The 71,915-nt window shown below is 30.9% G+C and overlaps 3 protein-coding genes across 4 annotated transcripts; all 3 read right to left on the bottom strand.

Annotated features, from left to right (window-relative positions):
- Window positions 1-1,184: 1,184 nt before the first annotated feature.
- Window positions 1,185-6,550, bottom strand: LOC100248500 (5-methyltetrahydropteroyltriglutamate--homocysteine methyltransferase). Of its 2 annotated transcripts, none has more exons than XM_002276402.4 (12): window positions 6,394-6,550; window positions 5,305-5,658; window positions 5,130-5,217; window positions 4,297-4,424; window positions 3,825-4,216; window positions 3,554-3,717; window positions 3,120-3,200; window positions 2,849-3,015; window positions 2,646-2,751; window positions 2,280-2,530; window positions 1,985-2,186; window positions 1,185-1,903 (listed from the first exon to the last, which is right to left on the bottom strand). In XM_002276402.4, exons 2-12 carry the CDS (start codon window positions 5,652-5,654, stop codon window positions 1,535-1,537), a joined length of 2,298 nt encoding a protein of 765 aa, XP_002276438.3. In that variant the 5' UTR covers window positions 5,655-5,658; window positions 6,394-6,550; the 3' UTR covers window positions 1,185-1,534. The 2 variants fall into 2 exon arrangements, with proteins under 2 accessions (XP_002276438.3, XP_059595364.1); XM_059739381.1 differs by having other exon boundaries at window positions 6,142-6,484.
- A 36,266-nt stretch (window positions 6,551-42,816) lies between these two features.
- Window positions 42,817-44,576, bottom strand: LOC100244981 (protein VAPYRIN). Its single transcript, XM_019221578.2, has one exon. It carries the CDS (start codon window positions 44,554-44,556, stop codon window positions 42,958-42,960), a length of 1,599 nt encoding a protein of 532 aa, XP_019077123.1. The 5' UTR covers window positions 44,557-44,576; the 3' UTR covers window positions 42,817-42,957.
- An 8,721-nt stretch (window positions 44,577-53,297) lies between these two features.
- Window positions 53,298-54,254, bottom strand: GRIP32 (ripening-related protein-like). Its single transcript, NM_001281220.1, is given in 2 exon segments — window positions 53,298-53,495; window positions 53,825-54,254. A coding segment is annotated over 1 exon segment (381 nt). The 5' UTR covers window positions 54,244-54,254; the 3' UTR covers window positions 53,298-53,495; window positions 53,825-53,862.
- Window positions 54,255-71,915: the final 17,661 nt, after the last annotated feature.

Genomic DNA, 71,915 nt, shown 5'->3' on the forward strand with positions numbered 1-71,915 from the left:
ATGTTCAACTTGGTAGACCTCCATTTTTCTAAATTTAAGATGATTTGAAATGGATTCGAAATAAGTTATGTTTCGTAAAGTGGCAATAATAATTTCTAATTTCAACTCATTTAGAAATGGGAGTGTCCATTTTGAAATTAGTAGCACCCTCTAGCAGTCTCTCTTCCATTGGCCATATCTTTTTTGTTTCAACTTTGATTTGTGAACCGTTTGGAATGTTGGATTTGTAACTTCTTAAGTTTAAAAAATATATGGGGATTTCCTTACAAAACTCATCGGAGACTTCCCAGGATTCTATGCAAAGCCAAGGTTGGCTTTCTTCAACTTTACTCACGTTGCTTCTTGATTTGATTTTCCTTTTCCAACTCATTTTCTACATGATTTCATTTTTTCCAACCATTTTCATAGACTTGTATCTCTCGTATCTCATGCTCATGTCTTGCCCTTTTTTATTTTGTTTGGCTCTAATCTTCCACCACAAATTTCAAATCTCATCTTGTTGTCATGCTCATGTCTTGCTCTTTTTCATCTCTTTGCTCTACAATTAAGCTCAAAATAAATGTTAGCAACATATTTAGGATCTTGGTACCAATACAAGTTACATGCTTTGAGATTTTTATATTATGAAAAGTCTGTTATTTATGTGTCGTTAGAGTACATATTTTGTCTCGAAAAAAAAAATGAAGATTTCATATATTGCAATAAGCTTTGTGCATAGTTCTTAGCGTGCACATTCCCTTTTGGCACAACCTGTAGGAGCGCGCAATCTAAGTTCTAACCCATTTGGTGTAGGTTGAGCAGTGTTGATGGACCATTTTTTAACCACTCTTCTAATCAGATTCAAAAACTTGCATTTTTATTCTCAAATCTAATTTCTGAAAAGATTTTAAATGTTCCAAAATAGGGACCCTTATATTAAAGACCCAACATGCCATCACCTCAATCAACTAGACCCTTGTATCACATTTCCATGTTAGTACCATCTCGAATTTCCTACACAATTGGTTCAACAGTTGGTGATAAAATTCTTCAATTAATGTTGAGATTTCTGGTAGAATGCGATTGAAAAGGAAAAACTAGTTCATTTTTTAGACCCATATGAATAGATTGAATAAAGATCCATTTGACTCAAATACACAATCACCTGCAAACCAAGTCAATTGCCTTCTGACATGCATCTAAAATGAAGAAACAATATTCAACATGCCATACTTCTAGTAATAACCCATTGAGGTACATCAAGAAATTTTCAAGGCAAAGCCCCAAAATACAAAATATCGAGAAATAAAAGGGGAGAAAACAAAAAAAGGGACAAGTCTTGAACCAAGAAATCAAGAAGAACAAGAAGAAAGATGCCCACAAGATCATATCATGCCTCCTACTAAGATATTCCATCATCAACCACAATTATTAAAACAATAAAAAGCATATTATTTTTCTTCTTCCTTTTTTGTGTTTTGTTTGATTGCCGTAAAAATCAATGGATTGTAGAGAGGAACTTCACTTCCAGCCCCTCTCCTTTATCCCCTTTCCTTCACTTGGCACTGGCAAGCTCAGTGCGGAGAAGCTTGGCGGCGGCAACCATGTTCTTTAGGGCTGGCATCACTTCAGTGTACTTGCGGGTCTTGAGCCCACAGTCAGGGTTCACCCACAAGATGTTGGTCTCAAGAACTGCAAGCATCTTGTTGATTCTGTCAGCAATCTCTTCAGTTGATGGTATTCTGGGGGAGTGGATGTCGTACACACCAGGGCCAATTCCAGCACCATACTTCACTCCCTCACGGAACACTGAAAGGAGCTTCTCATCAGATCGGGAGTTCTCAATTGTGATCACATCAGCGTCCATGTCAATGATGGAGTGGATAATGTCATTGAAGTTAGAGTAGCACATGTGGGTGTGGATCTGTCATATTACCTAGGATGAGCTCAGTGGCCAAAGTGAACAAGAAATGGAAAATGAAAGAAAATTCAGTGAGGAAAGAACCTGGGTAGTGTCTTGAACACCACAGTTGGTGATCCTGAAGGAGTGGACAGCCCAGTCCAAGTAGAAAGCATGCTCAGACTTCCTAAGAGGCAAGCCCTCTCTCAAAGCAGCCTCATCAATTTGGATGACGGTAATGCCAGCCTTCTCGAGATCCTCCACTTCGTCCTTGATGGCCAAAGCAATCTGATAGCAGGTTTCAAATCTGAAAAGAAGCCATATAAATCATGCAAACTATTATTAGTTTCAGAGAGATATACATCTTTCTTAAGCCGCTTTTTATGAGTTTTCTTAATACCTGGGCTGGTCATTTCGCACGAAGGACCAGTTCAGAATAGTAACAGGGCCAGTAAGCATTCCCTTCATTGGGCGAGCAGTCATGCTCTGAGCCATGGTGGACCAGAAGACTGTCATTGGCTTGGGTCGGCTCACATCACCATAGATGATTGGTGGCTTCACACAGCGAGATCCATAGGATTGCACCCATCCATTGGCAGTGAAGGCAAAACCAGACAACTGCTCTCCAAAGTACTCGACCATATCGTTCCTCTATATTAAGAAACATCCAAACAGTAGGCAGAATTAGAACCATTGTTCTTTCAACAGAAAAACAAGGAATTTGAATCTTAAAAACCCATGCTAGAGCATAGAGAAGAGCTCACACCTCAGGTTCACCATGGACGAGCACATCAATATCAAGTTCTTCCTGGAGCTTGACAACCTTGTTGATTTCCTCTTTGATGGCCTTAACATAATCCTCCTCAGAGATCCTAAAAAGAGAAGGGTGTAATGAGGGCATAGAATAAAGAAATGTGACAATCAATTTCTAAGAGAGCAAAATAAGAAGAATTATCAAATAAGACTCACTTTTTAGCCTTGTATTCACGGCGGACTCTCCTGAGATCCATGGTCTGAGGGAAAGACCCAATGGTGGTGGTTGGCAGGACTGGAAGTTTCAGCTTCCTCTGCTGAGCATCCAGTCTAGCACTCACATCAGTAGCACGGCGGTGGTCAGAACCCTTCAAAGCAGAAGCCTGAGAGAGCAAGAACAGAAAGTTTTTGTTAAATAAAACCAGTTTCTGCAATGCAATTGTTTGAAAGGCATAAACAATGAAAATGAATTCATAAGAGTACTTACAGCCTTTTGGACAGCCTCATTAGTCACTCTTGGGGAGGACTTCCTTGAAGCCTGAGCTGAGGCATTGTCAGAGAAGAATGCCTGAAAATAACCATAATCAATGAGTGATGCAGTGTTCATATGATCAAAAGGTATAAACTTAAATGTAAGTTTAGGGAAGCTAAGACTAAAACAGACTTGAGCAGCAAACAAATGTTGATGAAACTCCAAACCAACTCAGATAAGCTAAACTGTTTCCCAAGTGATTGAGTTTTATCATCTAAATTTTCAATACTGCAATTACTCAGCCAAATTTCTAACCCCACCACAACAGAGACTAGTTGTTCTAACAATACCATCATTGACATCCATTGAATATTTAAAAAACCACAATAAACTGTCAGTTTTTACAATTAGATATTTAGAAGCAATTAAAGAACGAGAACAAAGGATACCTCCTCTTTGTGACCAGCCAATGCCTTGGCCAAGGCATTCACTTCAACAATCTTCTGGGCAGCAAATGCAAGCCATGATTTAATTTCCTGGTCTAGCTTAGGCTCGTTAATTAGATCAACAGCAGTGTGGAGAAGAGAGCAGGAGGTGGAGACCACAAGTTTGTCTACACGACAACAAGAACATCAGTTCTAGCACAAATCAACTTGGATAAAGGAAATCATTTACTTCCATATCACAAGTACAATCACAAGATAATGTCAAAAAGAATACCCTTGCCCACAATGCTCTCAAGCTCCTGTAGGACGCTAAGAGATGCAGCAAGATCATTAGCCCAAATGTTCCTTCCATCAACCACTCCAGCAAAAAGGTATTTTCCTGTAGGGAATCCAACCTTGATCAAATCAAGGGTCTTGGTTCCGCGAACCAAATCGAACCCAAAGCCAGTAACACCCTTCAAGGAAGTGAGGGTCTTGAATGCTTCAGAAGGAACATCAGCAAAGTATGTCTCAACAATAACATTCAAGCCAGAGCAAGATGCTTCTAGCTCAGAGTAGGCATGAGTGAATGCTTGCAACTTGTGAGAGTCAAGATCCATCACAAGGGTGGGTTCATCAAACTGAATTGAAGAAGCACCAGCAGCCTTTAGCTCAGCAACTACTTCCCTGCAGAGGTGTTCTTAGAAATGTTAGGTGCATATATTGGGAATCAACCACAGATACCCAAGAGAAGTTCAATTCCTTACTTGTAGATTGGAAGGATTTTGTCCAGGAGGGAGAGAAGAGAAAAGGATTTCTCAACACCCTTTGCAGGTTTAGATAGCAACAAGTAGGAGACAGGACCAACAAAAACCGGAACTGTGTCTACTCCAAGCTGCATGGGAGAAAAAGAGATATTACAAAATGCTAAAAACATCACTGCTATGTTTGATTCCAAGAAAAAGTACAAAGAAAGAATAAAAATATGATAAACAAAATTATTTTCTCGTGTTTAGGATTACCATGAAAGATACGAAAGAAATAAAAGATAATTAAAATTAACTAATCAAATATAATTAAAATTAATTAAAACTTTGGCATTTTCAAATTATTTAATTTTTATGTATAATAAAATATTTAAATCCATTTTTTATTTTCCTTCTATTTTCTCCGCCTCGCATTTTCCTCAAATTTTCCAACAAACAAACTATTTTACAGGTGTACAGCACAATCAAATTAATAAATAGATTATGGGTCCACAGTACACCCAAGTGAAACACCCTCCCCACCAACACACAACAATCTCAGACAGTACCAACCATAAATCCAAAATCCTAGAGGAGGAATCAAGGAGTTATCAAATTGCCAACATGGAACATATCCTGACCAAACAATAAACCAGGGCAGATGGGCCCAAGATGTAGATTTCCATGTTGTTAGAAATTATCTGAAAATCGAGCCATTTTTTGGAAGTATGTCAAAATGTGATGAACTACCCCAATTCAACCTCTACCATGCAAAATTACCAGTGTATGTATGCCTAAAAACCTTAACAATTCAAAAATTCAACCGAAATGGAAAATTGATTAAGAGCACATACCGCCTTAGCCTCCTGGTATTCTTTCACTGCCTTGTGAGAGGCATAGCTAAACTTCACCTCCGGACCCAACTCAGGGACAATGTAATGGCTGGATCCACAGATCACCCACAATTCAGTGTCTATCAATATCACTATTTCAAGCCAGAAATGAGGAGAGGAGAGGATCACCACTTACTAGTTTGTGTCGAACCACTTGGTCATTTCCATAGCGGGAACGGAGGCATTTCCTCTGGCCATGGAGAAGTAGACATCGAATTCAATCTCGCCACCATTCCATCCATATCTGGGGGGAACGGCGCCGAGCATGGCTGTGGTGTCGAGCACCTGATCGTAGTATGAGAAGGTGTTGCTGGGAATGTACTTGGTCCCGGCATCAGCCATCTGCTTCCAGATGGACGCCCTCAGATCGGCCGCAACCTTTTGCAAATCCTCGGCGCTGCTCTTTTTATCCCAAAATGATTCCAAAGCAAATTTGAGCTCTCTCTTGGGCCCCATGCGAGGATATCCAACAATGTGGGACGCCATTGTGCTGTTTCATCACAAATTCGTCACACATTCCTTCATTCAGATTTCAATTTCTTTGCAACTTTTCAAATAAGTTACCATCAAATCAAACAACAAAAATTCAAATAGATCCAATGAAAAAAATAAGAATTGAATTCGAACCCATTTCTTTATTTTATTTTTTTCATACAATAAAGGATGAAAAAGAAACCAGTCGAATCAAACCTACGATATAAAATCAATTATTAGATTTGAAAATTGAAATCCTTTTAGAGATCCAACCCACCCGACAAAGAAAAAACAATAAATAGCTAGAAAACAGGACTAGGGTTGCGTATAAAAACTCCGATCCACACTCGAAAGTACAGAAACAGGCCATGCACGTTTGCTTCAAAGGAAAATAGCTACCCAAAAAGTTTTGGATTTTTCAGATTCGTTACTAAACAGAGATATTCACACACGTTTTATTTCGACTGATACCCAAGACGGGATTGAGAAGAAAACACACCAAAATCAGCCTCAAACAACGAAAACGAAGCAAACCCAGATCAGATCTAGTAAAAATGCAAAGTCCCACACCCAGATCTACAAAACCCAGAAGCAGATCTGTACTTCAGTAGTGTACAAGAAATGAAAGAAGGACACAAAATGGACACAGCCCACACTATATCTCTCACACCAAAACAACTCAAACATAAAGGCTTATAGTAGTAAGGTGGATGAAGACCCACAAAGAAGGGTTTAATGTGGAGAAGCGTACCTAAAGGAGATAGAAGCGGTGAGAAATTGGAACCAGTGGGATGGAGAAAGGGGCTGAGATTGAGAATGGAACGGCGCGAGTTGTGAGGGTGGGTATTGGTAGTTATTTATAGAAAGAGGTATGCGGTAGATCTGACTCTCCGCTTAAATTTTTCTTTTCCCTGTGGAATTCGGTGTTGCTAATTTTTCTTTTTCCTGTGTCTTCGGTGGTGCTAGTCTCTGCACACGCTCTCCCTCTGCGCGTGAATTCAGTGAAACTCTTACCCACTCCCGCAACTATTATTCCCTTTTTGGCTATTTACTTAAAACCACCTCAAAAACCCAATTTTAGAAATCTAACCCTCCGTCATTTTTCAACCCTCAATATAAATATTTGAAATAATAGATGTCATTTATATCAAAAATAAATTACTCTAAAAAAATAGAAGAAGTTAAAATCGCAAATATATGGATTATTTGGTCCCTTTTAATCAATTAATTTTTGTTTTATTAAGACTATTACCCATTCCTTTTGAGTCATTTTATTTCCTTTTTTTAAATACTAAGATGATATTTGTCTTTTTCACTTAAATTTAAATAAAAAATTAATTTAATTTTAAATATAATTTAATTTAATTATTAATTTTTTATTATTTTATTTTTATTAAGTGTCAAATATTAATAGATTGAACATCATATTAAGATTTAGTGAATGTTTGGTAAATCACCTTAATAATTTAAAATGACTTAAATTCAAAAATAATTTTAAGATTTAATGAATGTTTGGTAAATCACCTTAAGTTATTGAGTAAATTAAATATGTTTAATAAAATAACTTAATGATATGACTTAAATTTAAAAATAATTTTAAGTAATAAATAAAAATAATTAATTTATTTTTAAGTCCATATCTTAATTTTATTTTATTTTTATCCTCATTTGCTCTAATTACTTTCACGATCTCTTTTACCACTTCGTAACTTCCATTGTTATTCGACTTTATTTATCTTAATTATAATTTATAAGGATAAATATATTAATTTGATGATTTAAAATAAATTTTAAGTTAATTTTATCAAACATCCTTAATAGTTAAAGTAAGAATTAAGTAATAAATTTTAAATTAATAATTTAATTTAAAGTCAACTTAAGTTATTAAGTAATAAGTATTAAATTTTATCCAAAACCCCCTAATTTTGATTAATTCAAAAAGTTATTTTTAGTATTCAACAAAAAGTTAATATTTTAACTTTTTCTATTCTATAAAATAATTTAAAGAATAAGTAACAAGAAAAAAGTTAAAAATAAATTATTTGAAGTCTTAAAATAAATTTCATTTAGAATTAAATTAAAAAAAAAACACCATCTAACTCTTATTGAAAATATGAATTTTATTTTTTTTAAATATTTATACAATCAATTTGAAAACATTTTTTAAATGACCGCTTTCTTATTTTATTTTATTTTTAAAATTTTGAAATAAGATTTTAAAAGTAGAAGACAAATTTATGCTTTTTATGTAAAAATATACGTAAATAAACGGATGTAAAACATGAAATAACACATTCCATTTTGGGATAATAGATTAAAAAGGACAAAAGAACATCAAATTACAAATCTAACCTTCTATTTTTTTTTTTTACCCAAAAAATTATCCATTTTACACCAGAATACTCTCACTTTTTCTTGCAAATTTAAAACACATAGGTAAATAACGAATATGTCAAAAATAGATTATTTTTCAAGTTTCGCTGGTTTTACAAATTTAGGAGTTTTTCATCATTTTTTATCGATTAATCCTTTCCTTTTTTTTCCTTTATTTTAAAATAATGTCATTTTTTTCATAAATATTCTATATATGAAGATTTTTAATGATGGAAATTTTTTAAAATAAGTCAAAAAAATGAGGGCATGTTAGGAAATACAAAATTTATTTTATATATATAATTTCTTATTGATATTTTTTATATTAAAAATAATTAAAAAAAATGTCTTTATTGTAAAAAAGGTATTAATTTATTTATATTATTTTTTTAATTATTTAACCTTTTATAATTAATTTTTATTTTGATAACATATAAACTTATATATGATATGTTTAGGGATAATTTCACTCAACTCTTTCTAGATTTTAATTAAATACAACTAGCTCCCTTTGTTTAAAAATTTATCAAATATTTCCCTTATTTTGAATTAAAGGGGAGGTAAATGAAAATAATATGGAAGACATGTGATAAAATTTCAAACATATGGGGTCTAAATGTATTTAGGCAAAATCTAAGGGGAGGTAAATGAAATTAACCCTATATGTTTATGATGTTAGGTTTATGTAATTTTTCTAGTTTAATAATAGGTAGATATTTGAAAAAATTAACTTCTTATTATGTAATTTTTTAAGCGTTACAAAAATTAGAAATACTTCTTAAAATCACTATCAAAACGTATTAGAGTGTCTTCGGAGTGTTTATACTCAAAATATTGTTAATAACATTTCCTAAACTTACCATCAAATGCATTCTTTACGGTGTTTTTACTCAAAAAGTATTTTTAGTGAAAACGTTTTCTCATAAAATATTTTTAAAAGAATCACTTATTAAGTGTTTCAAAAAAAAAAATACTACAAATAATTTTTCAAAAATTTTAAAAATATTTCTTAATTTTTGTCAAACACCTAATGTTTTTTCAAAAATATATTTTTGGTAAAATAAAATAAAATAAAAATGAATAAATAAATAAATAAAACTTCTTCAAATCATTATCTTGTTTCTGGGTAAACACTTGATAAATTATTCTCCTAAAAACACTTATAGATAAAATATTTTCCTAAAAACACTTCAAATAGAAATATTGTACACAATCTTATTCCCTTTCTTCTTTTCTTTAATATTCTTTTCCCACATTTATTTTATGGCATTCAAACACACAACCAACATTTTTTAAAAACATTCTCTTCCATTTTCTTGTCACTTTGTTCAGCGGCCTCACTACATTTTGTTATTAATTTCCATGAACTAAAGTTCTCTATGATAACTATTTTCAAAAACCATTTTAAAAAGTAGTTTTTAAGAATAGTTTTTAAGAATTATTTTATAATGTTTTATATAATAAAATTATGTTTGAAAATTTAAAATATTTTTAACCAGATTTAAATATTTTTAAATATGTTTTAAAAATAATTTTTATGTATAATATTTTATTTTTAATCATTCTATATATTTGTATATTATTATTTAAAATTTCCCTAAAAAAATAAATAAATAAAAACTAAAAGATGTTTTTTGAAAATACCTTATTCTATGTTCTTAAAAATGAAAATAGAAAATAATTTTTAATTGTTAAACGTGTTTTTCTATTTTATTTTTTTTTACAAAAAATAGAAACAGTTACCCAACAACAGGTTCTAAATATAACTTGAGTTATTCTTAAACCAATTTAATAGATTTTTTAATATATATATATATATATATATATATACAAACCCTTTTTGAGACAGCAAACCACTTCAAATTGGACATAAATTTTATAAATTCTTTTGCCTAGGCAACATTACTTCTTTTAAATCCTATCAAATTGTATCTAATTTTGTTATGGTAACAAAATCAATACCATATCAAATTATTTTTATTTTTTCAATAATTTAGGATTTATTTTTTTAAAAAAAAATATCCCTAAATACAAATATGCAAAAGTAACAACAACAAAAACAATTAATTATTAAAGACCATAACTACTTATAGTTTTTGTGGCATTATTATCCCTACTTAAATATAATGTCTGTCTAAAAATTCACAAATCTTTGAAAACATTTTTTTTTAATTTATTCCTTAAATTATGACCACATAAGAATGAGAATAAATTCATTTTAAAACACGAGTACACACTAGATTTGCCATTAAAAATAGTCATGACTCCATAGATTTATTAAAACTAGTATCAAAACCAATCATCGATCTTAACTTGGGAGTTTGTTTAGTTTAAGTACTCCATATGAGCATATCCTACCTTGGATAGGGGAAAAAAAATTTCATGATGAGTTTTTTCTTCTTAATAGTCTAAAACCATTTTAAAGTTTAGGGAACAATATAAAAAAAGTTTTTAAAATAAAAAATATTATTATTGAAAAATCCATGCTTATAATTTAAGAAAAAACTTCAAATTTTTTTATTTGAATTACTTAAAAATTATTTTAAAATCCTTCACCTTTATTTTAAAAAGTGTTTATTTTATTATTTTTATTTAATTAAGTTTTCTTTTTTTTTTTGCCTCAAAAATTGAACAAAATGAGACCAATTTATTATTTATTTTGATTTGGCGCGTATTCACACGCGCCTGCGAGGTGTATGGAAGTAACTGGATTGGTTAAAAATATAGATGAATTGGAAGGTAAATACGCAGGTTTTACTGAAGTGAAATTACAAAAATAACCGAGGGAGTTGGTGGGTGAAGTTCGGTGGTGCTGTCACTATTCTTGGGAAGTTACATTTTGAAGCACGCGTTACTAGTGAAATTACAAAATACCCATTGGATTGCGGTTGGTGAGATTAAAATTCCAAAAGTAGCCTTGAATTGGTGCAACCTGTAAGATTTGTTGGTGAGTAGGTAAGTGGGCCATAACTTGCATACAATGACATGCACACATTTTTTTTTGTGATAAATGACGATAATACCCGCGTTACTCATTTTATTTAAGGAAGGAAAGATCTAGGTCGCACAAGCAAGACTTATAGTACTAAGTTCAAATCTTCGCCGTCAATATGATGAAATGTTAAGCACGCAATGATGATATAAATAAAAGAAATAAAGGTATAAGATTAATGAAGAAATTAATGACATCATATACAATATATATATATATTTTAAATTGATACTATTCACCAACACGACAAGAAACCAACACATGCGAGGTTTAAGTTGAATATAAGCAGGTTTTGGTCAAATTCGTGTTGATTTGTATAACTCATTTAATAAATAAGTGATTTTTGGGTCAATCTGTTTAAAAAGAATTTGCTCCGAATTGATATATGCAATAATTTTGTTATTAACTTAATTATATTTTAAAAATATTTAACTTATATTGAATTTATTTTAAATAACTAAATCCATTAAGTCATAAACATATTTAGTTGAAACATCAATCACATAAATTTAATAATTAGATAGTATTTGGATTTTATATTTTTGACATTATTATTATTTGTGTTGGGTTTGGGTTGAGTTATATAGTGAAATACTTAGGCTACGTTTGATTGGTAGGATATCATGGGATTGGATATGTATATCTTAAGATATTATATCTCATTGGATAAGATATCCTATTATTTGTCTCAGGTTTTGGTTGAGTTATGTAATAAAATACTTAGGTTATGTTTGATTGATAAGATATTATATGATTGGATATATCCTAAAATATCATATCTCATTGAATAAGATACTTATATGTATAGAATAGGCATATCCATTGGATGTGATACACATATTTCACTAGATATGATATGATTTCGAATCAAATATGATAGATATGATATTTTTGTTGGAATATGTGCCCATAAACAAATGAGATGTTTTTTATTTTGCTGATTATTAATATTTTTTTAAGGAATTATTTCAATATTATTGTTGCATGCATGTTATAGATGCTTTATAAATATCGAAAACCCTAGATTATTTAATTGAAACTTTAAATATTGTATATAAGTGTTATATACAAGAGGATAATATTTAAAGTAAAATAATCTAATATGTTCGTAATTAAAAATTAAAGTTGGGATCTTTAATTTAAAATTACTAGCGCGGTTCATTACATTCTGAATGAAATGATCTTATCCGGATTGTTAATAATGAGATTATTGGAATGAAAGCGCTTTATATAATTTGATTATATAGGACTGGAACACGATTAATTATGAATCTCTGATAAATTCCGTTATAATATAGAGCATTCAATATTAATCAATGATGGTCATATATGCATTGATCTTAATTCTGAGTGATTAATAGACTCCTATTTATTCTATTGTATTTTTTGACATACCGGGTAATGACACAAATACATAGTGTCAAATTCTTGGTGTATTGGAAGTATAATAAAATAAATAGCCGGGAATATTAATATACAAGATGAAATCCATTCCTTCGTTAAGAAGTCAGATGGACGGTTCCCATAAGTATTGGTTCGGGCCTTGAATGATAAGAGCGCTCAATTTATGATTAGACCATAAATATATTATTCATTAGAGAACCAATGGTACTTAAGGAGAAAGATATAATTAAAGAGGTTAACGGAAAAACCTAGCTTTAATTATGAACCGTTTATGGAGGACTGACTCATATGTAGTAACTATATCAATGGGCAATTCAAATCCTTTGAATATATTTAATTTTATAATTTTAAGAGTGCAATTCCAAATTTTTAGTGGAGTAATTTTGGAATTAATAATTTTGATTTTTTAATTAAGTTGTTAATTAATTGTCAAAATTATTGGAGCTTAAAATTATAATGTCCATAGTTCCTCTCAACGGCTCCATTAAAATTATATGAACATTTTTTTATGTTGGGTTGATTTTATTAGTTTGGAATTTTAAATTCTAAATTAATTTCACACAATCTTGATTTGATTTATTTATTTTATAATTTGATTATTTAAAATATTTTTTGATACAATGTGGTGAAGACCACGCTTACTTGTATTCCCTAAGAAACACCTTTTGAGTGGGGATCATGGGGAGAGATATTCTCTCCCATGTTTTTCAAAATTCAAAGAAACACTTTTTAAGTGGGGATCATAGGGAGAGATATTCTCTCCCATGTTTTTCAAAATTCAAAACATGTCAGTTATTTTTTTTCTTCGTGGTATTAAAATTTTTTTTTCTCAATGTTTGTCGGATGATGGGATGAGAATACAAGTTTTCAATATATATTAAGTTGTGTGAGAAAAACCCAAGAATGAAAAACACCCACTCGTTTTGAGTTCATCATAATTTGGAGAACGTTAGAGAAAGATCCATGGTGCTTTAGAGGATTTGGAATTCTAAGATCCTTTTGGTGAAGTTCAAATTTATCAGCCTAATCGCAAGGTACAATTCTAATTTACCTATATTTGTTATTTCATTAAATTAATACAAGTATTGATCATTGAGAAAAAAATTTTGAGAAAATTTTTTTGGCTTCCGTTTTTTCTTTTATTTATCTGGTTTCAAAACCAACAATTTTAAGGTAGTATATCCAATGAGATACACTATATTATAATTTATTATATTTAATTTGTAAAATATATATATATATATATATATATATATATATATATATATATATATATATCACATTAAATTATTTTTTATTTAAAAAATGAAAAATTTTGTTATGTTTAACCATATTCATGATTAAAATATTTAAATTTTATAAATAATTTTTTTTATATTACGCTATTTAATATATAAAAATAATTTATATATCATATATTAATATTATTTTATAAATATTTAAGGAAGGAAAGATCTAGGCCACACAAGTAGGACTTATAATACCAAGTTCAAATCTCCACCGTCCAAGTGTATGATGAAATGTTAAGTGGGATGATATAAATAAAAGAAATAAAAATATAAGATTAATGAAGAAATTAGTGACATCATATATATATATATATATATATATATATATATATATATATATATATATATATATATATATATATATATATATATATATTGATACTATTCACCAACACCACAAAAGGCCAACACGCTCAGGTTTAGGTTGAACATAAGTTGGATTTATTTGTTTAACACAAATTTGATCTAAATTAAGCCAATGTAATAATTTCATTATTAACTTAATTATATATTTAAAATATTTAACTCATATTAGACTCGTTTTAAATTTGTTTTTAAATAAATAGATCAATTAAATCATAAACATGTTTGGTTGAGATATTAATCATATAGATATATACAAAAACTAACTCAACCTCATTATTAAATAAAAAGATTTGATTATTAAATGAGTTATACAACGTTTGATACTACTATTATTCGTATCGGGTTTGAATTGAGTTATATAATAGAATACTTAGACTTTTATATGACACAAACACGATTGACCACTACGAATTGTCACCCTTGCTTGGAGATGAATTTGAGATTTTCTTTAAACTCGAGACAAATTTAGGTATTATCTTGTCATGTCCTTATTATATATATAATTAACTTAAAAATAGTTCATTTTAATTTTTTATTTTTCTCTTTCTAAGGCAAATAAAATAATTAAAAATATGCTTCTTAAAAAATGAATTATAAAAAATTATGATATTTATCTATTTATAAACATATTTATTTGATGTCATTCATTTTAAATAATATTACATATTTTGAATAATTCTATAAGCATATTTAACTTTCCATAAAATTGAATTTATGGAACAAATTGTAAAGAAATGAATCGTTTTCTTTGTTTTTAGATCTAAATTTTCATGGCTATTTCCCAAAGGGACTCATGTTGTAAGGAGATAGGTGATGGATTTTTTTTATTTTATTATATAACAAATATATTATTATTATTATTATTATTATATAATTGAATCTTCCATTGCCCCTAAATGTACAAAATAACCCATGTGATCGAAATTATATATTATTAAATGAAGATACAAATAAATAAGACAAAAATATAGTGACATTGAATAATTAAATCAAATAAAAAAATATTAAGTAATAAAACAAAATACTTATTGATGATACTTTTTTATAGGTATCAAAAAATATGTTTCATATCATAATTAGGTCAAATATATGATATAATAAATGAGCTTTTTTCTATGTAAATATTTTAAAATATAAATGTGGACCCCGCATTTCGGCTCAATGCGTTTCCCACTCGATGGCGAACTCGATTTTTATTTGAAAATGATTTTATTTATTAAAAAGAGTTGACTTGGAGTCGCCACTTATTTTTGTTTTATTTTTAAAAGGGTAAACAAAATAAGAAAGAAAAACCCTAAGTGTGACTCCTTACTTTGGAAAAGGTGGTCTGTGAAAAACCGGATCGGGTTCGGGGGTCAGGTTACTTATCGGGAAGGTACGGTAAAGACCGTAGCACCCCTCTAAGTCCCTAAAGTCGGGTCTCTACTAATAAAATGAAGCAATCAATGGCAATTGTCGAGGGAATCAATGAATACTCAGAGTGATCATGCACACGTGAGAATCTAAACATGCATACAGAAACTGACTAGGGTGGATGTGGATGCGTACCTGGGCAGTGATCCATAAAGCGCTATCAAGAAGTGAGATTAGCGCACCATTAAGGAATAATTTTGAGCATGTCATAGAGCGAAATAAAACCGATCATGCATGGCAATTAAATCAAACAAACAATCAATCAATCATAAGGAAATCACATATGCTAGGCCCCCACCAAAAACCGATTTATATTGCATGAATTAATCTCACGAATCCCATTATTTCGGAATTATGAAGATTCATCATTCTTGCTTGTGTAAAAATCAAAAGAAATAGAACATTATTTAAAAATCGGGGTGAAATTAAAACTATTCGAGAGAGAACTGGGTTTTTGAGATTTATTTGGAAATTAGAGTCTCGAAAATTATTTTAAGATTAGAGTCTTGAAAAATTAAATTTAAGAATTGGTATTTTGGATATTAAATTTGAAAGAAATTAAAATTTTGGAAATTGGAAATTAAGTTTAGAAATTGGAATTTTGAAGGATGCTTAAAATGGAATTTCGAAATAAAGGGCTAAAGTAATAATAATTGAATAGATTAATGTGAGTTTTGGAATTTTGGAATTAGAAATTAAATTGGGAGTTGGAAATTTTAATGAATTGTTTAAAATGAACTTTTAGAATAAATAAATAAAATAATAATAATTAAATAGATTAATGTGAATGTTGGAATTTTGGAATTAGCGGAAACGGAAATTTTAATGAATTGTTTAAAAATGGAATTTTAGAATAAATAAATAAATAAATAATAATTAAATAAATTAATGTGAATATTGGAATTTTTGGAATTAGAAATTAAAATCGGGAATGGAAAATTTAACCGAATTGTTTAATAATAATAATTAAATAAATTAATGTGAATATTGGAATTTTCAGAAATAGAAATTTAATTCGGAAGTCGAAAGTTTTAAATGAACTGTTTAAAATAGAATAAATAAATAAAATAAGATAATTAAATAGATTAATGTGAATATCGGAATTTTTGGGTTTGGGAATTTAATTCGGAAATCAACGGTTTTAAAGAATTTGATTTAAAATGGAGTTTTGAAATAAATGAATAAATAAAATACTAATGATCAAATAATTTAGTGGGAATATGAGAATTTTTGGGATTGGGAATTTAATTCGGAAATCAGAAGTTTTAAAGAATTGATTTAAATTGGAATTTTAGAATAAATAAATAAGATAATAATAATTAAATAGATTAAAGTGAGTATGAGAATTTTCGGAAATCGAAATTGAGTTTTAAAGATCGGAATTTTGGAGTATCATTTGAAGGTTGAATTTTTATAAATTGGGCTCGGAAATTGAAAGTTAGAAAGTTTGAATTAATAATAACAATAAGGTTTTGAAAGTTTTAATCAATGATAATGATAAAAATAAGATTTTGAAAGTGGAGGTAATAATAACAATAATGATGAGATTTTTGAAAGCTCGGATTAATGATGATAATAATAATAATAAATAGATTTTGAAAATTGAGTTAATAATAATAATGAGATTTTTGGAAGTTTGGATTAATGATGATAATAATAATAACAAATAGATTTTGAAAATTGAGTTAATAATAATAATGAGATTTTTGGAAGTTTGGATTAATGATGATAATAATAATAACAAATAGATTTTGAAAATTGAGTTAATAATAATAATAATAATGAGATTTTTGGAAGTTTGGATTAATGATGATAATAATAATAATAAATAGATTTCTGAAAATTGAGTTGATAATGACAATAATAATGAGATTTTTGAAAGTTTGGATTAATGATAATAAATGGACTTTAAGAATTGAGTTAATAATAATAATAATAATGAGATTTTTGAAAGTTTGGATTAATGCTGATAATAATGATAAATAGATTTTGAGAATTGAATTAATGCTGATAATAATGATAAATAGATTTTGAAAGTTGAGTTAATAATAATAATAATAATGGGATGTTTGAAAGTTTGGATTAATGATAATAAATGGACTTTGAGAATTGAGTTAATAATAATAACAATAATGAGATTTTTGGAAGTTTGGATTAATGATAATAATAATAATAATGAATAGATTTTGAGAATTTGAGGTAATAATAATAATAATAATGAGAATGATAATTAATAATGATAATAATAACAATGATTAATAATAATAATAATAATAATTATTAATAATAATAATAAAAATGATTAATAATAATAATAATAACAATGATGATAATAATTAATAATAATAATAATAATAACAATGATTAATAATAATTAACAATAATAATAATAACAATGATAATAATAATTAATAACAACAATGATAATAATAATTAATAATAATAATAATAACAATGATTAATAATAATTAATAATAGCAATGATAATAATAATTAATAACAACAATGATAATAATAATTAATAATAATAATAATAACAATGATAACATGCATCCAAGCCCAAAACCCATAAGCTGGATCCACTAACAGGCCCCATCTCCAACAAGCCCAGTCCACAAGCCTAAGTCCCATAAGCCTAAGTCCCATAAGCCTAAGCCCACAAGCCTAAGCCCAAGCCTCCAAAGCCCATCAGCAAAGCTCAAGCCCGAAGATAACAATGAGCAAGCCCAAGCCCTTCATCACATGCTCTTCTTCCTCATCTCCGGTGACAGCGACGGAGAAGAATGGAGGTGAGAGAGAGATCGCCGGAGGTCCTCGAAGTCGGCCCCGGCTATCGACTTTCCGCGCCGCGCCGCGCCGCCATGTCGCGCTCCTCCCTACGGCGTCGGAAGCGTCCAGCTGCAGCGGCCTGGTGACGGCGTGGAGCCTGCTACTGCTGCCTTTACAGGCGCGCGAGGGGCTTCCTCCTCCGGCAGCGACGCCGCCCGAGTAGTGGGAGAAATATGGTGGTGGGTGCGTAAAAGTGACGAGGTGCATGGGAAATGATGGGTTTAATGAACATAGAGATGGGAAACTGTGAACATGAAGGATAAAAAAAATGCAGGCATGGAGTTGGTGACGCGAAGGGAGAGAGAAGGTAGTAAAAAAAATGGGTTTGCTGGGTGTACAGGGTATAGACGCAGAGTATGAAGATTCTGACAGGTGGGCATGGAAAGAAAAACTTCAAAGCTGATATTGAAAACCTTCTAAAACTAAATTTTCTGTCAACCAAGGCTGTAAAGAAACAAAGAACTTTGAGACCTCATTGAGATCTTTCTCAGAGATAATGCATGTGACAAATTCTATTGACCAAAGGTGGCAACACGCCCCTATATTAGTTAACTTTCAATACCGCACCCTTGCTAATCCAGAAAAACTTTACAAAATGATATGTACATGAAAGAACCGATAGCTTGTAGAAACAAGTACCTGTATTGGCTCCTTCCAATGCGACTCCTCGGTGTGTTCCTTCCTCTCTCTGACCAGTTATCTCTCCCCAAGTCCGGCCTCTCTCTCGATCTCGGGCTCCTCTGTGGACGTCCTCCTCCTCCAGAAAAGTCCCCCCCCCTCTGTTTTTGAGTCTTCCTCCACAAGCCATCCCCGTACACCATCCCATCTGCCACCCCAAAAAAACGCCCACTTGAGTCCCCTCTCTGCCCCAAAAACCAGCCCACTCCAGTCCCATCATGTCGAGCGGCTCGGGAAGAAAAAGATAGGAAAAATTAAAAATAGATAAATAATAATAATAATCACTAAAAGAACTGTCTGCATCCGGGGGTCTACAATAAAATAAAAAAATAAAAAGGTTGTAAAAAAAGTTGTTGATATTGTTCATCAAACATTTGAAGTTACTAATATTTTTTTTTCCTTGTTGGGAGATAGGTAAGGTAGACACTAAGCAACAAAATGTGGGACACATGGTGTACATGACTTAGTAAATTAGCAATAAAGAGAAGTGACGTCACAGGCGACAAGGGCTTGTGTGTGCTCATTTGTTGAGATGTGGGGTGGAAAGTACAATTTTAAAGGAATATTCCTCTCTAATGGTTCACGTTGTTATTACTCATGTGTAATTTAAAAAGGGTCCCAACAAATGCAATAATTTATAAAATATTTCCCAAAATTCGCTTTAAAAATTTGTGTAATTTATTAATTATTCTTATTTTTTATAAAATTATAAAGGAATTAAATATATAATTTTTTTAAGGGGTAAAATTTAATATTTATTACTTAATAGCTTAAGTGAATTTTAATTTAAATTATATTCAAGTTATTGACTTAAAATTTATTAATTAATTTTTATATTAAATATTAAATTTGTTTGATAAAATTAATTTAAAATTTATTTTAAATCATCAAATTGATATATTTATCCTTATAAATTATAGTTTAGGTAAAAAAAAATTGAGTAACAATAGAGGTCATGGAGTAACAAAAGTGATAGTTGAGGTCCTTAGGATAAATATGGATAAAAAGATAAAATAAAAATGTGGAATTAAAAATAAGATAATTATTTTTACTTATTATTTAGAATTAATTTTTATTTTAAGTTATACTATTAACTTATTTTATTAAATATACTTAATTTATTTAATGACTTAAATTAAGTTATTAAATCATTTTAAATTATTAAGTTGGTTTACAAACATCCACAAATTCATGAACTCATTTATTTTTAGTATTTGCAATTTTATTTTCTGTTATCTTAATTTATATAAATTTATAAAGTGAGCAAAAACATGACTTCATGTCAAACAATGAAGTTTATTTATTTTTTTAAATTTTAAAATAATTTTAATTTTTAAAAAATTATAAATTGATAAAGACATACAAATACATGAAATTATCTATTTTCAAATTCTTTTATTTTTTTATTTTTCTATTATTCTTATTTGTATAAAATCATAAAATTACTTCATTGATGTGAAACTTAAAGTTTCATTTGATGATTTCAAGTGATTTAAAATTTTTAATTGATTTATATCTTTAATTTTTTTATTAATCCAAGAAGGAAAAAAAATTAAAATTTAAAAATACAACAAAATAATGTTCTATTCTATTAATTAATATATTTAGGAACATGTCTTTATAAAATATTTAAGCAACAAATAAAATAGATTAAGGAGGTATTATTTTATTTTAGGATATGGAGAATTTGGGCATGTATGTTAATTATTCTTAAAAATAATTTTTTATTTTTGAGAATAAAAAATAGAAAATCATGTTTGACAATAAAAAAATAAGTGCTTCGAGAGAAAATGTTTTAGATGTTTTCCATTATTTTCACTTGTTTTGGAAGAATTATTTTTAAAAAATAATTATACAAATAATGATTAAAAATAAAGTATAACAATCGAGTTCTTAAACAAACTTTTATTTTACAAAATAAGAGAGAATGATGTTTAAAAACACTTATCCATCAAAACCTACACTAATGTTTTTATGTTGTGTTTTCAAGTTTTCATTTAATTTTGAAAATAGTTCTTAAAAACAAACTAAATTAGTGATGGAAATCAAGTTAGTTTGGAATAGGTCACCCTCATCTTGACCTTGCTCTATCCCGAGTTTGGAAGAACTATGATCGTGTAACAACTTGCACCCAAATGTGTAAATATTATTCGTTTTAAATCCAAAAAGACTTTCACATCTTTAAAACATGTTTACAATGTTAAGAGAAACTCATATTTATATAGTGTCAGGAAGCTAATCATCGACTTCGGTGTAGGGGTTTGTTTAACCCCATGATGGGTATTTGTCTGTTTAGTCATTTCATCCCATGAGAACAAAGAGGACGTTGTGTCTGTATGAGATAGTATTTTTGATATCCCATATTGGATATAAGAGAAAGTTTCTAATGTTGTATAAATATGAATTCCTTTTTGTAGACCCCCTCGGATAGAAGGATTTTTATTCCTTTTTCTGACCACACCATAAGTGAGTTATTTTGGGTGACCAAAGAGGACAAGAAGTGAAAGAAAAACAGTTGATGGGTGAGCTATTTTGGGCGGCTAGATGGGACGGGAAGCAGGAAGAGAAAATGGGGTGAGCTGTTTGAAAAGGAGAGGGGACGTCCAAAAATGGGGGCTATGCACAACTAATAAAGAAGAAGAGAAAGCTAGCAAGAAGCAGAGAGGAGATGGGGATTCATCGGAGTAGCAAAGATAAGAAGCTGAGGAGAGCAGCAAGGAAGGAGAAGTAGGAAATCAACCTGCCATCATTTTCCTAGTCTAGGTACGATTCCAACTTATTTTACATTTCTTGTTTGGAACTATTCTCTTGAGTTTTCTTGCTGTTGGTGGGTTCATCTTGGTGCTTGAAAGCAACTTGTGCATGCTCTGTTTTTTTTTTTTTTTTCATTTTCCTTTATCCTTTGTTTTTGGCATATTTTGGAATATTGGGTGATCACGAGACGAGGGTAATGCGGGTTTGGGAAGCAGTTATGTTTGTTTGATGCATTGAAATCTCCATGGGTTCATTGTGCTTGATCATTTCCCGGCCTTTATCTCTCTCTACTCTTCATCATCATTTCTCAAGTGCCAAACCTTCCTGCCATCGCCATGGTTCTTGTCATCGAAAAGACCACCTATGGCCGAGAGTAAAAGGTCAAGGACATGTTTGAAGCCCACGTGCCACCCCTAGTACTGCCATCGACGCCTCTATATATGCAGCAATCGTGGTCACCCATTGAACCCATCATGTCAACCATCTTCATCTTCATCTCCATTTCCATTTCCATCTCCATTTCCATCTCCACCTTTATCTCTTATTGTCTCTCTCCAATTAAGTCATTCGGAAAATCTCCATTTCCGCTACTTGAACCTGAACCAGCGTCATCCTCTTCCCCGACTCCGGCAGTCTCTCCAAGCCTCCACCCATTGCCAAAGCACCCACACCTGTCTCCTCCTTTCTAGCTCCACTGATAGAGTCGCCAAAAAACTTTCCATCGGATGCTCCAATTAAATCAGAAAATAGCACGTCGGACAAGTTGGTTGTTGATGTCATTGCTCCAACAATGCCGGATAAGCTCAGCACTGTTCCTAGCATTTACACTTGACTACATGGTATGGGGATATGGGAGGAATTGTAGTCTTTATTTATTATTTTTTTTTATGGTGCCTACCGTAACCTAGATGGGTATGGTAGATATATGCATGAAAAATAGGTTTGTGGTGTGGGTATGGTAGATATATTTATGGAAAATGGGTTTGTGGTGTGGGTATGACAGACATATGCATGGAAAATGGGTTTGTGGTGTGGGTATGATAGATATATGCATGGAAAATGAGTTTGTGGTGTGGGTATGACATTGTTGCAATATGGAAAATGAGTTTGTGGTGTGGGTATGACATTGTTGCAATATGGAAAATGAGTTTGTGGTGATACTGGTCCTGTACAAGTTTGGCCAATGGTGCTAAGGCCTTTTGTCTTCTTTTTTTTTTTTTTAATTTTTTTATTATTTTTCTTCAATTTTGATGCCAAAAATTTAATATTCAAAATTTTAATCTTAAGATAATTTTTTTAGTTTAATTTTTAAAACTTTAACTTCTCAAACTTAAATTTCTTTCAAATTTAATTTCCAAAATTCCAATTCTTAAATTTAATTTTCAAAACTCCAATTTTTAAATTTAATTTTCAAAACTCAAATTCTCACATAATTTTCAAAATTTCAATTCCTTTCAAATTTAATTCCCAAAATTCCAATTTCTTTCAAATTTAATTTCCAAAATTCCAATTCTTAAATTTAATTTCCAAAACTCCAATTCTTAAATTTAATTTTCAAAACTCTAATTCTCAAATAATTTTCAAAACTCCAATTCTCAAATAATTTTCAAAATTCTAATTCTTAAATTTAATTTTCAGAACTCCAATTTCTTTCAAATAATTTTCAAAACTCCAATTTTCAAATTTAATTTTCCAAACTTTAATTTTCAAATAATTTTCCAAAATTCCAATTTTCAAATTTATTTTTTTAGAAATTTCCATTCTTAAATAATTTTCCAAATTCCAATTTTCAGATTTAATTTTTAAGAAATCTCATTCCCAAATAATTTTTCCAAGTTCCAATTTTCATAACTTCCAGTTTCAAATTATTTTTCTAAAATTCCAATTTTCAAATTTAGTTCTTAATACTTCAATTTTCAAATAAGTTTCAAAACTTGATTTTCAAATATTTGTCTTTCAAATGGTTTTAAATCTTTTAAATTTATTTATTTAGTTTTTTTATTCACCTAATTTAATTATTTTATTTATTCATCTTTTATCTATTTATTTATTTATTTATTTATTATTTTATTATTTTACTTTATTTTATTCGTTTATTTATTTATTTTTCATTATTATTATTATTATTGTTGTTGTTGTTGTTGTTGTTGTTATTTTCTTCTTTCTTTTTTCTTTTTCTTTTCTTCATTAAAATCCCGATTCACCAAAATCTAATTTTTAATAAACTTGTTGCCATTTTTTTATTCAGGCATGCATCTTGTGATTTTCTTTGGTTTTTAATAATTTTCTCGTTTTTCACTATTTTTAATAAGCATGAAGGCAATTTTCATAATTCCAAAATAATGGAATTTGTGATATTAATTCATGCAAGATCAATTGGGCTTTGGTGGGGGCCCTACATATGAGTTTTCTCTTCTGATTGTCAATTGTTATGCTTAATGAGTATTGCATGATCTTTGTTTTTCAATTTGATATGCATGTGATATATTTTATATTCGTTATTGTGCACTAACTCTGTTTCATGATAGCGTTTTATTACTTGCTGCCAAGGTACGCTCTCACTCTCACTTTGTTCATTTATTCATTATCATGACCTGATTTTGATCTATGATCTCTTTGGTATCCATTGATCTCCTAGTTAATTGTCATACTTGTTTCACCTTATTTAGTAGAGACCCATTTTTAGGGGCTTAGTGAGGTGCTACGATTTTTACCATACTTTCCTAATGAGTAAGCTGATTCTCGGACCCAGATTCGGTTTTTCACAAACCTATTTTTTTCCTTCAGGAGTCATACTTAGGGTTTTTCTTTCTTATTTAGTTTTTCCCTTAAAAAATAAAATAAAAATAAGTGGCGACTCCAAGTGTTTTTCTAAAAATCAAATTTTCACCAAACAAATAAAAAACGAGTTTCGACATCGAGTAGAAACACATCAAGCGAAATATGGGGTCCACAAAATGGCGACTCTATTGGGGAATCATTTAGAGGGTCAAACTTGAACTTAAAATGAAGCAAATGTGGTGTTTGATTAGCCGGTTGACGGATACCTTCCCTTTGTGCTTCTTTATGCTTGAGTGATCACAGCACATTGAGGATTTTGATGCAACGATTTTTTATGCTTCATTGTTATGTCTCTTTGGGACATTGACATGCTGATGATATTGATAGATTTTCTTACTTATCTTAGCATATTGATTTTTCTTTTGCCATGATTATTCTGCTTACTTTGACATGTATGCTCATATTGCTGTATATTTTTTTTCTTAGTGTTGATTATCTTGCTTGTATATTATTTTGATCATTTTTGAGCAAGTTATCCTTGTTGCTATCCATTTTGATTGCCATATTCTCATTTAGCTTATGTGTGGACATAAATGATATACCTGCGTTCTGTTTGACTGCCTGTTGCATGATTGCTCTTCTCTTGTGTGTTTGCATGTTGCTTGTCCGTGTGGGTCGCATATATATCCCCTTACCTCCAATCCACTGGTTTCGACCATTTTCTTCATTTCGGTTCTTACATTTGCAAGTGTGAGGCCTTGTGTGTGCTTGTTTCTCTAACCGAGCCAGTTGTTTGGGAACATTCTGGAGGAGATGGACTTATTGATACTGATTGGAGTCTAGTCTTTGAAGACCTGTATAGCCTAGAGCTAGGTTTCATGGATATTTGTGTGATTAATATGTTTCATTTTCTACTTTAGCTTCATAGGATTTTCGGATGCACCCACACCACTCACTGTGCACTTTAGTTGACTACTGAGTGCTGAGAGTTGCCAAAGCTTTCACCATAGGAAACCCTTTGGGATGTCGAGGTAGTGCATGTGTGGAGGTGGTGACCACCTTGCATGGAAGCGCCCCGTCTCTTCGGAGGTGTGTAGAGGGTTGCGTACCACCGAAGGGTATGATCGCTTTTGCTAGAGATCCTTTAAAGTCCACCTCTCTTCTTTTTAGAGTCACATTGACCTTGTAGGTTGAGCTTTAGATCCTTCAATCATGATTTCTTTTCCTAACACGTGGGTGCATCTAATTGCCTTTAGAGCTAGTTTAGTAGTGATAGGTTTAGTTACCTTCATAGTAATCTCTTTTATATTTGCCCAGAATTGGATATCAGTTTGATTACTTCCAAGTTATATTTCGGCATATTTGATAGACATTCCTTGTAGAGTTTCCCTTACATCGTATCTTATCTAGTATTTCCACTATTCTAGGAGTATTGATACTTTCGGCCTGGGTTCAGCTTCTTGGATCAGAGTTAGGGGTAGATTGATCAAAGTATTAGACCAATTAGACCAGATATTATATTAGAGGGGTATGGACTCATAAATAGTTACCATTGACCAGTTTGTTGCGGTCATGGCTTCAATTTAGGAGGCAATAGCTAACCTGGGCCAGAGAATAGATTAGCAGCATGCCCAATAGGTCTCGCCTCAGGATGGCGCACAGTATGACCATATAGTATCACCACTCTCTCTACCTAGTCAATCAGCACCACAGACTATACCTTTCACTCTACATAGTCAGACCGAAGTTGTCCCGCCTTTAGTCACAGTGCCTACCCCGATCTTAGAGGACCCACATGCTCGTATCAATAGACTTGAGTAGAAGTTGAGGCAATTGAGGACTTCAGATGGAGTTATTACTTAAGAGGATTTTGATGGAGCACCAATGGCCAGTTTATTGGCCAAGTTTAGGATGCCTGAGATTGAGAGATACACGAGCATTGACTATCATCGCATCCATTTGAGGCTTTACAGTATGGTTATGAGGGCCCATGGATTGGATGAGGCCCAGATGGTTATGTTTTTCCTTATGTCCTTAAGTAGCACGACACAATGTTGGTTTGTTTCATTGGATGTATCACGCCGCCAAACTTAGGATAATTTGGCCCAAGAGTTCTTGAGACAATTTGCATTTAATATTGTCATTGATGTCTCGAGGAGAGAGTTAAAGGCTTTGAGGTAGAGGCTAGAGGAGTCGGTCACCTCATTTATTTCCCGTTGGAGGGAGAAGATTTCATAAGTTATTGATAGGTCATCTAAGAAGGGTCAGATTAGTATGATCATGAGGAGCTTGCAGCCTCGATTTGTGAGGCACTTGATGGGATTCCCTCATATGGATTTTGGATCTTTGGTACAGGCCTTATACGGTATAAAGTAGGGCATAGTTAGAGAATTATGGCCCAAGTCTTCTCCTTCTGATTCGAAGGGGAAGAAACCTTTAGGAGGACATAGATCAAGAGATGTGGGTGCTATCAGTTCAGTAGGTTTGAGACCTACTAGACGCTATCAGACAGTTGGGCATACTTTTGGATTCTACTACCCACCATCGCCTCGTGTGCAGTATAGGCCATGAGCACCTATTCAGTCGTACGATCAGGCCTACTTGTCTTCCACACTAAAACTGCCTTATTATGCCGCATAGGGCACAGAGAGACCTCTAGCTTCATATCCTACTCCAATACAACCATGCTACGCAACACAGTTTGCAGCGAGACCCTTAGCTTCCTATCCCAGACCTAAAGCTCAGCAAAATTCTGTTCCTTTTACTTTGAGGACACAAAGACAGTTTTCATAATTGGGTATGTCGTTGAGCCAAGCTCTTCGGAAGCTCATAGAGGTCGGATTATTGACAGTTCTTGCTCTCAGGCCATTGCCTCAGCCCGTCTGACCACAGTTCAAGATGAATTTACATTGTGCATTTCATCAGGGGCCAGGGCATGAGACTGACCGCTGTACTACTTTGAGGCACGCCATCCAAGATTTGATTGATCAGGGTGTGGTTCACTTGGGTTAGTCGAATGTAACCACTAACCCATTACCAGCTCATACTACACACGCAGTTCCCCCTCCGACCGATGGCATACATTTCCTTAACTTTGTTGAGCTTGATGATCATATCCACATGCTGAGTTGGGATGAGTCGGAGCCAGATCCAATCGTATCAGATGAGATTTATGAGTTAGGTGGAGTGAGCTTAGGCCCACAGATTCCCACACCATTCAGATTGGTTCCTAAGGTGACATCCGTACAGTTGACCACAGTTGAGCCATTGACTTTCCCACGTTATAGTGTTTAGACTTCATTTGTTTTGATTCCGGATGTTGATGAGGTTTAGACTCCATATGTTGATGATGTTTACACTCTTGATATACAATATGTTATTTGCAAGGGTAGAGTGGTACGAAAACAACCCCTCGCAACCGCTAGACCCTTGGAAGGGACGTCTGCTCATGAGGAGGTCAGGAGAGAGGATAATGAGATCCTGAAACAGTTGCAGAGCACCCAGACTCGTATATCTATTTGGAGCTTACTAGCATCTTCTAACACTCACAGAGATGCATTGATTCGAACTTTGAGTCAGATCAGGGTTGAGACTACCACTACTCCGGAGGGGTTGATCCACATGATGACAGTTGGCAAAGCCACTTGCATTGTATTTTTTTATAATGACTTGTCACCCGAGGGTTCAGACCATACACGTTCACTGTACATCTCAGTTGGTTGTTCAAGCCATCGAGTGCCATTTGTCATTTTGGACAATGACTCGGCCTTGAAAGTTTGCCTTTTAGCCACTGCCATCACCCTTGGTTATGCACTCTCAGACTTTGATCCTTCTACTCAGACAATCAGAGCATATGATAACATTAAGAGGGAGGTCATGGGCACTTCGAAGATCTAGTTGTTGATAGGTCCAACCATATTTCCTACTCTGTTATAGGTTTTGAGGATTCCTACATCCTTTAACTTGATATTGGGTCGACCTTGGATTCATAAAGCTGGAGTCATCCCTTCTTCCCTTCATCAAAAGGTGAAGTTCATTCACAATGGGCAGGTCGTCATAGTGCGGTCTAGGATGAATGTTTAATTAAATACTCTAAAAAAAGTAAATTATATTCTAAAAAAAAATTAATAGTATGGAATTGTATTTAGGTTACTTAAATTGAATTAGGAAAGACTACCACAAATAAAAATGGCTTATATAGAAGCTTATTTAAAAGTAACTATGCTAAAAGCATTTTTGGCTTTTGTACAAGCACTTTTTTTAGGAATTCATCAGTATTTGAATGTAAATAAATAAAATAATTTTTGTCAGAATTTTTTTCTTAAAATATAAAGTTTAAAACTTTCTTTTAAAAAAGAAGAGATTGAAATCTTGGTATTAGAGTTTAAAACTTTTTCCTTATTGGGAAAAATATGTTTCATACACTCATATGAAAACAAAAAACTATAAAATAGGAACTTAAGTTTATGAAATACAAATTTTAAGCAGCTAACTAAAAATAATTAGCATTTTATACATTTTTTTGGTCAAATGTATTACCTATGATTATTCAAATACAACATTTTAATGATATAAGTACTACTTTTAATTATCAGGTACTACATTTGACTGGTAAATACATGAGACTTAAATTATTTTTAAAGGTTCCTATTTTATAATTATTTTTTATATGAGGGTGTGAAAACACATTTTTTTCCTTGTTGGTAAAAGTAAAAGGTAATAAATAATTTTTATTTTTTCAATTGTTGTGTAAGATTTTATGAGTTTTATTAATATTTATGAGATCTTATAGGATAGTTTTGAGATAATTAAGACTCTGACTACAAAAATCATCTTTTTCATTTTTATGGAAAAAACAACCGAGTATTATTTGAGTTTTCATATTTCTTTGACAACTAGATAACGGATAGTGGATAGATTCTCTATAATCTTCCTATGAATACTCGTAAAAGAAATATTTATGTTAGGCAGTGATTAGGATTTGAGCGAGTATAGTTCGTTAATTGCGCATATAGAGATAACTTTACGACAATATGTTTATTGTTCGTGAATGACACACAAGGAGACAATAGTAGCTTTAAGACAACGTGCTACCATGTGTTTTACCATATCAAATAAAAAATGGAGAGAACATAGAAAAATACTTTATTTTCCATAACACGTTTTATGATTTATAACATGTCATATGATAGAAAAATAATTTTTTAAGAAGTACATATTAAGTTACCATTTCAAAAATCCTTAAGACTATATTTGGTTCTGAAAAATACTAGGGAAAGAAAAAATTGTTAAGAAAAATAGTTTTCTCATATTTAATTTTACTATAAAAGAAAATAAAATATAATTAAAATTAATTTAAATTTTATATATTTTTAAATTATTTAATTTTACTATAATAGAGAGAAATCAATAAAATGAGTTTGAAAAAGCATATAAAAATAATTTATTAAATTTAAACTTTCTTTTTTTATTTTCTTTCACTTTTTCTCTTTTTTTACTTTTCCTCTCTATTTTTTTTTTCCCATTTTACCTCATATTTTCTAGGAATCGAACATACCCTAAGTAATTCTCATTTTTATTTTTATTTTTACAAGAAAAGCACTTCAAAAATATCATGAACTACTCTTTTAATTTTCTCAAAATGACTTATTGAGCTAAAGTTGCAATTTGGATACATTAAGTCAAATGTAAGGTTAACTTGCACCAACCTAACTTTTGGTTGGGTTAAGAATTCCCAACCTACTCCCATTTATGGACCACTAAGGTTTTTCATAGATTATTAAATTAAAAAAAAATCCTAAAACAGAATTCCCAATGAATAAACAATTAATATATCTCAAAGTTATAAGTCATATTATTAATTACTAATTCAACATCAACACAACTTTAGCTTAATTCTTAACATTCAAAGATTTAATAATTTAAAAATGACAATTGCAATAGTATAATATGACAACAAAAATGTCAAAAAGTGAAAAGTTAATTTTATTTTATATTTTAAATAAAATAATAAATTATATAATTACAAATAATAAAGAATCAATAATAATTAATACATGACTTTCGATGGGTTATTTGCATCTTCAACCCTTGAAAATTCGAATAAATTTTAACTAAAATATTATACATAAATTAAAAAATATATTTTTAAATATAACAATTAAAAAATTATTTTATATATAAAATATTTTTAAATTTATCTCTTTTAAAAGACAACATTAATTAAATTTTTTAAAAATAATTTCTTATTAGATTTTTTCAACGGTAGTAAATCTAAAAATAATTTTACAAAATTTAGAAATAATTTTTTAAAAATATTTCTCAAAATTACTACAAATCAAATTACAAAAACTTGACCACCTCAAGCCCAATTAGAATCTAGATTTAAATTAAGTGGGTGGGAAATGTGGCAACTTCCTTGTCCTTTTATGGCTTAGCTGCTTGGAAGTTGGACACAAGTCACACAATATACAAAATTCATTGACCAAAACACCCACAAGTCACAAGTTGAAGTGTGAACACTCTTTATTTTTAATTTTTTATTATTATTTTATTGTTTTTTTTTCTTGGTTCAATGTCATAGTGGGAATCCAAACCTTGGAAAACCCACACTGGCCATGCATGGACAATATTCTCTTTTGAAATTAAATTTTCAAAAATTTCAACAATAATATATTTTAATTTTTCCTTTTCTATTTCACTTTCACACCTCTACATGTGTGCCTTTGGAATTTACTTGTTGAGACATCTGACTATGAGGTGGTATCTTGTTTGAAATTTGTCTCTATTTGCTTGTAAGCTTCAAAGATCTTAATCATCTTATGACTTTAAGGAAAAAAAGTTGGACTTCCATATGTTCATTTGAAGACTATTACTGAAGTTTGGATGCTCTATCCTTGTGTTAGAATTTTTGACTTTTGCATCATTCCATATGTGAACTTTGAGTTGACCTTTGTCCCCGTAAAGGAAAAAAAAAACATAATTCTTGCTTAATGATCACATCAATGCCCAAAATACCATAATTCTTGCTTAGCAATTCGCATTAATGTTAATATTAAAGTTAAATATTTAATGGGTGTTTGATAAATCAACTTACTAACTTAAAATAATTTAATAATTTAATTTTAATCATTAAATAAATTAAATATGTTTGGTATAATAACTTAATAATATAACTTAAAATAAAAAATAACTTTAAGTAATAAGTAAAAATAATTAATTTAATATCTTTATTTTAACTTTTTATCGCATTTACCCTAATTACCTTCACAATCTCTTTTACTACTATTTTAAATTCAATGTTACTCAACCTCATTTATGATAATTATAATTTATGAGGATAAATATGTTAATTTGACGATTTATAATAAATTTTAAGTTAATTTTATCAAACAATCTTAATATTTAAGTTTTAAGTCAATAATTTAACTTAAAATCAATTTAAATTTTTAATTAATAAGTATTAAGTTTTACCGAACATCCCGTTAGTTAAGTTGAGAACTTTGTTTCATTTATTCTAATTTAGGATTCTATATACTTCCTTGTGACTTACAATACCCGTGAAGACTTGAGATTGCTATAAACCCATCTTACAAGTATAGTGGAATAACTTAATTAAAAAATAAGAAGCAAATTTAAGGAGTGCTTAGGCCTCGTTAAATGATATTCACGCAATCAAATTTGATGTTGACCCATTTTGAAGTTTTTTTTCCCTTTTCTATGTGCTTTAAATATATCATTGTTATTATTTATATTTAATCCAATGAACTCAAGTTTGTGGTAACAAACCACATTCTCTCAACGACGTAAGGAGTACCAAGGTGTTTTGTCTCGAGAACAAGGATAAGTGTAAATCCTAGTAGTGTAAATCTTTGAGAAAATAATGTTTACCAAGTAATTATGTGCAATTGACCTTTTATGTTTAGTGGATTTTTGCTTTGTAGTCCATCGTGCCTATAATTTTCATATTCATAAAGTGTCTTGAAAGATTTGTAAGTGGTTTTTTCATAGATGGTTTGCTCTAGGAGAGAACTCCAGGCGAATATGAAGTGCATGGATATAAATTAAAGATATCTCATGAAGAATTCAACTTAATATTGTATTTTATTATATGAATGCAACATTTTACCTTGTCAAACCCGGGCTTTTTGATGCATACAAATATTTTTGTTAGAACGTTGATACATAACTAATAGATTACTTATAGTATCTCCATTACCTAATAAAATGATCTTGTTATGCAATTGAAAGTTTTGCTTTTATTAATTGAACACATTATAACAAAAAAAAAATTACAAAAAATTAAAAGATCCATTGGACTAATAATTGATGAGGACCACTTATATACTTGCTTAAGTAGTTCCATGATACAACTTCCTAGGCTTTGTTTGGTAATTATATTTTAAAACAAAAATTTTATTTTCTAAATAAAAAAATAGAAAAACTTATTTGATAATAAGAAAATAAAAATTAGTGTTTTGTTCTTAAAAATAAAAATTATAACGTTTTAAGATAACATCTTTCATGTGTTTTTTAAGAATTGTTTTAAAAAATAATTATATAAATATATAAAATGATTAAAACTAAAACACTACCATAAAAATTATTTTTAAAACATTGAGAATATGTTAACAATTATTAAAAATAGTTTTTGAAAAAATATTTTATAGTGTTTTATAAAGTAAAAGTCCATTTATGAATTCAAAATGTTTTTAACCTATTATATATGTTTTAAAATTTTGTATAATTTTTTAAAAAAATTTCTTATAAAAATTATTGAAAGAAAAATCTTAAAAAATATAATATATATATTAATTATTGAGCCAGTCCTAAATTTTGAAACTAGAATTTAGGGAACATGGTATTGATCCGTCGGTGGCTGCTGCCGCTGGATCGAGTCCACATGTGTACATCTATGAAGCAGCTGGCTCCTCCTTGATTTCCGCGATGTCGGTGCTGCCGACATTCTATTCCGGTTTCTTCCTATAATTGGAAACCGGATCGGGTGTGTGGGGGTCCGCCCTACTGGCCCTACATCAGGCGGTCCACATCTCATCTGATATTCACTGCTTATGAATCTATGATTAGTGAAGCTACCCCGCCCATATTTTCTCAAATTCTTTTTGATGAATGATAAGGCTTTTGGTTATCTTCTTAAATGCTCAAAAATAAATTTTTTCATTTTAAGTCATGAATAAAATTATAAATATGAAATTCATTTTTTTATTTATCATAAAATGTTTTTACGAAACAAAATAGGAAAAACACGGTAGAAAGATTTTTTTTTTTTTTTTTTAAAGAAGAATGCATTTTGTAATTTATCCCACTTTTTATAATAAATAAAATAAAAGAATTTTTTTATTAATTTTTCTGCAACTTTTATAATGAATAGATGAGAGAATTTCCAAAAATAGTTTTGAAGGTTTAGTTAACAATTGTTTTTCAAAATAATTTTCTATTTTTTAAAACAAAAAGAAAAAAGAAAACATGTCTAATAATAAGAAAATCGAGAATGATTTTTTTATCTTAAAAACAAAAAAAATAAGGTATTTTTTAATAATATATTTTAATTATTTTTATTTATTTTTTGAGAACGGTTTAAAAAAATAATTATATAAATAAAAAATAATTAAAAATAAAATATTAAAAATAAAAATTATTTTTAAAATAAATTTAAAAATATAAAAAACATATTAAAAATATTTCAATTCTTAAATATATTTTTACCCTACAAAATATTAAAAAATAGTTTTCAAAAAGCATTTTTTTAACGATATTTCTCATATGGGAGTTTAATTTTACGTGAACAATACCAAAAGTGTGCAAATATAAGAATGAAGGTGGGCAAGGGAGTCAATTTGCAAGGAATGAAAGAAATAAAAAAGAGATGGAACATGATGGAGTAGTAGCAATACAATCTTTGCTTTTGTAGATACTCCAAATAATAAATATAGAGAGGAGGAAGTGGGGGAAGTGTTGAATACTTGCAAAGAATAATAAATACGAGCATGAAACGAGGCCGATTGAGTGCGGGAGTAGTGACTCCCACGACATTGTATTTGTCGGTGATATGTGTTTCACTCTTGCCTCCCTCTTTCTCCTTTCTCCTTTCTCCCACTCCCTTTCCTAAAGAGCGTGCATCACACTCTTACCTTCCCCACTCATTTTTGTGAGTCGATTATAAAAACAACTTTTTGTTTTCAATGCTTTCATTTGTAGATGTTGTTTTAAATACTCTCATCAATAGTGATGGATGAGCACTACGTTAATACGACTTCCTTCTATTATTATTATTATTTTTTCCAATTTCATTTTCTTTTATCACAACTTAGATATCCCACGTCTAAGAACTTCTTTAAATTTTATAAACTTATTTTAAAATCATGACTCATTTAAGTTTTATGAGAGTATTTGTTTGTTTGAATTCACAATTTTATGAAACATAATGAGGACATTGTATCTAAATATTCTCATAATAGTGATGGATGAGCACCACGTTAATACGACTTCCTTCTATTATTATTATTATTATTATTATTATTATTATTTTTCCAATTTCATTTTCTTTTATAACCACCCCTGTAAGACCTTTTTTTAAATTTTATAAACTCATTTTAAAATCATGACTCATTTAAGTTTAGGATGAACGATATCTATATGATTGAATATAGGTTTTTATCAATGATATCAGAACTGATCTCCGACTTCGATGTGAGAGTTTATTTAACCCCATGAAAAGTGTCTATTTAGCCTTATGAGGGTATTTGTTTGTTTGAATTCACAATTTCATTAGACATAATGAGGACATTGTATCTACCTGTAGTGGTGTTTGTGATATCTTTATATCGAACAAGAGAGAAAGTTTTTGATATCATAAGTATGAACTCCAATTAATTTTATAAATGCGTTTTAAAGTCGAAAAAATATTTTTGGGTGCAGAACAGATAATATCTATACGATTGCTTGTACACGTGTTTTAAAACTGTGAGGACCAATTTGGGTTTAGAGCAAACAATATCTATACCATTAGAAGTAGATCGTTACATTATCAATATGAATTACCTCAAAAATAATTTTCTAATATTTAATTTTAGGTCATTACTAAAAAATAGATCTCACATTTTTATTTATATTTATTTTGTTATATATAGTAACAAATTATAAACAAATTATTTTACTTAGTGATAACTATAAGTTATGTATAAACCTCATTTAATATCATCATTATCACATGTTAGGTACAAATTATTATGCAGTTAGAAATTATCACATGTCTCGATATAGCCTAAAAGCTACACAAGAATTATTAATAATTTAAGAGTAAAATTAATATATATTTGAAGTGAATGTAACGTTAATACAAATCTCCTTTCTTGATTATGAATGTCAAAGTAAAAGTCAACATAATAAAATAAGTCGCATTATATCACCATAAGTGAAACAATATTGAAAATAATTATAAGTATGATATAAAAGAACATTAATCACATACGTACATGAATATCTAAATATTTAGTCAACTTTTATGAAGTCCCAATAAAAGTAAAATATATATATATATATATATATATATATATATATATATGAAAATGAATTTTATTAATAGCGCGGTATATTAGATTCGATTTACATTGATATTGATTTCTTTGAATGTCTTGATGAAAATTGATCTTCTAGCAAATGAATGATATGAATACTCTTATTGATTTATGATATATAATATATTGTCATTATATTTATTATTTTTATTTACCTAATGTTTTTTTCAAATATTATTAATATATGAAATTATATATTCTATTTCAAGATGAACGAAAAAGATATGTCTCATAAATTGTGCAACCGCTCATACATTAACAAAAGTTAACGTCAGTTCCATACTAGATCCTGCAGACTTGATTGGAGGTAATAAGGATAATTTTTTGGTCCATATATTACTTTTAAAATAAAAAATAGCAATAACTTTTATATAAGATAGGAGAACTCTAGTAAGCATATATTAAAAACGTAATAACTTTAAAAAATATTTTAAAAATTGAGGTACTAAATTTTTTTTACTACTTTAAATTTTTAAAAATTATTTTTAATCTATACTTAAAAAAAATGTATCAACTTGATGCTTAATTTTTTAAAACTATTAAAAAGTCATAATCCTTTCAAAGTATGTTTTCAAAGAGTTTTTTCATTTTATATGGAAGTTACTATCATTTGGGTTATATTTGGTTCTCGAAAAGTATTACAGAAAATAATTTTCTTATATTTGGTTTCACTATGAAAAATATGAAAGAAAATCAAATACAATTAAAATTAATTAAAAAATTATATATTTTAAAATTATTTAATCTTTATATGATCAAAGAAAATAAGTGAAATAAATTTCAAAAAACATATAAAAATAATTATTGATATTAAATTTATTTATTTTTTATTTTCTTTTCATTTTCTTTTCCTCACATTTTCCCCATAACTAAACACACACACATATATGTATATATATATATAACAAGAAATGTATCCAAACAACACTCAAATATCTAAAATATTTTTTAAACTTAATTTATATATTTTTTTAAATAAAAACCATTTAAAAAAAAATTTAACTTTCTTTGATAATTTCACAAGAAAAAGTTCTTGGTATGCTTAATCATCTCATTTATGATCAGAATTATATAATTTATTACAAGGATGCAAGATTATTTTGTCAAAATTTCACGGATTAATTTTGACGAGTTTAGAGCTAATTATTTTTTCATGACAAAAATGTCATACAAAATTCCATCATTTAATAAATTTCAAAATTTTAATAAATTCAAAATTAAATTTGAGACAACCATAACCATCATACTCTAGAAATTTGAAACCTATTGAATGCATACAAAATAACTATTTTCAGAAGTACGTAGAAGTGATCATTGGCAGCACTTAAATTTAAGTCGGATTTGTGGCCAACTTGAATTAATGAACACTCACCTTGAATTGATAAACATGAACTCAATCTGTGTGCACTTGAAGTGATTAATCCAAACTTAATCCAATTTCATTTTTCTGAATTTAGGTTAAGTTTTTGTCTAACTGTTTTTCCTCTTCCATTGATTACATACCAAACAAACAATAAACGTGGAATGAAAAAAAGAAATAAACTATGTATTTTAATATCTAATTTTATTGAAAGACAATGACGTGTTATAAAGATGAGTCTGGTATAAAATACCTAACATTACATAAAATTCACTATCTTAAAGTTCGTTATTTTTTTATGGGATACCTAAAAGATTATTCATTATCTTGGTAAGAATAATGGGACCATTTGTTTATTTTTTTTATATTTTAATTTTAATATCCTCTTTCATTGTATTAGAGTTAGGAATTTGAATCACTTTAGGTTTTTATAATGATTTTTTGTCTATAATTTTTATGTATTTATACTCAAATTTTAAAAATAAATAAAATAATATTTCAAAATGAGTGTTTAAACCAATTTAAATATCGAATTAAATTAACATTTTAAATTTATGTTCACAATCACCCATTTCATATAAAAGAAGAAAAAATTAAAATACATATAAAACAATACCATGAAAAAAATATGACAATTAAAAAAGTCTGTTAGGGTAGTATTTGGTTGGTACAAGGAAAAGTCCAAAATAAAAAACCCTTTTCATTTCTAGGCAAAACTTGTGGTTCATTGATTGAACAACATGTATTTTTTTCATATTTTATTTTATTTATTTATTTTAAGAGCATGAATCTAACCTACATGTGGACTAACTACAACAACCAATGAAGGCCACCAACTCCAACCCTCCTTTGCACCACAATTTCCATGCTACTGTTATATGGCAAGTGTGGCTTTCATCACCAACCCTTGATTGTTACATTTTACTTCCCCATTTCTTTGGTGTTTGGTTGGTTTATCTGCTTTCATAGACTATCATTAATCTTTCTTTTTGGTAGTCAAGGTCAACTTGGAAGAATCTTTGATTTTTTATTTTGGATTATAAACATTAAAATCTTATGTTTTAGTAAAAAAAATATATTAATATTATAAAAGTTTCATTTTATATGAAATAATTTAAGAGAAACTTGAGAATCTTGGAGTTTGGAGACATCTTTTGTAATTTATTTTTGGACAATAACTAAAATGCATGAAATTTAAAATAAAATGTGATAAATACAAAAATTTAACCTCTCTTTGATTTATGCTCTTATCTTTTACTTAGGGCTATTTTGGTTCTAAAAATTTTGAAGGAAAATAGAAAAAAAATAGAGAGAAAAATAACCAAAAATATAAATTTCTAACTTTTATTGTGAAACCAAACATAAAAAAAAGAAGACTTCTTTTAGTATTTTCTTTTTCTTTCCTTAATATTTTTGGAGAACCAAACATAACATAAAAGTTAGAATCAATCATTAGGCCTTAACTTGAATTCTTCAGTTTATGCCACCACTTGATTAGTTTTTCATTGATCCATGTTGATGTTAAACTTCAAGTGTTTACCTACCATGGATCTCTCTCTCACCAATACGCACCTTAATGTTTCACCAAATCCTCATTTGATAACAAATTTTAGATCGCTTTCCCTTTCAAGTAAACCTTCATTTTAAAGAAATTTTATAAACAAGAAACTTCTACATGAATGAAATTTTTTCTTAGGAACCTTAAAGAGGTGTGAACTCTAAATAACACCTATGCTTCCCTTAAAGAAAGATTTTACATGCCTTTGTGACTGTTCATGTTAACTGTTATACTTGTGGGATATCTTCTACTATCAATTCTTCTTCTACAGCAAGAGATTCTTCCTTCCAATCTTCAAGAGACATGCCAAAGACCAATACTTGCCATGCACACCCATAGTCTATACGAATTGGCTAGCAAGATACTAAAGTAGTCAATCTTAACCTAACATTACATTATGCAATGAATAAGATAGAGAGAGCGGTAGAATATTAGATTCCCTCATAATACCATTGTTATAACTAGACTGCATGGTTTAATTAATACTTGATAAATTATGATGATATCCTATAATAATGTTGTGCATGCCTTCAAGATAGTGGATATTTTAAACTAAAGATCTATAATCATTTGAGATTTCATTTTGGATATTTCAAAAATCACTTTTTACAATAAAATCACTATATTTGATAAAATAAATGGAAAGTGATCCAAAATAGATAACCTATAGCTTTTTGTAAGCAATTTTCTAAGAATTAGGTAGTTTTTTCTACATTCAACCTAAAAGTCAAAACTCTTAATAGACAAATTGCCATCTTTTTGTGGAACTTTTAGGCCTTAGCTTGAATTCTTCTAATAATGCCACCACTTAATTGGCTTTTCATTGATCATTTTTTATATTACACATAATGTGTTTACCTATCATAGATCTCTCTCTCACCAATATGCACCTAAATATCTCACCAAACCCTTCTTTGATAACAAATTTTAGGTCGCTTTCCATTTCAATTTAACCTTCATTCTTAAGAAAATTTTTAGACAATAATCATCAGTTAAATGAAAAATTTTCCGAAGATAGAACCCTAAAGAGGTGTGAATTCAAAATAACATCTATGTGTTCCTTCACTCAATTTTAACCTAACGTTAAGTCATGCAATGAGTAGAGTAGAGAGACCAATTGGATCTTATGGTCATTTAAAATCTTGGATTCTTGTAGAATAACAAAGTTTTGACTACCCTATTATGTAATTAATACTCGATGAGTTATGATCATATCCTACGATTATGTTGTGATGGCCTCCAAGACGGTCCATATTTTAAATTAAAGGCCCATAATAATTTCATATTTGATTTTAGATCTTTCGAAATCACTTTTTATAACACAACAAAAGTATTTGTTCAACCTAATATTATGTATTTTATTAGAAAATTTCAAATAAAGAAATTATCTAAATCAAACATGTATTTTCCAATTAAATTGAATTATGCTAATTAAATGCTAAAATTTATTTAAATTTTATAATTTTAATACATGTAACACTTTAACTAGAGAAATTCAACTAATGAATTTGTTTAAACAAAAAAGGGTTTTCCAATTAAATAAACTTTGTTAATTAAATGCTACAATTTATTTAAAATAAAAATAAAATAAAATTAAAATTTGCTAATTAAATACTACAATGCATTTAAAATTCATTATTATTTTTTATTTTGTAGAGCTTTAAGTAAAAAATTCAGTTAATGGAATTATTTGGGCATGTAAAAACGTCACCATTTTCCTTTTTTTTTTTCTAATTAAATTGAATTTTCCAATTAATTGCTACAAAGTCAATTTCAATTTTCACACAAGCTAATTGACTAATTCACTCAATTATTCCTTCAAAAAAACATAACAATCTCAACCTACAAAATAAAGAAATAAAAGAAAAAAAGAAAAATCTCATCCAAATAATAAAGCCCAAACCATAGGCCCAAATATATTTTGTTCCAAGAATAAATTTAGATTGAGGTTAGCCCAACATGGATGTTCTACAAATCGAGGCCCAAATCTGTGAATGCGTAAGCTCAATTTCGTGATTTTGAGTCAACTCAGTCACAATATTAATTTCAACACCATCAAAATCCAACTCAATTAGCCTAAAGAACCACAAAAGAGATGATTTTCTTTTGAAACTGGTGTGTTCAATTCACAACCTTCAATCGATGTTGTATTTTGAAACATGACTTCATTTGAAAACAATGTTTTCAAACCATGACTTCTATTGATTAAATGGGCGATGAACCAATAAAAAGCACACAAGAACTAGCTTATATACATAAAGGTTATGTTTCTTTCTCAGAAAGTTTGAAAGAAAATGTGAGAAAAAGAAAATAGAGAGGAAAAAGAAAAAAAAAAAGAAAAAAGACATAAGAAATATATTTAAAATTAATTAATTTTTTTTATATACTACTTCAAACTTTTTTTTCACTTATTTAACTTTTCTATATAAAGGTTAAATAACTTGAAAACATACAAAATTCTTAATAATTTTAATTATATTTGATTTTCTTGCGCATTTTCCTTAACAAATTCAAATATAAGAAAATAATTTTCTTTTAATATTTTTTTTCTAGTACTTTCATTCCTTTTTGTAGAAAATTTTGTATAAAATATTTTCTTAGTTAGTATATTATTGTAATATTATATTTCCTTATAAAATAAGAAAAGTTGTTAGAAATAATATCTTTATAAATATTCTAAACTATGAAAAGAAAAAGTTATAAAACGGAGATGTGCTAAAAACTATATAAGGTGGATAATGGGAGACACCCAGTTGAGAGAAAGACTTGTGGTTTAAGGTGTACATAGATAACAAGGAGCGAGATGTTTGGAATCACGTTAAAACCTCGTGTACTTTTATATAATTGTTTTATTTTTGTGTTTTTAATCTAGCATTGTTTGCATTAAAACTTTGGAAAACATAAGACCCAACCATACATAGCTAGAATATTCTAGGTGTATTGATTTGATAAGATATCTCCTACTTGTTTAAATATTAGTTTTGGCCAATCTTCTCCTATCTTCATATTTTGTGGAGTCGAATATGGAAATGATCTTTCTTTACATTGGGATTTCTCGATAGGAAGAAATTACACATGCCTTTTTGTGTTTTTAATATTGTTTGCATTAAAACTTTGGAAAACATAAGACCCAACCATACATAGCTAGAATATTCTAGGTGTATTGATTTGATAAGATATTTCCTACTTGTTTAAATATTAGTTTTGGCCAATCTTCTCCTATCTTCATATTTTGTGGAATCGAATATGGAAATGATCTTTCTTTACATTGGGATTTCTCGATAGGGAGAAATTACACATGCCTTTTTGTGTTTTTAATCTAGCATTGTTTGCATTAAAACTTTGGAAAACATAAGACCCAACCATACATAGCTAGAATATTCTAGGTGTATTGATTTGATAAGATATTTCCTACTTGTTTAAATATTAGTTTTGGCCAATCTTCTCCTATCTTCATATTTTGTGGAATCGAATATGGAAATGATCTTTCTTTACATTGGGATTTCTCGATAGGGAGAAATTACACATGCCTTTTTGTGTTTTTAATCTAGCATTGTTTGCATTAAAACTTTGGAAAACATAAGACCCAACCATACATAGCTAGAATATTCTAGGTGTATTGATTTGATAAGATATTTCCTACTTGTTTAAATATTAGTTTTGGCCGATCTTCTCCTATCTTCATATTTTGTAGAATCGAATATGGAAATGATCTTTCTTTACATTGGGATTTCTCGATAGGGAGAAATTACACATGCCTTTCTTTCTAAAGACCTTTAACAGCAATATGTATAAGTTGTCAATCAACATGTCCGAGCTTACACCTTCTTCCACAATTTCCATCCAAAGATACAAAGAATATATATAGTTTGAACTCTCGTTTGAGGAAGCAAAAAACTCCTGGCATGAACCCAGAGCTAGCTACAGCACTGCCATTGGAGTACTGGACCGATCAAAGCTGCTATGAACGGCTCTCGATCGGTTCTTCTTCTTAGGCCAATATCCAAGTTGATCATGAGCCTCTCTAGCTCCTAACATTCCATTCCCAAATGGAATCGGAGCCGGTGCGGGAACTTGCGCGACGCCTTCTTTGGTGGCACCTACATTACTCAATATCCTCACAATTCCTAAGTAGTTTAAGGACTCAGCTATCTGCAGTGCAGTTACGCCTTTGTTGGTGCGAGCTTCTACATCTGCGCCCTTCTTTACTAACAATTCGATCACATCAACGTGTCCAGACTCCACAGCGCAATGCAGGCCTGTATATCCATCTTCTTCTCTAGCATCAATGTCCACCCCCTTCTCTATCAGTGCCTTGACAGCTTCCATTCGACCCTTGAATGCGGCTCGGTGCAGTGCTGTCCATCCATGCTGGTCCCGCCCGTTGATTGCTGCTCCATTCTCAAGCAGCTTGTGGATTGTCCTCACTTCGCCTTTCCTAGCTGCGGCGCACAGGTTGTCCCCTAGGCTGAGGGCATCGTAAAGGCGAGTGTGGCCGTACTCAGCTGCTACATCGTATGCCGTTTTCCCAGACCGGTTTCGGATGTCTTTGTTTGCCCCCTTTTGCAGCAAGAGCTTCACCATGTGCTCATCGCCTAAGCCTGCAGCAATGTGTAAGGGTGTGTCCCCGTTCTTGTTCCGAACATCAGCCCTAGCACCGCTGGCCAGCAACAGTCTCGAGCAGTCCCGTCTTCGCTCCATGGCTGATAGGTGTAAGGCTGTGTTGCCGTCCTTTGTGATGGCGTCAGCGTCAGCCCCCTTGAGTAAAAGAAGCCTCAAAACCTCCATGTGACCTCCTCTCGCAGCCAGGTGAATTGGGCCCAAGGTAGAAGATTGGGAGCGCTCTGTGCTGGCTCGATGAGCCAACAGGAGCTCCACGATCAACGCTTCTCCAGACGCCGCCGCCGCCTCCAGTGGCGTGGACCCTGACCGGCTCTGAGCCTCCACATCAGGCTCGAACTCAAGGAGCAATTGAACCAGGTCGGCTCTACCTTGAGTAATAGCCAGGTGAAGTAATGTTTGGCCATGCGAGTCAACTGAGTTTGCTCCATTCCACGCCGAGTCACTCCTCTCGAGCACCTCCCTAACTTCATCCATGGATCCATCTACAACAAGCTGGGCCAAGATTGGCGATCCAACAAACATGATTCTGATGCCGCTGTCGATGAACACTTGCTTCTTCTTTGTGGTGAACCAGTCATTAGGAACAGATTCAACAGCTGCGCCAGGGACGACACAGCTGTGTAGAAGGAAGGAATCATCACAGTGAGGAAACGAATTGGGAAGCAAAGATCCCGGAGGGAGATGATAAGATATCTCTACAGTGAGGGTGGCGAGAGGCGCTATGATTGCCATCTGGGGCTTCACTGTGTACCGCATCTTGTTCATTGGTTGAAGCCGGAAGGCTACAGGCATGGTGTACATAACATTCCGCAAGATGAGCTCCCCGTAACACTTCTGGCCAGGTTCAATCCTGATTGCAACAAGGTTTGAGGGCTCTAAGCTTATGAGCCTGTCCATCTTTACCTCTCCTATACAAAGATGTATGTAACCTTCCAATTCTCCTTCACTGAGTATTTCCTTCTTTCTTGAGACTAAACCTTGATGGGTTTTAAAAGAAAGGCAAAACCCATGAAGAGAAACCGAGATTAAACATGAGAGATGAAGAAGATGGAGGTATTTGAAGGATGGAAAACAAGGCCGGCACTGCTGAGAGAGTGCCACATGGTGGGTGTTAAAACCAAAGCTGACTTGTTCTATTCGGCCTGACAACTGTATAGTTCCTAAGACACAGTTGTACAAGTCAAAAAACTAAGCAACACTTGCATAATTTTTTTCTGCAGAAGTCATTTTCAGTCTTCATATTAAATCATAGACACAAACACAAGAAAGAGAGAAAGAAAGCAACTGTCATATATTAATGTATTTGTGTATTATGCAGCAAAGTATCATTTATTTTTTATTTTTTTTAAGTAACAAAGTACTGCCATAGGAGAATATCATATTCTAGCTTGTGGAAAGTCCAAAGGAATAATATGATTTTGATGATTTCAAAAACATCTCAGTGTGAAATGAGGGCTATATGATGGAGTGGTGTTGTTTACTTGGCCAACTATAGGGACAAATTGACAATAATGCTATAACATTAGTGATCTTGTTGATTGGGTCATCTTCCTTTTATTTATTTCCTTTAGGGGAGTGTTCCATTTGGGCGTTTGGCTATACACAACTCAACCAAACAACAGAAACTTGTCTCTTTGCTCTATTGGATCGTGTGTTATATGTGTGGAATATTCATTTGTTTGGTGGACTCTAGGCTTGCTTTGCCTTGGTCAATTAATATTTTTCCTCTAGACATAGCTAGCGTTGGACCTGCAAAATTTTTTATGACCTATTCTTTGATTGTAATGCACCATAAAGGCCAATAATAGAAACACCCAATTCATCACATACCAATCATATTATATTGCATCATTCTCTGCGGGTTAATCAAGCCATTAGAGCTGGGATATTTTATTTTCGAATTTGATGGGTGCTTAGATGTCTATTAATTTACTATTTCTTGGTATTAAAGTTAATAGGTGCTTAGATGTCCATTAATTTACCATTTCTTGGTGTTAAAGTAAGAAGAAAATTAAGTGTTTTCTGTAATATTGGTATTGGTGCAGTTTAGGGTCTATTTGGAAAACAGATATTTGATTTCTCAAATAAAATTTTATTTTTTAAAATCTGTTTTTTGAGAAATATTTTAAAAAAAACATTACTTAGTACTAAGACTTATTCAATAGTTTTTTTTATTGATTAATATCCAAAGGTTGGAAGAGATAGTGGATGAAACTTAATGGGTATTAGGCAAATCAACGTAATAATTTAAAATGATTTAATAACTTAATTTAAGTTATTAAGTAAATTAAATATATTTGATAAAATAATTTAATGGTATAACTTAAAATAAAAAATAACTTTGAGTAATAAATAAAAATAATTAACTTATTATTAATTTCATATTTTTATTTTAGTTTTTTTATCTATGTTTGCCCTAATTACTTCTATAATTTCTTTTGTTACTTCATAACTTCCATTGTTATTCAACTTCTTTTACCATAATTATAATTTATGAGAATAAATATTTCAATTTGATGATTTAAAATAAATTTTATCAAATAAGTTTAATACTTATAATAAAAATTAAATAATAAGTTTTAAATCAATAATTTAAATATAATTTATTTTAAAGTCAACTTAAATTATTAAGTAATTAGTACTAAATTTTACCAAACACTTCTAAAAATATGCTTTTTATCACTAAGTATGTTCATTTATTTATTTTTTGATTTGGTGGTTTAATATGCTTAAATGTTTTAAAATGATTTGTTTTTTAAATTAAGTTTTATTTTCAACTATTTTAATTTTAATTTTAAATTTGAGGTTTGAATGGTACTTTAACATCTATTTCTATTTCGATTTTGGACTAAAAAACAAATGCCAGCTAAATAGAGAGAAGATTAAGGAAGAAGGATAGGATGAAACTAGGAATATCCCTTTATGAAAATGCAAAATATGTTGTATTAAAAGTTAGTTTATACTAATTGAAATGTTGCAAAAACTCAATGTTAACTAATTAATAAAACTATGTCTAACCATAAAGTAATTTGGGTTTTTATAGGAGTTTCATTGTTAGGAGGAAAATTATGTTTAAAAATAAAAATACTTGGAAGTGTATATTAAAAAGGGATATTCCAAAATTCCTACTTATTGGATTGTAAAACTTGAATTAATTTTATTATGTTTCACTTAGAATGTCGGAGGTTGAACTTCTTGTTGAGCTCACAGGATCGAGTTGCCTAGTTAGTTTATGACGATTGAAGGGGGTAGCGCCTCTTGGAAATTTTTTTTTTATATAATGAATAACAAGTTTATCCTTCTTATATATTTAACCATCTTATATTTTAAGGTTTTCATTTTTTTTTTTGGAGAGCGTTGTTGTAATTAAGAGTAGTTTTTTAGAGTTTTATCATTATACTCCTTTTCATTCCTTTTTATCAATGGATTCTTGAGTATCCGTGCACTCTATGGACATAGGAATCACATTGATTGTTGAACCATATTAATTTTTTTTTTCTACTCGTATGCTTGTGTGATTGGATTAATACTGTTGATATATTTTTCTTATTTTCTTTTTTCAAGTTTCCAAAAGGCATATATAATAACCACATGTTAGAATTTAGAATTACTTTTTATTTATAATTGCACTTCATAGGTGAAACTAAAAAATAAAAATAAACTGAGAATAGATGTGAATCACAATACAATGTAGAAGAGAAAATAAAATTTTAATTGGAATAAAATTTGATTTTCATATTAATGAATTTTTACTAGTATTCTTATCCTAAATAAAAATCCAAATATATTATTAAATAAGAATGAAACATGACTTATACGTAGTTGCACTCCAAGTTTATATTGCAGAATTGCAATGCATGGAGTTGAGATGCCTCACATATATGACCATATTCCCAACTTGAAGACTGCAGTAAACTGCTAAATAAGAAGATTTCAAATGAAATAAATATGAAAAATATTTGCATTTGTTCAGATCATATGGCATGGGATTGGGACAAAGGTATTTGGGAAGCTTTTGTTAGTGCCTGATAAAGGCTACTGTAAAAGCCAAATGGGGAGCTTAGAGTGACAAATAATAATAATAAACAATTTCATAGACTGTTAATTCTTAAGAGGGGTTTTGTTACCTAGTGATTTCTCTTATGCCTTCTTATGATTTCATTAATTAATTTTTTTATTTTACAAGAAACCCATTTAAATATTTTTCTTTTTGTAGTGATATGGTGTATTCAATTGATGCATAAAGACATATAATAGGCTAAAACTACCTCATGTTGTCTGTTACTAAGCATCATTGTTACAATAAGATCATGGGGTGGTTCCATATCCCCAACCCTGTCTTTATCATAGAAGCTTTTTGGCCAATCATACATGTAAGAATGTGAAAATGAGAAGTGTGTTTATTTTGAAAAATGGACTCATAAAATATGGTTGATAGCAACTGTTCTAAAGACATTTTTTGCAAACAAATATTTTAAAAATATATATTTTTTGGGTATTTAAAAAAATAAAAGCACTTTTAAGTCTTGTTTGGACAGCATATTTAACTTCTTGATTTAGTAATACAAGAAATAGGAGAAGTTACTATTATAGCAGGTTTGAATTTTATGTTTAGAAACTATATTTTAGAAATATTTTTTATTAAATAAGAATAATTATGATATTTTTAAAAAGTTTTAATTAATTTTTTTTTCTTATTGATCTTCCTATCTCTCCAAAATATGGATAAATCATATTGAGACATACTTTTAAATTTATGTTTGACCTACAAACATTGTATTTTAACATTTGCGAAATTTATTTGAATAAGACTTTAATATATTAAGCCTTTTCATAAATTCATTATTTTCAATAAATATAAAAGAATTGATTCAAATATTGTCTTAAAACATTATTTCTATTCTCAGTCCCAAATAGAATTTTATCACAAGCTTTAGGCTATGTTTGGATCTTGAAAAGTTCAAAGAAAAATGCGAGAGAAAGAAAATGGAGAGGAAAAGTAGAAGAAAAAAAAATTTTAAATCAATAAATTATTTTTATATATTATTTTAAACTTTTTCCACTTATGTAACTCTTCTATATAAATATTAAATTATTTAAAAATATAGAAATTTCTTATTAATTTTAATTGTATTTGATTTTGTTTTTCTTTTCTAGTGTTTTTCGCGAACCAAACATAGTGTTCATTTATTAAAAAAATAAGATTTGTCTTCTTGCACACCAAGAACCATGCTCTTAAATACATATGGTGCATTGCCATATAAACTTCAAAATTATTTATTTATTTGTTTTATAGCAAAAAAAATAATGTTCAAATAAATGTAAGCCAATCTTCAACTAAAATTTTAAGAAAAGAATTGTCTTAATCACTATGGATTCATGCAATGAAGCCGAAGGCTTACCAAGTCTAAGATATTCAATTTCTTGAATATTTAAATTGCACTTGGCATGGAGTCTTCCTCCTAACTTTCTCTAAGTATGCCTTTTCCATCACTAAATATTAAATAACATCACTAGATTGATTGCCACTAGAAGCAGCTATGAGTATTGAACTATAGGCCTTCATAGATTGATTGAACCATTGATTCAATCATTATGGTTAAACATTGAATCTTAAATCATATAGTGATTTAACATAATCCTGACCTACATCCCCTCTCCTCTAACTTCTATCCAAAGTTTGAGGTTCCACTATACCAAGGTTTCCAAACCAAGTATTAAGACATTACACTTATGTTAATTGGCTCAAATGGACACTTTATAATCTTCCTCAAGAGATGCCTTTATAAGGAATCTCGGATCTCTCCATTTCCTATCCCAAGAGTGTTTGGAATGGTGCAGACTAAAACTCTCATTTCTCTCTAAATAATGGAAAAGACGATTGAAAGAATTAGAAACCCTAATCTCTAAGGGGGTATTAATAGGGTTCCTTATTGGGCTTTAGTGACTTGAATGCATTAAGGGTTTTGATCACTTAATCTAGCTTAAAAAGGTCCTTATTGATTAATTACCCTAACATGATTGTTTAATTAATCAATTTGCTCAATTTAGAGATTTTGTTCACTAACACATGTACAATCTTACAAAGTTACCAAAATACCCTTACAAACCATGTCATTAAGGTATATGAGCTTGAGTGAGGACCATTAGGACCCATAGGATAGTACTAGTTCCCATCATAATCCAATTCTAAGGTTGATTCAACATCCTACTACAGATAATAATGAGACAAAGTTTCGTTTCATAACCTACTATTCACTGCATGGAGATTTCCCATGAATTGGTGTTTGTAATCTAACAAGGTAGTGCTATCACCTATTAAGATTACCTTTCCAATCCTTGAGTTATAGATCCACTTATTGTGTGATCAATTGACATAATCTAACTCTAAGGAGCATATGTCAAATTTCCACTAAAGAAAATGTTATGACCAGTCTTTTAGATCACATGTTCTTTGGATCACCCAAAGAAATACACTGTCTTAATCCTATGAGATATCGTGGTGCTTCTATTAAGAATACTTGTTACCACCAATCTCCAGCAATAGTGACCCAATCCACAGGGATATGTGACCACGTCGAGGTGTTACTCATATATGAAAGCCACCTATTGATTTTGGCATAGGTTCAATATCATTTTTAGGTTGAGAGTTCATACAATATAGTAGTTTGGTGAATTATGACAATCGATAGCCTTACATCATGATTCACCGTAGGTTTTATTCAATGTGTAATCATACATACTAGTGCACTCACAATGAGAAACTTATCCAAACAGTCAAGACAAGTCATTTCTCCAATTAAGAGGTAGTGCATTGCAATCTTTACTAGATTGCCTAAATCCATGAATTGATTGTGAACACTTTATCATCTTTCAAAGAATCCATGATTTGTATCATCTATGCAACTCTTAATGTACTCAAGTCATGTACAATACAAGTGATAAAAACATGCATACTTAGATAACCAATTAATGTACATGGTATAGTAAAATGAACAAGAAGCAAAAATAAATAAATAAATTTATTAATGTATCTAAAAATTGTTACATCATGTCATGCTTTCTAGGGTTCTATTCCAATAGTGTTGCTTTTGAACCCCCAAGTGATACCTCCACATTTGTCTAAGTAATACCCCATACTTAAATTTTTCCTTCTAGTGATATCTCATACTTGAACCCACCTCACAAGGTTTACAAGAATTGAAATTCTCAATACAAATTCTTAGTTTATAAATCTTTTAGAATAAAATGAACTAGGATTGAAATGTACAATAAGAACATAATGCAAGTTTAAGCTTAATACACTCAAAAATATTTTTCATAAGGCTTAAGAGATGATTAAATAATAGTTTGAAACTCTTCTCTATTTTATAAATGAAGTATAGAGTCTATATATAGAGTTAAAAGGTGAAAGTAAGCGTTAGAAATAAGTCTCCCAGGAGTAGACGTCTACATGATCTTCCTCATATTAGCCGTTAGAGCATTTAATGAGGTGCAAAGAATCATTGGAGGCTAAAAAGTAGATATAGACGTCCAAGTAGCCGTTTGCATTGCCAAGTGGTCATCCAAGTGGACTTCCAAATGGGTTCCATCTTAGGAACTTTGAATTACTTCATTCCTTGACCTTGGATCTCGTAGAGTACATGCATTCCATCCTAGCCTTTTCTAGATCTAATGTAACAAAAAAATATGATATCAAAAACCAAAATAGATATTAGAAGAATCATTCTCAAATCAAATCCAATATGAAGAAGATGTCATGGGCATCATAGAACTCGTCTACCTAAGGGTTTTTCACTTGATTCCTCCCTCCATGGATCTTGGCACAAGAGAATGATGGGTTTCACTTCCTCTCTTGAGGGTAACTAGGGTTTTTTTCAATCTCTATCTAAAAGATGATGGTGAAAATGACAAAAAGCCTTAACCCTTAATCCTTAAACCTTAAGGGGGTTTATATAGGGTTCCTTATGGGCTTAAGTGACTTGAGCCCAAATTGGGATATTGTCACCTAATCTAGCCAACTTGGGTCTTAATTAATTAATTAGCTCTAATGAGCTCTAATTACTTAATTAGATCAAACTACCAGTTTAAAAAAACCTTCATAAGATCTAGTGCAACCTTGCATTTTTACCAAAATGCTTTTATGCATACTTATGAACTACAAACCAAAATCCTTCAAATAACATGTACCACCATGAGCTAAAAGCTCCAACGAGGACTATTAGGACTCATAAAAAAATACAAAAATACTGACTCCCTCATAATCCAATTCTAAAGTTGATTCAACACTTCATTAAAGAAAGTCAACTACACTAATATAAGAAAATATCGACTTCTTCATTATATATCTTAATAGTTTTGTGAAATTATTATATGTTGACGACGTACACTTTTATTATTGGTTAAGATGATAATTGATTTGCAATGTTTTTGACATGAAGGATCTAGGAGGTGCTAGACAAATCTTAGGGATGTAAATCACAAGAAGTTATGATTATCTCAAGAATAATATATTGAAACACATGACTTGAATTTCAAGAAGTTATGATTATCTCAAGAATAATAAATTGAAACACATGACTTGAATTTCAAGAAGTATTGAAAGATTCTTTTAGAGGAATGGTATGAAAGAAGCTAAGCAAGTTAGGTCCCCTCTTGGTGGTCACTTCAAGATTTTCCTAACTTCAATGAAGAGAAAAAGAAAGAAAGTATTCCTTACTCCTTAATTATAGGGAGTTTGATGTATGTTATGGTATCTACAAGCCCAAATATAATTCATGCAATTAGAGTTGTAAGTAGGTTCTTATCTAATCCAGGAAAAGGGCATTGAGAGACAATAAAATGGATCTTCAAGTGCTTGATAGGTAGCTCAAGCATGTGCTATGTTTTGAAAGAGCTTGATCGTCTAAAAGGGTTTACAAATGTATATGGTTGATGACATTAATAGTAGAAAATCTACACGTGGCTATTTGATCATTTTTGTAGGAGTCATGTCATGTCAGGCTAAATTACAACCACTAAAATAATAAAGGAGATGTTGCGGTCAAAGGTTCCCCCCCCCCCCCCCCCCCCAAAAAGAATTGAGTTTCCCCCCCCAAAGAATTGAGTTTAGAAGAGAGGCAGGGTGCTATGGGTCCAAGCAATAGCACCATGTATCATACCACCTTACAATGCTCACCCTTATTTCCAAAATTTGATATTTGCATAAGGAACTCGAAAAGAAAGCTCGGAACAAGCACCCAAATATTTGAGAAGTGCATTAGTGAAAAATATATGTATTTAATGCCTTGTTAGCATCCAAAGAATCCTTTGGGAACATTTTATATTATTATTAAGTTTTAAAAACAAATGTTTTTATTTCTAGAAAAATGTTAATTTGGCAATTGGATTGTTTATCAAGTTATGGACTTCCAAATTTGGGCTCAAAGAATAAAGGCAAAATTATTGAATGAGATAGACAATTATCAATTCCACCATACCCAATAAGGAAATGCAAAAACATCTTTCTTACTTCTTTTTTTCCAAAAAAAAAAAAATCAAAATATATTTATTTTTTTAATATCATTTAATTAGAATATCAAAGTGTAACAAGCTTAACTATTTTATATCATAGATTCATATGGTAGACACAAAAAAGTATAAAACATCTCATTGTTATTATCATCATACAATATTATTTTATTTTTACAGTAGGCCTCACATTCACCAAGAACACCACACCAGTGCCAAAAGCAAATGACCCACCACCTATGAGATTTTTTTTTTTCTTCCTCCTCCTGTTTCTTCTTCCTCCTTTTTCTCTTTCCTTGCTTTCCCCAGCTAGTACGTATTTTCACCTGCAAGATAAAAACAAACAATATCATGCCTTTGATAGTAAAAAAGATGACCAATCTACCATATAACAAGAAGGAAAAAGAAAAAAAAACATAGAAAAATCATCAGAAAAAAGAAAATCTTCAAATTGGAAACTACTTTTTCCCATGGCATTTGAAGATGATGATGACAGATCGATCATTCTGCAATATTAAAAGATCCTTCTTCTGCTAATAATGATCTACAGTTGTTCAATCTCAAGAAAAACACAGATCCAACAGGTTTCTGATGGAGAAATTCATATGAAAAATGAGAGCAATATGATAATAAGGAAATCTAGCAGACTGCATACCATAGGTGGGAAGAAGAAGGGAGGAGGTAGGGGGTGGTCTAGTCGCTGTCGCTGCTGCTGCTGCTATGGCCATCATGTTCATGGCCATGCTCGTGCTTCTTCTTCTCCTTCTTCTTCTTCTTCTCCCCAACAGGCCCGTGTTCATGTCCATGTCCTTGGATCTTCTCCATTATCCCTCCCTTGTGTTCACCTTGCCCATAACCCTCTCCCTTGTGTTCACCATGCCCATACCCCTGACCCTCTCCTTTGTATTCACTATGCCCATACCCCTGACCCTCTCCTTTGTATCCACCATGCCCTTGCCCCTCTCCCTTGTATCCACCATGCCCTTGCCCCTCTCCCTTGCGCTTCTCCTCCTCCTCCTTGCGCCCTCCCCCCATGTGAAGGGTCTCCTCTATCTTGTGGATGATTCCTGCCATTTTTCTCTCTGTGAAAACCTTGATCTGATGTACACAACAATGGACAACCAACCTCCCTTATTTATGGGCATTCATATTCCAACTTATCTCAACCCTTGTTTCTGATTCATGTTCCATTGCAATATCATGAACGTACACGTGGATGATATTAAATGCGAATTTTCTTCTGATTTTTCCAAGACACGCGGCGGATCGAGACAGCATTTCCGATCGTCATCTGATTCAGTTTTTCCTGTACTCTTCCTCCTCTATGATTCCACGTTTTCAAAAGTGCTTTTTCCAGCGAATACCGTGTGTCGGCACTTGGATAAAAGTCCGCGTGACAATGATTTTATTTTAGATTTTGATATTGTCTCTTTTTTTCGTTCCATCCTAATTATGAATATAATTAATTTTAATTTTGGGAGATGAAGTGGGACCCAGTTGTTCATATCAAAATGACTTGTTGTTTACATTAAAATAAGATGCGGAATGGATAAGACGGCGTGCTCATTCAGGTGCCGACACACGGTATTCATAGAAAAGTGCTTTTGGAAAAGTTGGAAGCCATCCAGAAGTTATGATCGGGATGAGAAGCCACACCCTCCACCACATCAGCCTACCATTCCTCTCCACGTCCACATGCAAAACCATTTCTCCATCCGCCGCGTGTATCCAAAATTGAAATTCACATTGGATTGCGTCAATTAATTCTATAAATAATTTGAAAGGTAATAAAAAATAAAATAAGAGATATAAAGTCTCATATTTTTTTAAAAATAATATTTTTTTTTTTAAATATCTCCATGCAGGCCCACAGTATTGAAGGGAGTCACGTGGTCACGTGATTATGACACCGGCAATAAAGGAGGTACGTTGAAGTCTTCATCTTATCAACACCGTATTAGATTCACAACCCCACTCTGCTTAATGCCTGCCCTCTGCTTTTATGAGAGATGGTGAGGACCACTTGTAACACTTTGCCGACAGGTTGTGTTTTGCCCGTTTCCTCTCTATTTCATTTCTTAATGTTAAAATTTAATCTTGATTAAAAAAAAATTAAATTCTAAAAAAAGGGTTTGAAATTTCTATATCCATTCCTTAACAAGTTAATTAAATAGATTTATTATATTTAAAATTATAATATAAATTGTACCTTCCTTAAGATATGTTGGGAGTAGTAAATTTTAGGGCTCGTTTGACTGTGATTCAATCTTCAATTGGGTAGGAGACATTTGTGTGGTAAAATGTATTAATACTTGATAAATAAAGAAAAATTATATGAAGACTTAAAGTCTATGTTTGGATAAATTTCTAATTTTTTGTTTTTGAGATGAAAAATCTTATACAAAATATACAAGTTTTTATATATAAAAAAAATTGTTTTGTATAAGAGTTTTTATATTTTCTACAAGAGTTTCTATTTTTGAAAATAAAAAATTAGAAAATGTATCTAAACGTCTCCTATATTAGTTGATCGTAGAGAATCTATTTTTAAATTTTTCTTACTTGTCCCAATCATAAAAATAAAAACTAGAAAATTGGAAGTAGGGGAGGTCTTAAGAACCCTACTATAGGGAAAGTCCGAGTTTACATTTCCTCATATGCTGAGATTTTTTTAATTCTATCTCATTATCTAGCCCTTCATTTTTATCTCATTGCCTTCTTAAAAGACTTCTTACTTAATAAGTGACACCCTTATATTATTACAACTATTAAGGTTGGGAGCCGAACTTTAGGGTTCCTACAAAGGCTAGGTGCACCTTGATGGTATGTTTGATGCTTATATCGTCAAGTTCTTAAGATAAGTCGAGAATCTTGGTTTAATAGACAAAATTGGAGGTTCATTGAGATGAGATAAACTATGTAGTTTTAGACCACTTTGACTGAATTAAGAGAAGGGGACCTACCACCATCAAGCAAAACATGTTATCGATAGACAATACTCCAAGTCAAAGGCCTCTCATTGATGACCTATACGACTAATAGGGGGCAATCTTAAACATCAATATAAAGACCTAGTTAAAAAGGTTGTCATTTGTGCATAAATTTGAGAGTATTTTGGATTTTGGCCCCTAAAAGCTTTTGACCGTCTCTCCAAGAGTCTTTTTCTAAGTGCCCGTTGTATTTCATTCCTACTTTAAGTTGATTACCACTTGCTCTCCTCCATTTTTCTTCAAGAATTAACAACTTAACATATTTATAGCCCAACTATCTACAAAAAAACCCTCAATCAACATTAAAGTAACTACAGTGAGGAGTTGCAAAAAAGCGTTGAGGAAATGTAGTGGCATGTAGGCTCTTATCGAAGAATAGAATCATTCTTACCATAACCAATCCTAAGCTCTTATTCCAAGCAATAGCTGTAGGAAGAGTGTAAATAATTTTTATTTTTATTTTATTTTTGGGAAGAGTCCTATTGGGAATTTTTTTTTTATTTTAATCTATTAATCTTATATTTTTGGGAAGAGTCCTATTGGGATTGTGCTAGTGGAGTCTCATTCCTTTTATAAGTAGAATCCCCTTCCATTTTGAGTCATGTTCTGATTACAAGTAGAGTCACATTAGGACTGTATTAGTGGCTTATAAAAGAAGGTCACTCCTCACTCTCTGTATATGAATACCAATTTTCCAGAGAGTTTTTCAGAGAGTATTTCCATACATCTATCTGGAGGATTTTTTGTTTTTAAAACCCGAGTTGTACACATCTCGCTTACAAAGTGCACCCAATGTGGGATCTAGCTGTTGAATCCTAGAGGTAGACCACTGGTACCCTAGTACACCGAGTTCGTCTTCGAGGAAGGTGGATCTATTTCAAGGACAATGTTTGTCATGCCTCAATCGATGAGTTTTTCTTCTTATTAATTTTGTTCTTTGTTTGTGTCTTTTAGGCTAATCATTTGTTTTCATACCCTTAAAACCAATAGTAGCAAGGCATTTTCCAATCTTATTCCCTTACTTATCACTTTTGAAAACATCTAAACTTGGATCTTAAACGGTCTCCACTTGTTCTATCTCCTAACTTGAAAGAGGCATATGTTGTTCCTAACTAACCTATTTAAGATATGTAACAACGATTACCATTGAAGCCCTATTATAATCCACCTCTTTCAAGCTAGTTAGTTGACCTTATTCCCTTTAGTATATGACTCCTACCATCATATGCTCTTCAATGGCCACATTAATAATGCCTATGAGCATCTTTGTCACTTCATCCAACCCCTTTGTGCCCATAGAGCAGGCCATAACCTTCATCTTCATGAATTCCTTAATTCTTTAAGATGACTACTCTCTTTCACCACAGGTTTGTTAGCACAGATAAATGTTTTGTCTACATTAATTTAATCCAAGATTGTTCACACCATGTATAAGATGTCACATGTTATATCCATCAATTCTATTAACGTGCAACAGGGCATTACAACCCTATCTCTAAAGAGATCCTAGCCCACTTGTAAAATAGTGATAGCATAATGATAGACAATATTGTCTACCTCAAAAGTAAAAAAATTCCAACCTTTTCTAAGATTTAAAATAGCTCACTAAGTGATTTCTACCTGAACACTTTTGTCTTTATCTTGGTTAAGAACAAGATTTAACACTACAATGCAAAGCCCTTGTAAAGGTAACTTTGGGATGAATTTTGTTGAGATTGTATGCTCTAAAAACTACTATATTTGGCATTTTATCTTGCCAATAATTTTTTTTATTATGAATCTTATCATATATCTTGGATAATTTGTATCTATTTTTATGCATGATTAATGTATTAATGTATCCAAGTTTTAAATTGTAGATACAATGATGCATAACATTGGATGTGCATAGTGTTGAGGATCCTCTGCCTTAATCTAAGGCCTTCCATATGTGCATCCATTGACCCTCAATCATAGGAGCTTGTTTAGCTAATTCTTTCCATTTATTTTATAATCAATCTTTATGTGTAATTAAGTTGTTATACAATTTGTGAATGATTATATATATGAAAGACTCTCACCACAAAAAGGTGTGGTGGTTTTCAAACATTCTCATGGTATCAGAGTATACTTGGATTAACATCCCACGATCCCCAATGGCCTCTGATTCTTCTTCCACCCTCCTTCCCTTCAACACCATGATTCACATGGGTACTATCAAACTCTCATCCTCTAACTATCTCTTATGGAAAAGCTAACTTCTTCCCTTTCTCGAGAGCCAAGGTCTGCTGGGTCATGTGGACGGTTCTCTTGAGCCGCCACCTCCATTTGATCCTCCCACCTCTCAGACACCAAATACCAAACACTTGGCATGGAAAGCCATTGATCAGAGCCTATTGACTATTCCCCTCGCTTCTGGTTTGATGCCTTTAGCACTACAGCTTATATCATCAACTGATTTCCCGCACCACTTCTTGGAGGTAAGTCCCCTTTTGAGCTTCTATATAGTTCCTCTCCAAATTATGAAAATTTTCATCCATTTGGTTGTTGTGTTTATCCTTGTTTACGTGATTATATGCCTAAAAAATTTCCTCCCCGTAGCATTCCTTGCATTTTTTGGGTTACAGCTCCTCTTACAAAGGGTTTCATTGTCTTGATCCTACCACTTCTAGGCTATATATCACCCGCTATGCTCAATTTGATGAGACTCACTTTCCCTTTCTCACTACCTCTCAGGCTCAACCCCTATCCTCCCTCTAATTCTCAAATTTTCTGGAACCCAGTATTCCCCCTCCAGTCATGCTACCATATTCTCTTATGCCTCATTCCCGGCATATTACACAATCTGGATCTACCCCATGTAGTATTTGTACTAATCCAGTGGATGAGCCTTTGCAGGTTAATGATTCTCTTATAGGTCCATCTCTGCCACACTTAGATCCTAGTCTTGCTTCTCTTGAGCTCACCACCGAGCTACCTACCCTTGCTCCTATTGTGGCTGCTTCGATGGCTTCTTATCCCATGATTACACGAGCCAAAATTGGTATTTTCAAAAATCGTCATCCGGCAAATCTTACTCTCTTGGGATCCTCCGGTCTTCTCTCTACTCTACTTGCATCCACTAAGCCCAAATGATTCAAATCTATTGCTAAGAATCCTGTTTGGCTAACCGCTATGGATGAAGAAGTTCAAGCCCTGCAAACTAATCGTACCTGGATTTTGGTTCATCACCTTACCAATACCAACATTGTGGGTTCCAAATGGGTGTTTCAGACCAAATACTTGCCTGATGGATCAATTGAGCTTCTCAAAGCTCGCCTTGTTGCCAAAGGCTATACACAGGTACCTGGTCTCAACTACACTGACACTTTTAGTCCTGTTATCAAGGCTACAACTATCTGTGTTGTCCTCTCTCTTGCTGTGACCAACAAATGGTCTCGTTGTCAACTTGATGTCAAGAATGCATTTCTTAATGGTCATCTTACTGAACATGTCTATATGGAACAACCTCCTAGGTATATTGAACCCCGCTTCCCTAATCATGTCTGTCAGTTGAAGAAAGCTCTTTATGGCCTCAAACAGGCTCTTCGTGTCTGGTTTCAGCGATTCAGCTCTTTTCTCATTCAACTTGGTTTTTATTGCAGTCGTGCCAACACCTCACTCTTTGTCTTTCATAGGCAGTCTGACATTATTTATTTGCTTCTTTATGTTCATGACATCATTATTACAGCCAACAACTCATCTCTTCTTGATAGTTTTACTCATAAGCTTAATACTTAGTTCGCTACTAAGGATTTGGGTTCTCTCAGTTACTTTCTTGGTCTGGAAGCTACATCCACTATTGATGGTCTCTTTCTTAGTTAGTTGAAATATGCCTGGGACATCCTCACGCGAGCTCAGTTACTTGACAGCAAGCTTGTTCACACCCTCATGGTTGTTTCTCAGCATCTGTCTTCTGATGGTCCTTTGTTTTCAGATCCTACTCTTTACCGATCTCTTGTTGGTGCTCTCTAGTATTTGACTATCACGCGTCCCGATATTGCTCATGTTGTAAACTCCGTAAATCAATTTCTGCACTCTCCGACTGAAGACCACTTTCTTGCTATCAAGCGCATTCTTCGCTATGTTAAGAGCACACTGCATTTTGGCCTCACTCTCCATCCATCTGCTGCTCTTGGTGCTTTAGTTGCTTACTTTGATGTTGACTGGGCCGGATGTCTTGATACTCGTCGCTCTACCTCTGGTTATTCTATTTACCTTAGCGATAACTTGGTTTCCTGGAGTGCCAAAAAGCAACCTACTGTTTCTTATTCCAGTTGTGAGTCTGAGTATCATGCTCTTACTCTCACTATCGCTGAACTTCTTTGGCTCATGCATCTTCTTCGAGACCTTAGAATTTCCCTTCCACAACAACCTCTTCTCCTATGTGACAACAAAAGTGCAATTTTTTTTTAGCTCCAACCCCGTTTCTCACAAACGGGCCAAGCATGTTGAGTTAGATTACCACTTTCTTCATGAACTTGTTGTTGCTGGCAAACTTCGCACTCAATACATGCCCTCTCACTTACAGGTTGCTGATATCTTCACCAAAAGTGTACCTCGACCTCTTTTTTAATTTTTTCGCACCAAGCTCCACATCTATTCCAATTCAACGCTCAGCTTGCGGGGGGGTGTTGAGGATCCTTTGCCTTAATCTAAGGCCTTCCATATGTGCATCCATTGACCCTCAATCATAGGAGCTTGTTTAGCTAATTCTTTCCATTTATTTTATAGTCAATCTTTGTGTAATTAAGTCATTATACAATTTGTAAATGATTATATATATGAAAGACTCTCACCATAAAAAGGTGTGGTGGTTTTCAAACATTCTCACATAGGAGTTCATGGTTGTAAGTGTTGAAATCCAAAAAAGAGAAAAAGAAAGAAAAGAAAATCCAAGATTTCTCATTATAAATTATTTTTTTCTCTTTGAATCTTTTTTAGATTTCAACGTGGTATTAGAGCTTGGTTTGGTGGAGGTTGTGGGTTCGAACCACCTCTCCACATATTTAGTGAGACTTTTGATTTGTGATTTCATGAAAGAGAGTTTAATATCATATACTATTTTCGTATCTATTTGATTGTGAGATATCGTAATAGGTGATCGCATTGTTCTTTTCTTGTTTAATCCTAGTATTTGATTTTATATTTATTTGTTGAATATGAATCCAAATTCTGTTTGTCTATGTTTGTTGGATATGAGTTCAAATTTTATCTATTTTTATTTGTTGGATATGAATTCAAATTCTATATATCTTTATTTGTTGGATATGAATCTAAAATTCCATTTTTATCTGTTGGATATGAATTCAAATTACGCCTATATTTCATCCTTCTATGGTTTTGCGTTTGTTTCCGTCTCTTTTCTTTAATCTATCCTTCCTTAATAGTTTTGTGTCTTCTTCTTTTTCTTCTTCTTCTCTATTTCCTTAATAGTTTTATGGTTTCTACTACTTCTCCTTCTTTGGGCATATACCATTTTTATTCATGTTGAGTCTTATAATGTCTCTAAGTCTGAATTTGTTCATATTGATCATTTTTTTTATGATATAGATAGTTTTCATGCATGTTCTGGTACTTTGGTTATTTATTTTTATGCTCTTTCCTCTCCTCTTACAATTACTATTAGAAGTTATTCTTGATCCTCTTTGACAATATGCTATGACTGATGAACTTTTTGCTTTGTATAAGACTGTTACTTGATATTTGGTACTTTAATTAAGCGGTGGTACAAAGCTTGATTGGTTGCTAAGGAATTTTCTCAATAATATGATTGCAAAGTTGTTTACCAAGTTGACAAACTTTCAATGCTTCTTGTAGGCGCATCGTGAGTTATGGGGGGATGTTAGAAGTTATTAATATATTTAGTTACTATATTAGAATTATTTAGTTACTAAATATATAATTCTAATATTGTAACTAAATTTATTAATAACTTCTAACATTAACGTCCTTCCAAACTAAAATGTAGTTCACAATCACAAATGAAAATGACAATTCATTTGGTCAATTATAATATATTGTTTCTACATTGGGAGTGTGGTCTGACTGATCATAGGGGTGTCATAACTTATGCATTGGCATTTGATGTGTTGAAGAATGGTCATTGAATAGATATCTTGTAACTCATCCATGTAGGAAACATACTCTTGGTTAATAGTTTCATCCAAGCTTAATAGTTCCTTCCAACGAAAATGATTTGCAATATATAATATTATTATATATTAAAAGGATGTTGTTGTTAAAAAGATTTTGTCTTTTAGTTTATAATCATACTTGGATGTGCCAAAGATTTGAGAAGAATATAGATTGTTAGTCAATAAGGTAATCAATCTATAAGCTTTCTTAACAAACTATTATCATGGAGGAGATCACCTACACATTGTCTAACAAGTTTAGGTCTTAATATAATGTTTCCTACCTTTAGAGTGCAACCAGTGATGAAAAAATCAAAAAATATCTTTGAAATATTGGTGATATTTCCATTATCGGAGGTGGCCGAAGCGAATTTGACTACCAATTATCTATTGGGGGATTGTTTTGGCAAAAAATCGAAAATATCAACAATATTTCGCTAAAAAACCGAAATTTCATCGAAAAGTCAAAAGTGGGAAGCACTTGTGCGTGGAGGAAATTTTGGAGCACGTGTGCGTGGAGGAAATTTTCCTCAAAAAATCGTTGATTTTACCCAATTTTTTGGGTGATGCCATTTTTTTTTCCGCTATTTTTTTCTTATTTAAAAAAATTATATATTTTTAATTTATATTATCATTTTATTTTATATTATCATTTTATTTTTAACTACTTTTCATATTTATCTCATTAATCCTATTTTTAAAAATTATTATCACTTCACTCTTAAATTTTTTTTATATTTATTCTTTCAATTTTATTTAATTTTAAACGTTTTTATTTTAAAATATTAAAAATATAATTTTACCCAAAAAATTGCTACAATATAAAAAATTAAGGAAGTTCTAATATTTTATAAATTAAAATTAATTTGATAAGATAAATTATTAATAATTTTAATTTTTTTAAATAAATTAATGTTAATAAAAAAAGTTATTACCACATATGTTCAATAAAATTTTAGAAATTAAATCTCAAATAAAATATTTTATATAAATTAATTTAATTTTCATTTAAAATGTAATAAAACATGTTTTAATAAAATTATTTTAAAATTTTTAAAATAAATGAATATAAATATATTAAAAGAATTTAAGCTAATTTTTTATTATAAAAATTTGATAAATATTATCTTTAATCGTACTTATGTCAATTACAGTTATAAAATAACTTTAATATGTGTATTATTTCTTATTTTTATCATTTTTTGAAAGTTTTCTAAGTATTTCCATTAAGTTTGAATCATTTATGTTCAATTGATATATCTATAAAATATAAGTATCGATATATTTGCATTTACCATGTTTTAAACCTTGAATGCAACCATGACATTGTGGTAAATATGACCATGGTTTATCAACATCAATTAGATCATAAGGATTGGTTGAAATGCCAATGTATTTGATAGGGAGTCAAGTAGTAGAATGATCATCAAATGCTTATAGTGGCTTCTTATAGATCTTATGCATACTTATCATGGTTTTTTTAACAGAATTTGAAATGGAAAAAGAACCTTCAAGATATATTAGGAATAACTCAGGATTGGGACCAAGCCAATTAAGCACCCAATAGGGCCACTTGAGCACCTTAGAGTACTCAAATGATCATAAGGTCACATAAGTGTTAGACGAGTTGTAACAACCCACTCGTAACCCTATAGATATTTTCCATTCTGGGCTCAAGGAGTTCTCACAACTTTAAAATACATATACATAATTAAAAACTCATACTTATATAGCGTCAAAAACTTTCTCTTTTATCTGATATGGGACATCACAAACACTCTTTCATGCAAACACAACGTCCTCCTTGTGTCCCAAGGATTGCGAAGTCAAATAGACAAACGCTTCCTACAGGGCCAAACAAACCCCACATCAAGGTCGGAGATTGGCTCTAATATCATTTGTAACGACCCACATCCAATAGTGTAAATATTTTCCGCTTTGAGCCTAAGGGGCCCTCACGGCTTTAAAACTCTTCTACATAATTAAGAGGAGTTCATACTTATATAGCATCATAAATTTTCTCTCCTATTTGATGTGGGATGTCACACAAGTTTTTTAGGTTCATATCATCTCCAAAAACTCCTTTCATTATAATCTTTATTGGATACTTAGATGAGTCTTGAATTATACTTTATACATGAGAAAATTTAGTCACAAATTAATTAATTAACTAATTACTTGTGCAAAGATCAAGTCAATTATTGACATATTACATAAAGCAAGCTTCAGTTTGCCAATGAATTTGACTTTAGAATATTTAATATGTTATTCTTATATAAAAAGTATATTAAATACAAAATTTTAAGTATTCTAGTAGGTTTTCAAATCTTGTCATATGGATATTTCAAAATCCTTATTTATAATAAGGAAATATTTTAAAATAATGATAAGACTAGGAAAGATACCTAAGTAACATGAAAGATTAATTTTAAAGAAGAATTCTCTATTACTCTACCCTCATCAAGTGGTCTTAGAGTCATCTTATAGTCGAACAATAATCCGAAAAATCTTAGGCTCTATCTAGTTCCTTAAGTATTGTTCCTCTATGATTTTAAAGTTGTTCCATGTTTTTTTTTCAAGTATCAATGTAAGATTCTTTTCTAAGAGCATAGGAAAAAAAGGTTCGCACGAGATAATCCAACCTAGAAATACGTCCAATGGTAATAGCGGTGGTGGTGGTTAGGGGTGATTTGAATTGGGAATTGGTCTATAATCCCCAAAATAAGTTTTTCAAACATTTTTATGCCCTAACTTGAGATATTTTTGTCGTATCTAATTAGGAAAACTTACTTTTAAAATTTTAAAAATTTTAATAATTATTTATAAAAGAATTCTAAACGAAAATTCTTAAGATGCTTGAATTATGACTAATTCATGAACTTTGTAATGTTGTCGTTGTGCTCTAATTTTAAACACAAAATATACTTATTTGAGCTTCAAATTTTATATATTCAACTAAAATATATTAGCATAAGATCCATGATAATAAAGAGAAATATTTAGAACATAATGTAATACATTAACACTCATATACTTGGCATGTTGTTACTTGTTACGCACCACAAACAATATTGGATATAAAGGAAAAATGTTTTCATAGGGAACAACAACTTCATCATCTTAGTTTTGGATTAAGTATGAAACATGTTACTTTATATAAATATTATTTTAAAAATATTACTAATATAATATTGTGGACCCCGTATTTCGCTCAATGCGTTTCCACTCGATGGCGAAACTCGCTTTTTTATTTGTTTAGTGAAAATTTGATTTTTAGAAAAGATTTGGAGTCGCCACTTATTTTTGTTTTATTTTTAAAGGAAAAACAAAATAAGAAAGAAAAACCCTAAGTGTGACTCCTTATTTGGAAAAGCGGGTTTTTGAAAAATCAAGTCTGGATTCGGGGGTCAGGTTACTTATTGGGAGGGTACAATAAAGACCGTAGCACCTCTCTAAACCCTTTAAAATGGGTCTCTACTAAATAAGTTGAAGCAAGCATGGCAATTGACCAGGAGATCAATGGATACCAAAGTGATCATAGATCAAAAGTAAGTCATGATAATAGATAAATGAACAAAGTGAGAGTGAGAGCATACCTTGGCAGCATATAATAAAGCGCTATCATGAAACAGAGTTAGTGCGCAATAACGAATACAAAACATATTACATGCATATCAAAGTGCAAGACAAAGATCAGGCAATACTCATTAAGCATAACAATTGACAATCGGAAGAGAAAACTCATATGTAGGGCCCCCACCAAAGCCTAATTGATCTTTGCATGAATTAATTCCACAAATTCCATTATTTTGGAATTATGAAAATTGTCTTCATGCATATTAAAAATCAAGGAAAACGAAAAAAAATATATTTTAAAATCGAAGAAAATTTGAGAAAATTGTTTACCTAAAAGGAAATGTAGCAAATTTATTTATAAAAAAAAAAATAGCAACTTAAAACTCTGATAAAGGATGAAAAGTGGTAGAATTAAAAAATATTTGAAAATTGGAGTGAAATTAAAATTATTTGAAACAAAACTAAAGTTTTGAAATTTATTCAAAAATTGAAAGCTCGAAAAGTATTTGAAGATTAGCGTTTTGAAAATTAAATTTAAGAATTGGAATTTTGGGAATTAAATTTGAAAGAAATTGAAATTTTGAAGATTATTTGAGGATTGGAGTTTTGAAAATTAAGTTTAAGAATTAGAATTTTGGAAATTAAATTTGAAAGAAATTGGAATTTTGAAAATTATTTGAGAATTGGAGTTTCGAAAATTAAATCATGAATTGGTGTTTTGGAAATTATTTGAAGATGGAATTTTAATAAATAAATAAATAAAATAATAAAAAAATGTGAAAATTGGAATTTTGGAAATTGGAAATTAAATTAGGAAATTAGAATTTTGAAGAATTATTTAAAGATGGAATTTTTAAAAATAAATAAATAAATAGAATAATAATAATAATAACGAAAATGATAATGATTAAATAAATAAATGTGAAAATTGAAATTTTGAAAATTGGAAATCAAATTTGGAAATTGGAGTTTTGAAGAATTATTTAAAGATGAATTTTAAAAATAAAATAATAATAACAAAAATAATAATGACTAAATAAATAAATGTGAAAATTGGAATTTTGGAAATTGAAAATTAAATTAGGAAATTAGAATTTTGAAGAATTATTTAAAGATGGAATTTTTAAAATAAATAAATAAATAAATAGAATAATAATAATAATAATGAAAATAATAATGATTAAATAAATAAATGTGAAAATTGGAATTTTGAAAATTGGGAATCAAATTTGGAAATCGGAATTTTGAAGAATTATTTAAAGATGAAATTTTAAAAATAAATAAATAAATAAAATAATAATAACGAAAATAATAATGATTAAATATATAAATGTGAAAATTGAAATTTTGGAAATTAGAAATTAAAATTGGAAATCGAAATTTTGAGGAACTTATTTGAGAGTGGAAACTTGGAAATTACAGTCAAGAATTGGAATTTTGAAAAACTAAAAAAAAAACAGAGTTTTTTTTTATAAAAAAAAAATATTTGAAAACTGAATCTTTGAGAATTTTAATTTTGACATGTGGGATAAAAAAATAAAAAGGATGGGACATGACCATTGCATGCCAAAGGTGGCCATGCATGGGGCCTGCCCTAACAACTTTTTCCTTGGAAAACCCCACTTAGAAACCAATTTATAAAATTGCATGCTATGTTGACCTAGGATTACAACATATTGATTGCTTGGAAATGAACTATTGCAGATGGATTTTTGCCGCATTGCCCGAACCTTAGTTTGCAACATAAAAACCCATAAACCTCCACCATTCCATATCCCACCGAATGTACATTTCATGTGAGTACATGTTGATTAACTTTGAGAGCCCTAGAAGCCATCTTCCTGCACCTTTCCATGTTTGAGCTGCCTGGGGTGAGCTGATGCTTCATAAGTCACTCCTCCATATGTGCAAGTCCCATGAAAATCACCCAACATATGCTTGAATCTGGTTTTGTCTGCACAAAGGGCTCGAGATCTTTTCCAACGTGGATGAGATTCAAGTCGCTACCGAAGCCGAAAATGTGAACACGGTTGCCAGAATTGCCCGCATCGAAAATGACTGCATAGGTCTTGGATTGGGAGAGAGGACAGGAAGAATAGGGCAAAGTACTGGTAGTGCTGAAGAACCGAAGCTGAGTGGCATCCAGGGAGTGGTCAAAGTGACTAGTTTTTGGTAAGTACAAAGGATGAGTTGGCGGGTAGAACATGAAGGATGTTTGGCATGGGATTTGGGTTTTCGGTGGAGAATGAACTTTATGGGAATGCTAGGGAATCATGCGCATGAACTGCATACACGTGGGAGAATAGAAATTGAATGAGTGGGGAATAAATGGAATGAGTGATGGAAGAAATGGGTTTATAGGGATAGGTGTTGAATGGAGCTATGGGTAGTGAGAGAAATGTGTATGATGGGTGGGAGGTGTGAGAGAAATAAGTCTAATGGGTATTTGAAAAATGGAAATGCATGAGGGTATGGAGGATGGCCATGTATACATGCTTCCTATGCATGTGGGTAGGTAAGGATTTGGGATTTTAATGGAAGCTTTGGAGGGAGTTTGGGTGGCCATGCATGGTGTAGGGAATGGGTAGCGAAGGAAGTGGGTTTACAGGGTATTGAAGGAAATGGGTTTGGCGGTTGAATGGAAAGTGGAGATGTGGAGCGTGGTGACGGATATGATGATGGGGATGATGGAGTGTGAAAGTTAAAAGATGGAAATGTGGGTATGAATATTGAAAGATGGAGATATGGGTATGGCGGGTTTGGGAAGATGTGAAGGATGATGAGAGATAAATTGTGGGTGAAGAGTATGAAGAATGGAGAGATGAAGGTGGCTTCAACAGGAAATGCATTTTTGTTACTGAAATGGCATTCACCTTCTGGATATAAGTGGCTCCAATCACGAGAACCAAAAGGAACCACCAACAAAGTGAGCAGTGAAGTTTCCCAACAATACCCAACGGAGTGGTGTGTATATCAGCAACAGAAAGCATGCAAACCAGAAACCCATAAAGCCACCATGCATCTCCTATTATTCATAACCAAATCTCGAGGAGCACTTTTGATTTTGTTCCTCCTCTGTTTGCTTGTTCCCCTTGCCTCTCTATAAAACTCACAACCCACAATCTCATTCTGCCCAACTCACTTTAATCTTTTAGAAAGAATGCTCATCTTCCATTACAAGCTAGAAACAGGGGAAATAGCAAGAACAGAGCACCAAAAGTAGGAATAAAATAAACCCATACAAGCCACATTTCATGTTTCAATCAACGAGCTTAGATGTAGGGGGTGGGCCAAAATAGATCTCAAATGAATTTTAAAAAAATAAATAAATAAGGAACAAGTTATGAATGCCAATATCTCATATAAAATCTCAAAAATAGAGGCTAGAAAATAGGATAAAAATCAAGCATAAGGTGAGTGCAAGCAAGCTCAGATTCCATAAAAATAAACAAGAGTCCCCGATAAGCACATTCAAACATCAAAATAGAATCTCATAATACCTAGGAAACACAATAAAATGGCATGAACATGAAAAAATCAACAGCTTATCGAAATAATACCTATGTCACCCTCTTTCAAGACAATTCCTCTGTGTGTTTCCTCCTTTCTCTGACCAGCCTACGCTCTCCTTTCCAAGAAAAATCCAACTGATTTCCCTTTGCCCAAGCAATCTCACTCCTCTGGTGACCATACTGCAGCTCCCTCTCCTTGCTAAAAAAAAAAGTCTTGCAACTCTCTATATCTTTCTTGTTCTCTCTCACTCCCGTTTTCCCTCAAGTTCCCTTGTTCCTTTCAAATAGCTCACCTCTTCTTTTCCTCAAACTGTCTCTAATTTTTTTTTTTGACACTAGTCAACAACTGCTTCCTAAAATCTCTCGTCTCTCAACTCTTTTTTTTTCGTAATCCTTCAGACCTCCTATATTTTTCTCTCCAACTCTCCAAAAATCTCCACTTCCCTTTATATTTTCTTTTGAGTAAAAAAAAAAAAAAAATACACCTCACCTACCCCTCTCTCAAACTCCCTCACGTCTCAATCCCCCTAAATCAGCCAACCCACCCAACTTTCTTTTCATGCAAGCCTCTACCAGCTCCCTGCTCAAATCAAATCATCATTTGAAGCTTCAACCACCACCATGGTGAGGTGGTCACATCCAAGGCAATGTGTCCCATGTAGCTGAGCATGGAAGCCGTCCCCCACTTCTCGAAAAAAATAAAAATATTAGCTCCTCCTGGGTATTCCTCAAAGGTGGTGGGAAAAGCTAAAATAAAAAAGGGGGTTTACAAATATATAGTTAAAAAAATTCATGATACCATTTGTAATAGTCTGCTCATAACCATATAAATATCCAATGGACACTCATAGCTTTAAAACACATCTATATAGTTAAAAAAAAATTTATACATGTATAGTCGTAAAAGTAATTTTCCCTATTCAATGTGGGATATAAGGAAATAGTTACATAAACAAGTTAGACTAGGCTGAGGTCAATCATCACTAGCTAAGCTAAGACAAGCCTTTGTTCCGTGCTAGAGATTGGGTTCAAAGTACTATCTAAAATTTTAAAATTTTTTCAAATGACTTTTAAAGACCTAATGTAAATTTATACATTTGGTATAAGATATTTTATTTTTTATATGAAATTTACTAATATATTTCAATTTTAAAAATAAAAAATTTAAAATAGAAAAAAAAAAAAAGAGTTGAGAATATGTGGATAATTATTTTGTGTTTCCATTTTCTTGAAAAATGAGTTCAAAAATGGAAAAAAAAAAATGAAAACACCAATATATTATTTTCAAATTTTTCTTAAAAGAAAATGGAAATAGTTTTTAAAAAGAAAAAAAAAATGAATAAAATAATTTAAAACACCAATAGTATTTCAATATTATACTCTTTTTCCTTTTTTTATAAATAATATTACATCTTCTATTTTTGAAAGTAATTTATTTTAATAAAACAAAATATGTGCAATTTATCAATTCTTTTGTTAACTATAATACATTAAAATATTAAAATCTTCCATTACACCCCTAAAACAAAATTTTCTATTACACTATTAAAATAACTAATAAGGTAAATAAAGTAATAATAATAATAATAAACAAATACAATTTAATTATTTAATTATTTTTCATGTAAAAAAAATTAGTATCAAACAAGAGATATAATTGGTCAATTCCTTTGTTGATAATAAACTCATTATAATTTTTTATTGTACTATTAATAACTAATAAAAAAAAAAAAGTAGTCAACAAATGCAATTTGATTATTTTTACTATTTTTCATGTAAAAAAAATTAAAACCAAATAAGTTTCCCTTTTCACTTTTTTTTAACCAAATGTATTTTCAAGAAAAGAAAACATAGAAAATGGAAACCATTTTCAAAAAATGAAAGCTAAAAATCGTTTTCCAAACCAAATCCAACCTAGGGGCATTTTTTTTTACCTTCCATGACCAAGCCCTTAACTCCAAGGGACCCAAACCTCATGGTGTTGATCATCCCACAACAACCAATATCGAATAAATTCAAGATATCTTCACTAGCAAAATTCAAACCCAATACCATATGTCACTTACTGAAACCGCACTTCCCAATGTTCGCTTTGACCAACTAGACTACCTTAATAGATCAACCTAAGAACTTGTATGGTAACTGTTTTTAAAAACAATTATGAACAACAGTTTTTAAAAACTGTTTTATGATGTTCTATAGAACAAAATCCTGTTTAGAAGCTAAAATGTTTTTAACCTATTTTTAATATTTTAAAAATAATTTTTATGTCTAGTATTTTATTTTTAATCATTTTACATATTTATATAATTATTTTTTAAATCAACTCTTAGAAAACAAGTTAAAATAGCATAAAACAATTTAAATATATTCCCTAAAAACACCATGTTTTTTTATTCTTAAGAACAAAAAATAAAAAACAACTTTTGATTGTCAAACATGCTTTCCTAATTTTTTTTGTTTTGAAGAACTAAAAACTATTCGCCAAACAGACCCAAAATTTTCCACTTTTT

This window comes from Vitis vinifera, chromosome 8, assembly GCF_030704535.1.
Source record: "Vitis vinifera cultivar Pinot Noir 40024 chromosome 8, ASM3070453v1".
Classification (NCBI taxonomy): Eukaryota; Viridiplantae; Streptophyta; class Magnoliopsida; order Vitales; family Vitaceae; genus Vitis; species Vitis vinifera.

Excerpts from the sequence above, each read along its gene's own strand:
- LOC100248500 (XM_002276402.4), bottom strand. The coding sequence starts at position 5,654 with ATGGCGTCCCACATTGTTGGATATCCTCGCATGGGGCCCAAGAGAGAG. Across the intron at positions 2,752-2,848 it reads CGTGAATACAAGGCTAAAAA|GATCTCTGAGGAGGATTATG; the intron begins GTGAGTCTTATT and ends TTCTCTTTTTAG. Across the intron at positions 2,531-2,645 it reads TCGTCCATGGTGAACCTGAG|AGGAACGATATGGTCGAGTA; the intron begins GTGTGAGCTCTT and ends TTCTTAATATAG.
- LOC100244981 (XM_019221578.2), bottom strand. The coding sequence starts at position 44,556 with ATGGACAGGCTCATAAGCTTAGAGCCCTCAAACCTTGTTGCAATCAGG.